This window comes from Notolepis coatsorum, assembly GCF_963971535.1.
Source record: "Notolepis coatsorum genome assembly, chromosome: 4".
In the NCBI taxonomy this organism is placed as follows: domain Eukaryota; kingdom Metazoa; phylum Chordata; class Actinopteri; order Aulopiformes; family Paralepididae; genus Notolepis; species Notolepis coatsorum.
In genome coordinates, this window is record NC_140168.1 from 77,732,204 (window position 1) to 77,804,292 (window position 72,089).

At 44.3% G+C, this 72,089-nt stretch overlaps 1 protein-coding gene across 2 annotated transcripts; it reads right to left on the minus strand.

Moving 5' to 3' along the window:
- Nucleotides 1-30,093: 30,093 nt before the first annotated feature.
- Nucleotides 30,094-53,211, minus strand: anp32e (acidic (leucine-rich) nuclear phosphoprotein 32 family, member E). Of its 2 annotated transcripts, none has more exons than XM_084313432.1 (7): nucleotides 53,035-53,211; nucleotides 45,689-45,838; nucleotides 43,736-43,858; nucleotides 40,628-40,790; nucleotides 38,887-38,978; nucleotides 36,191-36,233; nucleotides 30,094-30,366 (listed from the first exon to the last, which is right to left on the minus strand). In XM_084313432.1, the coding sequence occupies exons 1-7, from the start codon at nucleotides 53,086-53,088 to the stop codon at nucleotides 30,275-30,277; spliced, it is 717 nt and encodes a 238-aa protein (XP_084169558.1). In that variant the 5' UTR covers nucleotides 53,089-53,211; the 3' UTR covers nucleotides 30,094-30,274. The 2 variants fall into 2 exon arrangements, with proteins under 2 accessions (XP_084169558.1, XP_084169557.1); XM_084313431.1 differs by having other exon boundaries at nucleotides 38,851-38,978.
- Nucleotides 53,212-72,089: the final 18,878 nt, after the last annotated feature.

Here is a 72,089-nt window from a genome sequence, read left to right on the forward strand (position 1 = left end):
GTGAATGTGATATATTACAAGAAAGTACTCAACCTCTACTTTCTTTAACTATGAATGAACACAACACTCTTAACACTCTAACCATCTTTAGATAATAAAGTATTCAGCCTCTACTGTCTTTAACTATGAACACAACACACTGACTTACCATCTTTAGATAATAAAGTACTCAACCTCTACTGTCTTTAACACTTTGAGTGCCAGCAGGGGGCGCCAGAAATAGCGCTTGAGTGCCAGCGCTGTAGTCAATGGGAGGGCGAGCACATTTGCGAACGCATTAACTATATCTTAAATTATGGCTATGAGTCTAATACGCCCGTCGCTTATCAATGATTTGTTTGCAGTCAACATTGTCGAAACGGATTGTTTTTTAATCTGTACATTTCCGTTTTATACCATTTTGAAAAACGCTCGTTTTTCAGAATACTAATGTAGCAGGGTGGATTATCCCTGCTTTATGGGAGTGGTTGTACACGGCCACCTGGTAGCGAGAATGCAGCAGAGCTGAGTCCAGCTGGATCCCCGACTGTAGGCCAGGAATGTTGAAGTGGAGGTCGAGCAGCAGGAGTGGATGGGGCCTAGGATTCACTGACCTAGGGATGGTACTCTGTTCCTTCTGGCCCTCCAGGGCGATCAGCAGTAGCTCCCCACACACTCACACTTCCCCCAATACTTCCTGAGCCCTCCCACACCTGATGGCAGCAAGATGGATGAATATTCGCTCCCCAAAGCAGTACTCTTCCTTAATGATGAGTGAAGACCTTTCACAATAAACTATAGGCAGGGGGTGGGGAAAGGGTTAAACAATAATGAGCATTACCTGGAGAGGAAAAGGGTTAGACAAAATGCACATTAAAGACTCACACACAGTGTTCCCATTTACGTCTCCTTTACTGAAAGTCTGGTTCAATGTACAATTGTATTACTCAATTAGAAAAGCTATTCCCACACTGGGCACCTAGTGCTCTCGCTCTACAATACACATGGAGGAAAGTTATTCCCACACTGGGCACCTAGTGCTCTCACTCTATATTACAGACAGACACAGTAAGAACCTCTTCCGTTTAAGGGTTATCTACTGCTCCGCTTCGCGGTAGGTGAGCACAAGGTAAATAGTAAAGGAGTTCAATGGGAATTTGATAAAGAACCACACGTTATTATTACACTCAAAAGAAATTAACAGTGGGCCCACATTAGCAAATAAAAGTCCTATCTAAAGCCGGCTTTTTCCCCAAAACAATAAATGGTTGGGGCGCCCCTAGACACTGCTGCCAGCGTTCGTTCAAAGCACCGTTTATCTTCGCCCTTAGAGAGCCTGCGCCACACAGTGAATTGTCTACCGATAACGTTTCAGCACTCGGAGCGCCGCTGTACTTATCCACGATGGCGGGCCTACTCTCACCACCACTCGTCCGGGTGTTAAGATGGGCGTCGGGAGATCCCGCGATAACAGGCAGCGGGGCGGGGTAGACGCTGGGGCAGGTGAGCTGCTGGGGCAACGGCTTGGAGGGGCTGGAGGAGCGTGCAGTGTAGTGGCGTCCTCTGCTGGGCTGAAGAGGTGGGCCGACACGCGGGCTAAACTGTGGTGCTAGCCTAAACAAAGCTAAGCTGTGGGTCGTGGTGAACCCCCTTGCTATGACGCCTATACACAGCTAACGCAAGGTGGACAATATCTACCACCTGGTCTTCGGCGATGCTCGCCTGTTGGTTCATTCACAGTGTCTCTGGCACATTAACCAAATGCTAAGCTACCGCATACTTCTAGGATAACCCGTTTTGTAACTGAGTTTATCTCTCGCGTGCTGAATCTCCGGAGCTCTCGTTCCGTGCGTCCTTCTTCCTCCGTGGAAAACGCTGAAGAGGAAGCCCCTCCCTCGCTACCGTGCTCTGAACCCATTCTTCTTCACCTGTGGCTCCCTGCCCAACGTGACCACCAGCGCCCCTGGCGGCACCTGTATCCTGTCCCACTATGAAGCGTCAATGTTAGGATAGGGAGAATCAAAGAGAGCAGCAAGTTAAGAGTCAATGTCAGGGTAGGGAGAATCAAAGAGAGCAGCACGTTAAGTGTCCATGTCAGGGTAGGGATGATCAAGAGCGGTCAACCGGTTACAACGTCCTCGTGAACACAGGCAATGCAAAAGATTAGCGTTAGACACCTTGAATAATAGTCAGACATATTCAGGTGGCTACACTTACTTGAAACGTACTGGAATACACAAAACACGTTGTAATTTTTCGGCCTATTTATGAATCGTTTTCTAATAAACTCTAGATTATCGATAGTATATGTGTACTTATGCACGCTAGAGAAGCAGGCTGAAAATTGTATTATCTTATTTCCTGATCAGCACACACACACTCACAGCCACACACACACACACATATGGGACACGCTGAGATATAGGTGAAAAAAACTCTGATTATCCCAAGACTGGTAAAATAGATTCCTTACCTCAGATCAGATGTTCTCCAAAAAGATTATTCCAATTCCTGATCGCCATTCCAAATATCGATCGTGTTTATTGATCCAACGCTGGGTACTGGAAACACATATTCCACGCTGTTCTGCGGCTCGGCAATGAATGGGATCGTCTCCGGTTACATGCCTGACAAGTAAAATGTTGATTCAGGACTTCAGGTATTTTCCCTGTTCGAGCTCAGATAGATCCCCACTGGTAACGTGAGGCTAGATTGATGAAAAATGAATGGAAATCGATAATAAAAGAAGTAACGATTAAATAACGAGATTTCTCGTTCTTGGCAGTCAACGCATGGCATGAACTAACGAGGTTTCTCATGGCTGGCACTCAAAGTGTTAACTATGAATGAACACAACACTCTAACTTACCATCTTTAGATAATAAAGTACTCACATACCACTGTGTGGTAGGTTACTCTACTGTCTGTGTGATATGTTTCTGTACTGTGTGGTAGTCTATGTGTGATATGGTTCTCAACTGTGTGGTATGTTTCTCTGCAGTGTGGTATGTTTCTGTACTATGTGGTAGTCTATGTGTGATATGGTTTCTCTACTGTGTGGTATGTTTCTCTGCAGTGTGGTATGTTTCTGTACTATGTTGTAGTCTATGTGTGATATGGTTTCTCTACTGTGTGGTATGTTTCTCTGCAGTGTGGTATGTTTCTGTACTATGTGGTAGTCTATGTGTGATATGGTTTCTCTACTGTGTGGTATGTTTCTCTACAGTACTGTGTGGTATGTTTCTGTACTATGTGGTAGTCTAGTGTGATGTGGTTTATTTACTACTCTATGTGGTAGGTTTCTCTACTGTGCGATAGTCTATGTGTGATGTGGACTCTCTAACATTTGGAGGGGATTTACAGGGAAATGTCAGACATGGTAATGAAAGATTCAGACATCTTGTAGTGCCTGCATTATACATGATACCATCATATACCCTGCCTCCACACACACACACACACACACGCACGCACGCACGCACGCACGCACGCACGCACGCACGCACGCACGCACGCACGCACGCACGCACGCACGCATCTCTTCTCCAGGGACACTCTGGATGAAACCATGTGACGCATCTCTTCTCTGGGGACACTCTGAATTAAACCATGTGACGCATCTCTTCTCCAGGGACACTCTGGATGAAACCATGTGACGCATCTCTTCTCAAGTTTCAAGTTCAAGTTTCTTTAATAGTTGTCATACAGAAGTACAGAATACTTTTATACAAAATGCTTCTTACTGTTACGCTCCAGAGACTGTGCTAGACAAGATAAGTATGAAATAAAATAGTATAGCATGTAAAATAGAAGTAAAAATAGAGGTCACAGTGTTCAGTATAGACATATGTACAATGTTCGATGCAGAATAGAAGTAACTGAGTTACCATACAATATACAATATACTATGCAATGTACTAATATACAATACTATATAGTGCAAAGCAGAAATGGGATGAGGTACAATTTGGGTACAATTTACAATAAGGTGCACGAGTTGTAGTGCAAATCCTTTACCAATAAATATAAAGTGTAAAGTGTGTTTAGGTGATCTAAAGTGTGGAGAGTGGGTGCTGCAGTGTGTTTTTGTTTAAGTGAGTGTGTGCGTGTGGGTGTGTGTGCTGTGTGCATTTGATGGTTGTTGCATAGTGTTTATTGTTCGTTGAGCAGCCTGATGGCCTGGGGATAGAAGCTTCTTCTGAGTCTTTCTGTGCTCGCCTTAAGACTCCGGTATCGCTTGCCTGACCACAGCAGTTCAAAGAGGCAGTTGTGCGGGTGGCTGGAGTCCTTGATGATTCTCTTCGCCTTACCCCTGCACCGCTTGTTGTAAATGTTCTGGAGGGTGGGAAGCCCCCCTCCAATTGTGCGTTCGGCTGAACGTGTCACTCTTTGTAGTCTGCTACGGTCTTGTGCAGTGCTATTCCCAAACCAGGAGGTGATGTTGCCAGTCAGGATGCTCTCTATTATACATGAGTAGAAGTTCTTAAGGATCTTCTGACTGACTTGGAACTTCCTTAGGCGCCTGAGGAAGTAGAGGCGTTGTCGTGCCTTCTTCACAACACTGTCAATATGTGTGGTCCATGTCAAGTCCTCGGATATGTGGGCTCCGAGGTACTTGAAACTGTTCACTCTCTCGACCGGTGCCCCGTCGATGCTGAGGGGGCTGTAGTCCTTGACCCCCGACCTCCTGAAGTCCACAATCATCTCTTTTGTTTTGCTGACATTCAGGGAGAGGCAGTTCTCCTGACACCACTGTCTCTACCTCTTCCAGGTAGGCCCTCTTGTCGTTGGCAGAGATCAGGCCCACCACTACTGTGTCATCAGCCAATTTGATGATTGTGTTGTTGTTCCGCTGTGCCACGCAGTCATGTGTGTACAGGGAGTAGAGGAGGGGGCTCAGAACACAGCCCTGGGGGGCCCCTATGTTGAGCGTGATGGATGAGGAGGTGCAGTTGCCTGCTCTTACCACCTGGGGTCTGCCCGTCAGGAAGTCCAAGACCCACTGGCAGAGGTCATAGTTCAAGCCCAGGTCCCTGAGCTTGGCTATGAGTTTGGAGGGGACTATGGTATTGAATGCTGAGCTGTAGTCGATGAACAGCATTCTCACATAGTTCCCCTGCCTCTTGTCCAGGTGTGATGTTGCTGTGTGCAGCACATGGGCTATGGCGTCCTCCGTGGACCGGTTAGGGCGGTATGCAAATTGCAGGGGGTCCAGGTTGATGGGGAGGGAGAAACAGATGTAGCCCTTCACTAGCTTCTCAAAGCACTTCATGGCTATGGAGGTGAGAGCTACAGGGCGGTAGTCGTTGAGGCAAGCGGGCGTAGATTTTTTGGGTACAGGGATGATGGTGGACTTCTTCAGACAGGTGGGGATTACAGCCTGTTCTAAGGACAGGTTAAAGATGTCAGTGAATACCGGGGCCAGTTGGTCGGCACAGACTTTTAGGACACGGCCGGGGATGCCGTCCGGTCATGCTGCCTTCCTGATATTCACTTTTTTAAAGGTCCGCCTCACCTCATGCTCTGTTACCCTGAACACTGATTCTCCATCAGCAGACCCCCCCCCCCCCCCCCCCCCCCCATTGCCGTGGTTTGTAGGCTGGTGTTGTTATTCACAGCCTCAAACCTTGCATAGAAGGTATTGAGATCATTTGCTAAGGAGATGTCACTGTTCAGTTTGAGGGAGGTGCCTTTGTAATCTGTCATTGTTCTGAGGCCCTGCCACATGCCTCTAGAGTCTAGAGTCAGCCTGTTCAAACTGAAGTTCAACTTTATCCCTATAACGCCGTTTTGCCTCTATTACTGCTCTCCTGACGTTGTATCTTGCCGTCTTGTGTTCATCCATGTTGCCTGTCACAAGCCCGGTGTTGTAGGCTGAGGTGCGCACTTTCAGAGCCTCACGGATGGATTTATCTACCCAGGGCTTTTGATTTGGGTAGATTCTAATTGTGGTAGAGGGGATTGTTTCTTCTACCAGAGTACAGACAAAGTCAAGCACTGTTTCAGTGTATTCGTTAATATTGGCTGTGTTATCACGGAATACATTCCAGTCTGTGCATTCAAGTGCAGCCTGGAGTGTCTCCTCTGATGTCACAGTCCAACGCTTAACCTCTCGCGATACTACCGGCGTTCGCTTGAGACTCTGTTTATACTTTGGCAAAAGAAAGATGGCGGCGTGGTCCGACTTGCCGAAAGGACTCCAGGGACACTCTGGATGAAACCATGTGACATTGGATGACCTGTGCAAGTACTTTCATCCAGAGTGTTCTGGATTCTGAAGACATCCATTGTCCACTAATAGTCATGGAATGTGTGTTGAGTAATTGATTTGTTGATCTGTGTTTACGACAATTTGTACTACAATGGAGGCTGTCTTCCCTGTTACACTCCTGTCTCCTTTCCTCTCTCCTCTTCTCTCCTCTCCTCCTCTCTCATTCTCTCCCGCCTACATCATAATAATCCTCTCCTCTTCTCGTCTCCCCTCCCCTCCAAGAGCCATTAAATTATTCATGACATGACGTAACAGAGCCACGCCCTCCCATTTCTAACTCTGACTCAATTCTAACCTTTCCCTTTATTCTCCCCCTCTCTCCCTACTCCCTTTCTTTCTTTATCTCTCTCTTCCTACCCTCTCTCTTTCTCTCTTTCCTTACCCCCCCTCTCTCTCTCTACCCTCTCTCTTTCTCTCTCTCTTTACCGCCCCTCTCTCTCCTTACCCTCTCTCTTTCTCTCTCTTTCTCTTACTCTCTCTCCCTACCCTCTCTCTCTTTCTCTCCCTCTCTCTCCCTACCCCATCTCTCTCTCCCTACCCTACCCTACCCCCTCTCTCTCTCTCTCTTTCTCTATCTCCCCACTCTCTCTCTCCTTCCCTACCCTCTCTCTAGTCTCTCCCTACCCTTTCTCTCTCCCTACCCTCTCTCTCTCCCTACCCTCTCTCTTTCTTTCTCCCTACCCTCTCTCCCTTTCTCTATCCCTACCCTCTCTTCCTTTCTCTCTTCCCTTCATCTCTCTTCACCCGCTCTTTTTCTCCCTTCCTTCCTCCCTCTTTCTTTGTTTCTCCTTTCACCTCCTAACCTCTTATTGTCCCCTTCCCTCCGCTTTCTCCACCTCCCCTTCCTTCATACTCCTCCTCTTCCCCCTCTCTCATTTGTGTCTCCTCCTCTATATGCTGTGTCTGTTAGCCTATATTTTCCTATAGTAGTAGCCTATAGTTTCACCTGCTGCTGCTACTCATTCATCTCCCTCCTTCGCTTCCCTTCTCTCTCTCCCCTCCCCTCCTCCTATCACCTCTGTCTACCCCTCCGTCCTCTTTCTCTCCCCTTCTCCTCCTCTCCCCCCTCTCTACTTTGACCCCCTCTTCTCTCTCCCCCTCCCCTTTCTTCTCTCTCCCCACCCCCTCCCCTCACCTCTCTCTCCTCCCCCCTCTCTCCTCGTTCTCTCTGTCTCTCGTCCACTAGAAGCCGTCTTCATGTATTATAGATGCCCATCCAGCAGATGGCAGCCGTGTAGCATACATGTGTGTGTGTGTGTGTGTGTGTGTGTGTGTGTGTGTGTGTGTGTGTGTGTGTGTGTGTGTGTGTGTGTGTGTGTGTGTGTGTGTGTGTGTGTGTGTGTGTGTGTGTGTGTGTGTGTGTGTGTGTGTGTGTGTGTGTGTGTGTGTTTTGTAACGTGACCCACAAGGCCTCAGGGCCAACATATGAGTTACAGTATCTCCCACCCACAGTCTGTTGGCTCTGCTCTGGGTCTGATATCACACACAAGCACATGCACGCACACGCACACTCAAATCAACAAAACATCTACCGGTTATCGTGGACAACACAGAGCAGCGAGTCACAATATTTACACGTTGCCTCGTCATAATAAATACAAAAACACCCTTTCATGTGTACAATCTCTATGGAACTTTAATAATATACTGAGTGTTGAACCTCCCCGTGATTAAGACGGGAAGGATGCGACCCTCTTTGCGCCGCCCCTGCCTCAAATAGATCCGCTATCAGCTCTATCTTTAATCTTTCAAAATGTTCAGTTGCTATCGCTATCAGCTCTATCTTTAATTTTTCAAAATGTTCAGTTGCTATTGCATGCACTCATCTGTGTTTCACTACACACATGAGTGCATGCTTACCAACTGTCAGTCTGCAACACTACTATCACCGACATCTAAGAAGGGAGATCCCCCCCTGAATGGCCCTTCTAAGGTTTCTCTCCTCCACACTGCCTGTGGTGCATTTTTTCATAGGTTTTAGTGAGTTTTTCCTTACCTTCGTGGTATGTCTGGGAGTTATTTTGCATTTATTTTAAATTTGTTGGACCTTATGGTGTTCTTGTTTTGTTCTTGATTTATTCTTATGTTTCTTCTCGACTTGTTTAAAGAAGACGTGTCCGGCCCATTGGGACATTAACGTGTGTTGTCGGGCCTTACAAATAAATTTGATTTGATTTGATATACTTTCTATATGGAATTCTAGATTCCAGGGGAACGTTCCAAAAAAGCGTATACACCAGAAAGGGTTGATAATGGTCAAGTTTGGGCGTGTATGTTTGTTTTTCTGTTCGTTTTTTTGTGTGTAAAATTTAAAAAAATATCCAATAAACACATTTATATATAATATAAAAAAATAAAAAGCCATGATCACCAATCAGGCTGTAGCTGTTTTAGCTGATTTTCTTTGTTTTGATATGAATTTGTATCTTATATTTTAGGTGATTTCTCCAGCTTTTAGCTGAACCGACTTATGCACACTGCAGCAGCTGTTGTATATCTCACATCCCAATCTACATTTATATTTAGTAATTTAGCTGACGCTTTTATCCAAAGCCACTTACAAGTTGTGTACAACAAGTCAGCAGTAAGGGTACAACTCTGACAGCTAAGGGTAAGTGGTATTGTTCGTCAAACAGTGTCAAACTTGAGTGCTATACTCTGTGTGCATAGTAGTATAGACATAGTAGCATAGTTACTATGCTACTATGTCTATACTACTCTACTATGTATGTACTATGCCATAGTACATACATAGTAGAGTAGTATAGACATAGTAGCATAATACATAGTAGATAGTACTATATACATATTATCATAGAACATATATGTAGTAATATAGACATAATTATATGTACTGTATATATAGTGGGTAGTTTGCTGTGGGCATGGGAGGGGCTGAGTCTGGATGTTCTCTCTCTCTCTCTCTCTCTCTCTCTCTCTCTCTCTCTCTCTCATCCTCCTCCCTCTCTCTCTAAACCAAACATTACACTATAACAACTAACTGGATAGTTGATGATGATCATAAATACCCAGGCAACACTAGACCTGATTTCAATGTTGCAGTAATGTCATAGCTCTCATATAGCCCAGCATTTTAATTCATCATTACATAATTTATATATCTGTAACTGTAAATGTGTAAGATACACAACTGACATCCATATATTGTGCTATGTCAAGGCTAGATATAGCCCACTTTTAGCCCAAAATTATTACATAGCATCACCTAAACATATGAATGTCCAGAGATGCACAATATATAAAATAAGAGATAATTAATTGATTGATCTAAAAGTGGGCTATAGTTACTAGTGTAGGTACCGGATACGTTCCGTTCTTCAGCTGAGTTGCATAGCAAACGTTTACCACATTGTACCAAAGATCATTGGCTGTATGTGCCTTCACAGGAATTATATGAGAAATAAACACTGTTTGTCTTTATCACTTGAGTTTATGTTAAACTAACACAAGAGTTCACAGCCGCAAAGACAATGGTCCCACCATTATATTTTTCTGCTAGCTTGCTAACATTAGCTTAGCTAGTGTGCTAACATGATGAATGAATTGACTGGCGTGCCAGCTAACATGTTTAGCGTTGGTGTACTAATATTTAAATAGTTTTTTATTGACCTTTTAAGGTTCAACAACAACAACATTACATACATACACACTACATGACTACATATAACCACACAATACATAAACAATACCTATTTTCTTTTTTTTCTAATTGCCTATCTAATAAACAGTGATGCAGTGCTCATGGGACGGGGTTGCACGCCGTTCCACCAGGTCTTTGAGCAGGAGCACGCAGGAGCACGCACATGCACGGATGTGCACACGCGTGCACACAAGAATGCGTTCCACTCGACTTTGCGCCAAGTACCCACCTGGCTACTTTGCATAATAGCTCAGGTCGTCAGGTGTGTTCAAATACTACAGTTGGACCATTCACACAAAACCTGTGAATGAAATGTGTTACATTCCATTCCTAGAAGCAATTAGGCATCATCTTTATTCGTGAGGGAACATTTATGCGCATGCATGGGAGCACTCCCGCGCGCGTGCATGTGACATCATTAAAACATAGTGCAACCAGAAATAAAATCACCACTGCACCACTGCTAATAAATCATCCTCAGCCAGGAATTTTAGATTCAAATAATCTAAAAATGGCTGCCAAACCTTAAAAGATTTCTGGGTAGAGCACCTGGTGGAATATTTAAGTCTCTCAAGTTTTAGGTGTGCCATCACATCTTGGACCCAGTGTCGATGTGATGGAGGAATGGCGGACTGTGTCTGTTAGCCTATCGTTTCCTATAGTAGCCTATAGTTTCACCTGCTGTTACTCATTCATCTCCCTCCTTCACTTCCCTTCTCTCTCTCTCCCCTCCCCTCCTCCTATCACCTCTGTCTACCCCTCCTGTCCTCTTTCTCTCCCCTTCTCCTCCTTTCTCCCCCCTCTCTCCTTTCACCTCTCTTCTCTCTCCCCCTCTCTGTCCCATTCTCCCCCTCCCCTTTCTTCTCTCTCCCCACCATTTGGTAGTGTGGTAGTGAAAGGGTTAAGCAAGATAAGGCGTCTAGCCAACAAAGAGGAGAAGGCCACTGCATCTAATTGAGCGACAGATACCCTAATTTCGCCAGGGAGCATCCAAAGACTGCAACCAAGGGGTTAGGGCTGATCTCCTTGTCACAGATGAAGGAAAAGGTCTCGAAAACAGAAGGCCAAAATCGGGATAATGATGGGCATGACCAGAACATATTATGGCAGAGAGTGGCTGGAGCCTGATGGCACCTGGGGCAGGTCGGATCAACATCCGGGTAGATCTCGGCAAGTCTGTTCTTAGAGAGGTGTAGTCTATGAAATACCTTGAATTGGAGTAATCCATGTTGCATACAGATGATGAGTGTATTCTTTGAATTGCCAATTGCCAAGAATCATCAGGGATTTCAAGTCCCATATCATTACCCCATGACTCCCTAATACGGTCCAGTGATGGGGATGCCATTTCTTGGATATAACTGTATAGTGAACTCACTATCCCATTCTGTTTTCGGTCTCCCTCCAGCCACTTAGCAAGCCACCTATCCGGTTGAAGTACAGGAAAAGAAGCTAAATATTTCTTAACAAAACCCTGCACCTGTAAATATCTGAAAAAATGTGAGCAGGGAATGTCATACCCACCTACCAACTGTTCAAAGGACATAAACAGCCCTTCTTTAAACAGGTCCTTCACCCTCTTTAACCCCTTTCCGGCCCATGTTTTGAATGAGGGTGTAAAAAGTGCATTAGATACAATTGGGAGACAGGGTGAAGCTTGTTTATATTTAAGGTGAGTCCTAAACTGTGCCCATATACGGAGTGAGCCAATCACCATGGGGTTATTTGTGAGGCGTTTTTTACTGTGGCAGTGGAGGATAGTGATACCGGGTGAGCGGAGTGTTGTTCCATGTCAACCCACACCATTCCCCCTCCCCATGTGATGCAGCCATCAGTTGATGGATGTTTGCCGCCCAATAGTATTGCAAAAAATGTGGGAGTGCTAATCCTCCACCCACTTTCGGTCTTTCCAAGAATGCCCTTCTAATATGCGGGGTGGTCTTATTCCAGATAAAAGTTGAGATGAATTTGTCTAATTCTTTGAAAAAAGGGAGGGTGCAAGGTGCAAGCATAGGGAGGGGGGGTTTGGACATTTACGGGGGCCAGTTTTGAATTGCAGTCTTCACATTTTTTTACAGCTGTGGGTAGGGCGTTCCACATTGATGTGGCATAATTGCGAAATGTGTTTAGTCCCTTGTTTGAGCCGAATCTGGGTTGAACATGATTTGTGGAACTCCCTCTGGTGTTGTGGTTGTGGTATTCACTGACCTTTGGGAAGTATTTCGACATGTACATGGGTACCTTAGTGGTGTAGTGTATCTTGTAGACCAGGCCCATTGCAAGTTGCTGTACTCTGTTGTCTACTAATCCTAGGTTGTCAAAATGGGCAGGGGTGAGGTGGGTTCTAGGAGTAAGGTCAAGCAGTAGTCTGACCAGTTTGTTTTGTGATGTTTGTAATCTTGTTTTTTGTGCCTTTGAGGTGCTTTGGTACCATGAGGTACACGCATAGTCGTAGTACCCTTGAATGAGTGCTTCTGTTAGAGTCTTCAGGTTTACCAGAGAGGAGATCCGGTACAAGAATCTTGTTTGTTGGTTGACTTTTTTGATTACATTGGATGCCATCTTGTCACAGGAAAGATTTGCCTCTAGGATGGAACCCAGGGCCCTCATTTATCAACAATTCTTAGAAAGTGTTCTATCTTTGTTCTTAAGCACATAATTTAGAATGTGTGTACGAACAAAAAAAACTGGATTTATCACACGTGCGTACGCACACCTGTCTTGATAAATATCACTTTGATCCTACCCTGCAGCTCGTGCACGGTTTTACGTATTTGCATATAGCACCGCTCGTAATTAACCATATACGGTAATGGAACACCCCCATGAAATGTGGAAAAGTGGACTAAGCCGAGGGAAGCGTGTTATGCAGAAATACGTGACAGGCTGACAGACATGTACACATACAGTGATGTCGGATATGATATCTATTAACTTAAAGACCATATTAACTAATAAAGACCGTGCTGGAATATGACTGCCTTTTTCCGTTTTGTTCGATTAATACCCAGGGATTAAAGTTCTCCTCAATTTTATTCCAAATCGCGACGGCTTTTCCGCCATTTCTACCTGCTGCATATGATTTCTAGAGGCATACAATCTATTTTGATGTCGGTATTGGGTAGCCTATATAAACAATAATACGAGAGCATATACAAGAAAGAACAATGAATCTCACTGCCATGTATGATGTAGCCTATACGCCATGTGTAGCCTGCCTATGTGATCAATACAAACATGAACTTGAATTCCATCATGTCACAAGGCTGTTGTCACAATGTAAATAAGAACGTGCATTGAAAAGTTACAGTATGTAGTTGGTTGATTATTTGTATGACAGTCATAAACCCTTGCAAAAAGTATCCGTTTTATTTAATGAATTGAAAACATGCAGCATGCCTTTCCTCCCGGCAGCAACGACAGTGGAATCCCTTTCTATTCACATAACTGCATTTGTGATGGAGCTTTGACAGCTACATGGGTGGTACAGTAATAACAGTCTATTACTCGATCCATCTACAATATCACGATGGACCGTGCCATGTAGCCTATGTATAGCCTGCCATATGTGATCAATAAAAATGCGAACTTGAATCCCATCATCATATTTATATGTTGTGTCTGTCCACTATGTTTATTACTTTGTTATTCCCCCCCCCCCCCTATCTATGTAAAGCGACCTTGGGTCTCTTGAAAGGCGCTATATAAAATGAAACTATTATTATTATTATTATTATTATTATTATTATTATTATTATTATTATTATTATTATTATTATTATTATTATTATTATTATTATTATTATTATTATTATTATTATTATTATTATTATTATTATTATTATTATTATTATTATTATTATTATTATTATTATTATCACGTCTGTGCGCGGAGCTCACAAAAAAAAATACTGTCTTTTACTTTTAGTCTCAGTGAAGTTTCAACGGAGCAAGGTAATCTATTCTAACCAACAAATTGAAGTAGAAAGCATTTCGTTGTGGCCAATCTTATTTGGAAACATGACACAAAATAATAGTATGTCGCTTTTTATTTGAAACAATATTTAATCACGTTTGGAGGTGGGTGTTCTGCGTCTGCCCCCCCGTGCCAAACAAGCAGGCAGGCCAACCTCTTGTTTGCGCATGAGCCCATTATAATTACACTGTCGCTATCTTACAATGAACTATAATGAATTACGGTTCATACAGAAGTTGAACACGTCATTGTTGAAACTAATGCACGGAAGCTTATTTCCGCGGTGCAATATTCAATATTCTACCACCGGGCGCCAGCTACGCATGCTCCAAGCACAAGTTCAAATTGATAAGTCCCACACTTTGCTTAGAAATGATCGTAAGCAGGGGTTACGCACATATCTGTGCGTACGCAACGTTGATAAATGAGGGCCCAGGTATGTAATTTCATCTTTCCTTGTGACAATATTGTCACCCACTGTAACAGAGAAGCCGTTGGTCTTGCTGAGTTTGTTTGATCTGAAGAGAATGGACTCTGTTTTACCCAGGTGTAATCAGTTTGTTATCAGCAAGCCAGGTGCAGATTCTGCCGAGTTCTGAGCTGAGCGTTTGTTCAACCTGTAACTTGTTCTTGTCAGAGACCAGCAGGGCTGAGTCGTCCGTGAACAGGAACAAGTTGCAGTCACAAGCTGATGACATGTAATTTGCATAAATTAGGAACAGTCAACGGTCCTAGTATGCTTCCTTGTGGAACACCACAGCTCACTGGGAGGGGGGGGGGGGGGGGGGTAGGGTACAGTTTACCTCTACCATCTGTTCTCTCCCCTCCAGGTATAGGATTGCATCCAGCTCACTGATAAACTATCAAAACCAGACGGGATATTCAAAGGCATTAAAATGGTGCAGTGCTGTGTTTCGTGTTGCAGCAATAGAAATTATGTCAACAAAACAGTATCTTACTACCGCTTTCCTCCCGACGATAAAGAGAAGAGAAGGTGGCTGAAGTTGATACGGTAAGTTGGATCTCAATGATGAACAATAACAGTTAACAGGCAGGCTAAACAGGCTAGCACCAGTACTAGCACTAGCTAGGCTAACGTTACGTGCCCTTCACACACATGTTAACAGAACTCGCTTTAGGGCGTCAATAATGTGGTCAAGAGACATGGATTCTATCTTGTGCCTGAACTGGCTTGGCTTCTTTTATTCACACATGAGCAATAGTTATACAACACTCTACTCTCTTTGAGAGCCGTTGGAGGAGAGAAATAAAGGGGTGGGGACCTTCCCTTTTATAGTCGCCCCTAAGGTAGAATACCTGGGTAGAGCTCTACGCCCAGAGCGCCCTCCCGTGGAGACAGATATATATGCACCAATGGCAATCTCTGGTGGAGACAATGATCTACACAGGTAAACAGCTACAAGTGTAAACAGTCATATGTACAGTTGGACAGTCACTAACAGCCCCATACAGAGTCTCTTATCTCAACACTCCCACTTGTTAGTGCACTGGCTGACTTCTGGGAAAAACATCTTTAATTAAAACCCTTAGGAGTCAACAGGGCTTATTGCTCCCGTGGGCAGAGAACAAAATAATTAGAATGTCTTCTAAATGCTCTAAACGTACATATTTTCAGAAATCGATAAAAATAGAAAAATGACAATTTCGAGTGCTTTGAGATGTACTATATATGTCCCCTTACTTGCTAAACATAATACGACTTGTAAATACGTTTAATTCTTGCTAGATGGTATGCTTGTAATTATTTCCGTTTGCCAGAGAACTACAGCGCGTCACGAAACGCACATACACGCACGCGCGCACACACACAAGAGAAGCGTGTGCGCTGTGAATAGGTGTTAGACCCCCGCGCAGAGGTGAGAGGTATCAGAGACTCGCTACCCCCCATCCAAATTCTAAACAACAGATCGGCATCGGCTTTTCATAATATGTATGAATTATCTCTTGCAATAATATCCACGGGACACTGAGCTGCTTCGCAGAATAATGTGGTGTGTGTGTATGTGTGTGTGTGCGCTGAGACGCAGCGTCGAGACGAAACTTGTGTCGAGTCTGCTTCTATGTGCAACAGAAACTCCGCAGCATCCTGACAGTCCTGTATACCCACGTCGCGCTAAAACATTAACTACTGTATGGCAGAGTGCGTGTGTGTATATGAGTTATGAATTATCTCTCGCAGTTCATTCAAGCGGACAGTGGAGTGGACTACGTGAACTACAGTATCAGCCACTGGCTGCTGTGTGACGAGTTTGGTGTTTTGGTCACCCGCGCTAAACACGGTGCTTTAGTTGACAGCGCATCGATGCGCTTTGTGAAGGAAAGATGATGTCGTCTCTCTCCCTCTCTCTCTCTCTCTCTCTCTCTCTCTCTCTCTCTCTCTCTCTCTCTCTCTCTCTCTCTCTCTCTCTCTCTCTCTCTCTCTCTCTCTCTCTCTCTCTCTCTCTCTCCTTCAAATGGGCTTTATTGACATGGGAAACATACGTTTACATTGTCAAAGCCAAACAAAACAACTATTTGCACAGCCATTTGAAATCTACAGTTACACATTGCTGTATTTAGTGAGGTAAATGAGTACAAGACATGTTTCACAGACACACACACACACACACATACACACACACATACACAGACAGACAGACACAGACACACACACACACAGAAACACACAAACAAACGATCAAATTAAAAGCTGGATATAAATCTGCCACACGTGCTGTCAGTGAGTTTACTAAGTCAAGGATGTCTTACTTTCACACACGCGCGCACGCACACACACACACACACACATACACACACACATTTACATTTACACATTTACATTTACATCTAGTCATTTAGCTAAAGCTTTTATCCAAAGCGACTTACAAGTTCTGTACGACAAGTCATCAGGAAGGGCACAACTCTATCAGCTGAGTAACTAACAATGTTCATCAAAGTGTTGAGTGCTACAGTGTAGGTTAGTATATTAGGACAAGTGCATGACAGTAAGGTTAGTTACGGTTGGATTTGAATGTGTGTTGTTTGTCTCTCTCTCTCTCTCTCTCTCTCTCTCTCTCTCTCTCTCTCTCTCTCTCTCTCTCTCTCTCTCTCTCTCTCTCTCTCTCTCTCTCTCTCTCTCTCTCTGGCTTTATTGAGGAAGGGCACACCTCTATCAGCTGAGTAACAATGTTTATCAAAGTGTTGAGTGCTACAGTGTAGGTTAGTATATTAGGACAAGTGCATACCTACATGTATGACCTATATCTAGCTACTACTTTTGGATATGAGCATTTTTTCAATACCCAACTATGTAGTGGCCGCTTGTCGCTAGGCTAGGCCTCCTGCTGGGTCCATTCACTGGAATAACAAAGGAATGACTGGGCCTTTGCTCCAGGTGTGAAATGGTTCTAGTGACAATGATCACATTGAATTCTGGGAGTGTAGTTCTCTCATCAGATAGCTGAATGAACTTGGATCAAGTTCAAGTCCTATCCTGAAAAGTACTTAGGATTTTACCAGAATGTTTGATAGGACATTGATTGAAAACTATCGTCTCAAATTTGACAATTGATGGCTTATTTTGAAGGTATGAATCTGTAATTTTACATTATGTAACAAAAAAAAAGAGAATATTCTGAGAAGGTGGAGCTAGAAACTTTAGACCTCAGGGAAGGAAATAATATATATATATAAACTCAAAAACATTCATAGGGTATGGCATTCAATATCTTCACATTAAACATGACCCTTGCAAATCACATCAGTTTTAATTGGAAACAGGTCCCTTCACAGTATCTATTACCCTGTTGTCCGTTGGACAGTAAACCGGTGTCATTCTTTCTTATCCGATGGCATACCCGATGAGAGGATATTATTTCTAATGAATGTTTACATCTATATTGACACCTCGGGTTCCTAATAACCACAATGGTTCCCTGGTTGCCCTTATGAACAACAGTTTCCATATATACACAATGTTTATCATTTTAAATGGTTTAGACAGAATGCCCATTCTACAAAAACACCATATTTGGTAGAGAGGATATATTTCAATTACCTACTACATCTTGAACAATGTATTCATAACCTTATCTCCATCACTTCTAACAGTTGCTCTAGATATTTTACACATTTTATTGTCATAGCTAGAGATATATACTCAGCTTCACATGCTGACAGTATCTTTGTAGGCTCTAAGCCTTTAAGCTCTTGCTGTCCATCTGCAGCACCTCTGGGGTAACGGAAAAACATATTTGATGTAGTTCAATCATTCTCTGTGGGATCAACAAAAAGGATACTATGACATCCTTACTCACTATAGAACATAGGTCACGGCGAGTACAGGCTGTCCAATAGAATGAAGTTACCCACAGTTTATCTATACATTTTCACTTCAGTCAAACAAAACAAAAAAAAACATCTCAGGACCTTTTCCACCATATCTCTTCTGGGATATCTTTTACACAATTGGCGGACTGGTCTAAGTCCATACCTATAAAATGGTTTAACCTGTCTAGGTCTTTCTTTTTGTGGTCTGGAGTGATGATAAGATCATCCACTTCTGCATTTTTAAACATAAATCACCTCTGTACTTTAACATTGTAAAACACCCACCTTTGTACTTGAACATGGGGTTAAGCATATAATCCATTTCAGCATTTTAAACCAATTTTCTATGAACCATACTTTGTATTTACCGTGGTCTTCAATACCTTCCTGGGTTGAATACCCCCCCATCTCCCTCCCACTGACTGCCTGTCCTCTAGTGACTTGGTTGAATACATCCATTTTTCCCTCCCACTGTATGTATGCCCTCTACGGGGAACATTGTGGCCTCTTTAAAGGTCGGGTCTACCCCACTGACTACACTGTAGTAGTGTTCAACGAGGATAGGTGTATTGTCCTCTTCGTCACTCCCTTCCCGGGCATAGCCTGTCAGACGTTCTGGGGGTCTGTGTCCCCTTTTGGAATACCTCCCACTGCTTGAGGCGCTTGACGTCACCCTCAGGTGCTTCTCGTCATCGCCCCCTGGGGGTTGCTGACTGTCTGTCTGCATAACTGTACTGGGTACACTGGGGTGTTGTGTTTCTATTTCTACACACCTTGATCTGGAGTCCAGCTCTGGCTCCTCTGTCTGTGCCTCATCGTCACAGGTTGCCTTTGTGGCAAACTTGACTAGCATGTGTTTCTGCACTGTCCCTTTACCGGGATTATAAACTAGGAGAGCAGGACTTCCTCTGTCGTGTCCTACGAAAAATCCTTTAACATCCTTGGACTTGGGTTTTCCCTTGTCCTGCAGGTACACATAACACACTGATCCAAATCGGTGCATTCTGGCTAGATTACACTTCTTTCCTGTCAGCGCTGTATATGGAGTGGTGCCCGAGTGCTTATTAAAGCACCTGTTTCTGGTGTAAGCGGCTTCTTGTACCACATAATGCCACAGGCTCCTTGGTAAGTTACTATCGGCTAGCTTGCATCTAGCTATTTCGGAAAGGGAGTGCCATTCCCTCTCTGCCACCCTGCTCTGGTGTGTGTGGTATGGACGTGACGTCTCGTGTCTTATCTTATACCTTCCCAACAGTGATTGGAACTCTCTGTTCGTGAACTCGGTTTCGTGGTCGGACCTCAAACATTTTACTGTACCATAAGGAGCTACGTCTGCCAGGAACTTTTCCGTGGCCTGGAGTATGTCACTCTTTTCTTTGATAAAGTAAACAAACGTTGCCCCTGTACACACATCTGTAAAAGACTGTACATATACAAAACCTCCCATGGACTCGTTGCTTACTGGGCCGACTAGGTCCATGTCAACTAGTGCGAGTGGTACCCTCACTCTGTCTGTGAGATTTCTGTATCCCGGTTGGGTAAACATTCCCGTTTTGCACATTGCACAATTTTTGTCAGGTCTACGCTCCCCCTCAATGTGCATACCCTCTGATACTACTTGCAGTTTCAGTAAATCCTCGTAATTACAATGACCCATAATCTCGTGCCATGTCTGAATATCGTGACTGGCCATCCCGTTATACGCATCATCATTATCGTTACACTGGTCGTAGTCATTACACTCCGTTTTCAGATAAAATACTTTCTGGTACATCTTTATGTTAAACCGGGTACCGTCAGGTTCTACAAGAACATTTTTACCTTTATCGAAGGATACCTTGGCGCCGCTTGCAGTAGCAGCTATTACAGAGAATAGTCCTTGTGGGAACGATGGTACATATAGGGCGTTCTTTAGCGTCACCGTACGCCGGCGCCCCCTGCTGTCCGTGAGGCATACCTGTGCGTCCCCCCTCTCGTGTGCCAGCCCGTAGATGCGTCTACCGTCTGCCAGTTCCATGCAGTGCCTCTCCGAGTGGAAAGTGTCGTCAAAGTTCTTGAATCGACTCCTGTCGTTGATGACATGGGACGACGCGCCTGTGTCCACGACCAGTCTCCTTCTCGGGGCCCGCTGCATCTGGGCCGGCCCGGCGATGTCCGCCGTCCGTGCTCCAAAAGCGCAGTCTTCTTGTCCCGTTATCCTCCGGGCGTCATCTCGACTCGCCTCGCGTCGATCGTCGCCACCAACGATTCTCCGGGCATCATCTCGATTCATCTCACGTCGATAGTCATCCTGTCCACAGCCGTTATCTTGTCCGTAGTCGCCATTTTGTCCGTGGCCTCCGACTCGTCTGTAGTCGCCATTTTGTCCGTGGCTTTCGTCTCGCTGGTGACCGTCATCTTGTCCATGCGCATATCGTGCATTCTGGTTGTGTTTCTTCATGCACACTCTGTCTGTGTGCCCCGTGGATTTGCAGAAGCTACACCAGACAGCCTTTGTGCATTTGTTTCTCCGATGGCCTTTATCACCGCATCGCCAACACGCCAGGTCCGTCGTAGTCCTGGTTCTCTCTCTTGGCGTCTCTCGAGCCTTTAGCACCCTCTCCCCCTCCTCCGTGGCGGCTGGGTGGGTGGGTGTCTTCTGAGGCCTCGAAGTTCCTTAGCTTAGCCTTGAACTGTCCCAACGTAATGTCCGTTGAACCGTGTGCTATCAGGAGTGTGAACGGTTTGTACAGCTCCGGTAGTCCTCTCATTATCATCGCCATCATTAGCCCATCACTCAGTGCTTCTCCGGCATTCCTCAATGGCGTCGTGATTTGCTCCGCTCTGTTGACGTATTCGGTCACTGTTTCGGCGGTCCCCTTCCTCAGGCCCGTTAGTGCGGTATAGAGGGCCACGACTCTGGGTCTTCCTCGCCCGATGAAATGTTCTCTCAGTACCGCCAGGCTTTCTCGGCCTCTGTCTTTAGTGTCGCGGAATATCAGCCCCAGGCTGGTGTCGTCAAGCATCTGCGCTAACTCACAGTACGCATTGGCATTCCGCTGGTCATCCAGGGCTCGCTGTTCCGCTGTTAGTTCTCCGGTGAGGGCTCCCGGTGCTATCCTAGCCTTTAACTTCAGCTAAGCTTACTACAGTACCTCCACTATTTCGCCCCAGCGTTATCTGGGCCCATAACCTGTTAACAGAACTCGCTTTAGGGCGTCAATAATGTGGTCAAGAGACATGGATTCTATCTTGTGCCTGAACTGGCTTGGCTTCTTTTATTCACACATGAGCAATAGTTATACAACACTCTACTCTCTTTGAGAGCCGTTGGAGAGAGAAAGAAAGGGGTGGGGACCTTCCCTTTTATAGTCGCCCCTAAGGTAGAATACCTGGGTAGCTACGCCCAGAGGGCCCTCCAGTGGAGACAGATATATATGCACCAATGGCAATCTCTGGTGGAGACAATGATCTACACAGGTAAACAGCTACAAGTGTAAACAGTCATATGTACAGTTGGACAGTCACTAACAGCCCCATACAGAGTCTCTTATCTCAACAACACACTTTAAAATGTTGTGGCAGACTGTCAGAAACAAAGGTCTATAATAACACAAATACCTGGACCGGGCTGTTGTGAAGCCAACCCGTCCAGTGAGTGCTTTAAGCACAGGTCCCGGCAGGAATAAACACAACGTTTTCCAAAAGTAAATTATATTTATTATATGAAACCTGTAAACACACACACAACAGGGATAGGGTAAGGGAGAACAGCTGTGATTGCCTTGTCCGAGGTACTTCCACCGTATAGGTCACTGGCGAAGGTTATAACTCCATTGGGAGCCACAAGTGTAGTGCGTCCTTTGTAATGACTGTACAGATGACTGTGTGTCCAAAGCCGTGTTGGCCCAGCTGCCACCCACAGACCCTTGAGTTACAGTTTGGGGTGAAGTCATCATGCCTGCAAAAAGAAAATTAATTGATCAATAATTAAACTAAATGGCAATGCACATCTTAACATCTCAGGCTCCCTCCAACTTAAAAAAAAAAAAAAAAACTTCTATCATGCAGCACAGACACTTGTCATCCTTCTTCTTGTGTTAGCATAGGGAATATTACTGTACAAATACAAAAAGACTTTAATTTAGAGGTAATTCAAACCACGACCATGTTACTAAGATAGTGACTTAACAATAACGTTATCAGCTCTGGAAACAAGAGTGATAAATTCTGTTAACGGCAACGTTTTATAGGGCGTGCTCATCTAATGTAGCCGATCCCTCGGCCTTGCGATCACCTGTTTTCTTTGTGTCCAGGGTACCTCAGGCGGGGGAAATATGGCCGCTGGTCGGGGGCCTCGCCACAGTCGCTGGCGAGGCCGCGCCCTCACCTCTGGCTGCGTGGTGCGAGGCGGTGTGGGGCCTCTTCTCCTCCTCAAAGGAAGACTGCTCCAACCAAAGATGCCTGTGAACAAGCGTTGATAGCATCCTGGTCCTCCCTGCGGTTATAGCTTGCGACTGAGTTAAAAGCTGTATAACCCCAAAAACACGTGCAATGTTTTCGACGTCGGCTGGCCCTAAGGCCCCACTATCTGACACCAATGTGGACAGAAAAGCAGTCAACTGAGCAATGACACTGGTCGCCGCTAAATTCCGTCCTGCGGCGGTATAAACTTCATCAGCCCATACAGCCACCTGCCGGGCCGACTCGCCCTCTGGCGTCGGCTTCCGGGTGGGACACCGTTCAACCATGCCAGGGCAAAGGGCCGATGCTACCTGGCCCTTAAGCCACGGCACACCTGCCTTGCGCCCTGTTGTCAGCCCATCCAACCGTAAAAGGGGTAAATAAGCCTCAGCAAAACCCCCCACATTAGACACCGATTGACCTTCAGCAATGAACCGGTTAAGAGGAGGGAAAAGTGGCGACAGCCCATGGCGGAGGACAAAGGAACGCGCGCTCCAGGATAGCTGGGAAAACATCCAATTCAGAGTCATGATGACCATGTTTACCCAAATATCCTGCCCCTCGCGCCAATACATAACTCGGCTGTCTCACGGGACAACGAGCAGTATCACTCATGCTAGTATCAATGCCTGTTAGCGCAGGCCCTACCTGTGCGCGACGTAGCTCGACTGCTAACCGTCGCGCGATGTCCCTCGATCCGCTGTCACGAGATGAGGAAACCCCAGGACAGGCCCGATGCGCTGTTAGGATGTGCCGAGAAGATTCCAGGGGCTGGTAAACCTCAGGTGAAAACGCAACATTGTGTAATTTCTCCCTGCGTTTCATAACAACTAGTTCACGGAGTGCACTGCAACATCCGTGTTGGAAACAAAAAAAGAGGAAGGTAGAGTGTGACCATGTCCGGCGTCATATAGTAGGACGCGGGGGCGTGGCCTGGTCACGTGCATGTGAGTGCAATTGTTTGTTCGTGAGCACAGTAGGTGCTAGGAGATAAGAGATATCTCATAATGGCGAAGAGCGAGACGCGATGGCCAGTATGATAATATAACGTGTTGTTCAGGTGTTAACTACTTTGAGTTGCGTAGTTAAGCTACAACCTACCTGTTGCCCTGAAAACGAGAATCTTCCTGACTACCTCAAAAACTGTCCTCTCCTTCAAACACACCCTAAGACAGACTAATGCCTTGTCTCCATTAGCTATATTCAGCCTGGCTTGGTATGGTATGGTTGGGTTTGTGTCTCCATTGCGTTTTTTTAAAACTCTTGGTTACTAGGCAACCTTTCAAAATTCACACCAGAAACTGTGGACAAGATAAACCATGACCCGGCTTTGGCCAGGTTGTGAAAGGTGTCTGTCTCAGCCAGGGTCCAGGGCACAGCAGTTAAACCCTGGCTAGTGGAGACAAGGCATACGTGAAGTTTGATCTGCCCTCGTGATTGAATCAAACACATCCCCACTTGACTGTGTGTGAGTTGATGTAGTTGAATTACCCACTCAAGTATTGTTAGTTTGACAAATAACATTTTGATTTAGATTAACTTATTTCATTGTGAAGTAGCTAGTAGTTTCCCATTGGTCTTAAATGTGCTGTAAGTGGTATTTCTTGTCATTCTTAAAATAAGTGTAACATGAGCGGTCAGGTGGCGTAGCGGAGATTGCGTTCGTCACCAACGCCGGAGACGCTGGATTCGCCTGTTCGAATCCAGCTCACAGCTCCGGCGTTGTCACCAGCTTGGTTGGCCGTTCACACTAATACAATTGGCAGTATTAGAGGGTGGGAAAGCTGGCGGGGTGGGTCCGGATCATTGTAAACAGCGACTCCTACAGTTCGGTCTGGGCGCCTGCTCAGCGCGGATAGGATCTAAAGGGGGTAGTGTGATCCTTCCACACGTTACACCCTCTCAGTGAGAGTCCGCGCTGCCAGGTGAAAAGAAGCGGTTGATTGGCTAGACGTGTGTCGGAGAAAGCACGTGATAGCCTCCACTCTCCCAGACCAACTGTGGGGGGTAAGTGCGCAGCAACCAGGAAGGGGATTGGGAATTGGCATAACGACTAACATTGGATGGGAGAAAATCGGAGGAAAAAGGAGGGGAAAAATATCATTAAAAAAATAAAAATAAAAATAAGTGTAACATTACCCAGTCCCTACACTCTTTTTTCCCCTTATTTTTCTTATTTCACGAAATCTGGCCATCTATGGACCTCGCTGAACCGTCTACGCACTGGAGTCGGGCGCTTCAAGTCTTCCATGAAGAAGTGGGGCCTCACGGACAGTGCGGCATGCAAGTGTGGCGAGCCTGAACAGACTGCTGAGCATATAATCACCGGCTGCCCCCTCTACAGCCCGCCCTCAGAAGCTGGTCTTTTCGACGTAGGACCAGAGACGAGGGTGTGGCTGCAGGACACAGAGTTGGCCATCTGATAATACACGAAAGAAGAAGAAGAAATCTGGCCAAGCCAAATGTGCTTATTGCACTGTTTGCTTAAAACAATTTTTGATTTCTTATTTTTGTAATTTTTTCAGTGTGGAGTTTTGTCATTTCTCACTCCTGATTGGATGAAATGTATTATGTGTTTACTGCAGAGCAGAGGGACTGGGAGGCCTATTCTTTAATCCCAGCCGAAGAGTGCTGCAGAGTGCTTCCGCGTTTTCCCTGATTGGCCGCGACACGCCCCGCGGCAGCGGCAGAGCGGAGCGGAATTATGCAGCCGTAATCCCAGCTGTTTTAAGGTTAGGGTTAAATTAAGGTTAGGGTTAAGGTTAGGCATTATTTCGGAGTTGGTTAAGGTTAGGGTTTGTCGCAGAGCATGGCAATAGAATGCCTGTCTGTCTTTCTTGACGTGGAGGCAGCAGCCTATTTCCGCTCTACCGCTCTGCCGCACGCCGCGGTCATATGGGCGTCATGGCCAATCAGAGAAACGCGACGCACTCTTCGGAAGTCTCCAAGTCTCATGAGTCTCCCAGTCACACGAGTCTCCCAGTCACACAAGTTGCACAAGTCACATGAGTCTCCCAGTCACACAAGTCTCCAAGTCACACGAGTCTCCATCACACAAGTCTCCAAGTCACACAAGTCTCCCAGTCACACAAGTCTCCAAGTCACACAAGTCTCCCAGTCACACAAGTCTCCCAGTCACACAAGTCTCCCAGTCACACAAGTCTCCAAGTCACACAAGTCACACGAGTCTCCCAGTCACACAAGTATCCAAGTCACACAAGTCTCCCAGTCACACAAGTCTCCAAGTCACACAAGTCTCCAAGTCACACAAGTCTCCCAGTCACACAAGTCTCCAAGTCACACAAGTCTCCCAGTCACACAAGTCTCCCAGTCACACAAGTCTCCAAGTCACACAAGTCTCCCAGTCACACAAGTCTCCAAGTTACACAAGTCTCCCAGTCACACAAGTCTCCCAATCACACGAGTCTCCAAGTCACATGAGTCTCCCAGTCACACAAGTGTCCCAGTCACACAAGTCTCCAAGTCACACAAGTCTCCCAGTCACACAAGTCTCCCAGTCACACAGGTATCCAAGTCACATGAGTCTCCCAGTCACACAAGTCTCCCAGTCACACAAGTCACATGAGTCTCCCAGTCACACAAGTCTCCCAGTCACACAAGTCTCCCAGACACACAAGTCTCCAAGTCACATGAGTCTCCCAGTCACACAAGTCTCCCAGTCACACAAGTTACTTGGAGACTCATGTGACTGGGAGACTTGTGTGTCTGGGAGACTTGTGTGACTGGGAGAATGAATGAATGAAAACTTTATTTAACAGATTGCAGAATGGGTACAATACAGTATGGCTCAATAGACTTGTGTGACTGGGAGACGTGGTAAATACACAGGTCACATGTTTACAGGAACGTTTGGGAGTTGTATTTTGATTGTATTTCCTGACTGTAGTGAACTAGGCTAGATGTCTGGCCCACTTCCAGTGATGAAGCTAAGCTAGGCTAACGGTCCAGGCGTTCCCTAAGCCCAATGCATGCAGAGAGACGAAAAAGGTATGTATCTTCTTGTCTAACTCCAGGGAAGATGTTAAATAAGCTAATTTCCCAAAATGTTGGAGTTTTCCTTTAAGCAGTTCTCTCTTCCAAAATGGCTGCCTGTAACCATTGGTAACCACTTCCAAAAGAAAATGCCTGGTATCTGTGCAGTGGTAGAGTAGTTAATACATTGGAAAAGTGTTTGTATTACTGTTCCAACCGTGACTTACAAGATCCAGTAGTTAGACACCAATTTCTTTGTTGACGTGTCTTTGCACCGTTGTCGCTTCCAACATGGAGGACAAATTTGCATTCTAAACATTCCGTGAAAGGCCTCAAGTAATTTTCCAAACATTCCTCTCTTATTGATTTTATATTATTTTATTCAAAACCCCTCTTAAGATGTTTTTTTTCTTACACCACACAGAAAACGTCAAAACACAAAAACTTGTCACAAACAGCCAAAAAGGATCATGGGAAACGGAACAACTGATATGGGAGTGAGTCGGGGTTCAAGGGTCAAAAGACGTGTTGACAACTATGACCTCTCTGCTGAGCTACTTAATATAGGCGGCTTTACTGTAACCCGTGCCAGTTTGCATCCCCGGGTCAATTCTTTCAACTTTCAAGGGGATCCAAAATGGCTGCCACAAATGACATCAGATGGGAGTTGTGAGCTAAGGAAAGCAAAGGATTCAAAAACAGAAAACGACCCAAAAAAAAAAAACGACATGAAACACCAAAACTGATTGAGTTGACTCTATTTACAATATTGCCTTTAAAAACCACAGATTCAAAGTGTTCTGCTCTGTAAAATACCCAATGCTATATTTTATTATAAACTAGCCAGCTCGTTACAGCCAGACAAAAGCTAAAAAAGGTTCTGCAAATTCTTCCGTTTGATGAGTTTCGATCTATACCACCTGAGCAGTTTGAGACCTTAACAGGGTAATACCTGTTTTTATTTCCCGTGCGATTCACTTCAAAGTATTCGATAAAATCATCCACGTTTAGCATAAAACAGAATGTTGATTTAAGCGGATTTAAAGCTGCACTGGGTCACTTTGAGAAGAACAACGTACGTACCTCTACAATAACTCGTTGGAAATGCTTGAATATTGTTTATAATCTTGACACAAATCCCCCAAAAAACACCCTTTGAAACCAACATTGTGCTTAGAGGATGTTTTGTGTAGAGAGGGTAGGAGCGGCACAGCCAATCAGATCAATTCTAGTTTCAAACAGTGCTCCAGCAATCCAGTTTTTCCTCTTTCCAAAATATATATCATACTTTACTCAAACTTTTCAGAGTTTACACCCCCCCCCCCCCAAATAAAATAACAACCCGGTGCAGCTTCAAGTTGATTCCGATGGCTTGTGTGGAGATGACCAGAGAACCAAACTCTACATTCTTTAGATGACTCTCGGGGGACGAAACGACCACCTTGATATCGCATGAAAATAAAACAAGAATTACCCCTTTTTTCTTTTACACGATGAAAATAATAAAACATTAAAGCGTTTTTTTGCCAACAGTCAAAAACTGTTTCAACAGTGTTCCTACGGCGGTAGTTCCCCCTCCACAGCCCTGCATGTACCCAGCGGTGTCTCGCAGGATTTAAAAAAATAATTCCTCTCGGGAAACGGGGGCAACAAGTGCAGCCTGGTCTGTAAATAGTGCTTCTACTATGATGGACGATGTCTGTTAACTGTGACACAGCTTGTTCAACCTGAATGAAATACGTCTGTTTTATCTACCTATAACAGAAGTCTGAGACAGTAAAAAAAAAACTAAAAAAACATCAACAGCTTTTGTCTAGGGGCAGAAATGGCAAATCCCCCCCCCCTCAAAAAAGAGCTATTCTCCCTCCAAAACGTCATCCCCTACACCCCCCCCCCCGGTTCCCAGTAAATGCCTAAAAGCAATTCAAACACACACAGTGGGGGGCATAACGTTGCCTAACTCAGCCTGAGCTCTACGACAGGCCTCTCTACTCATTATAGTATCTATGTACAGGGTACAGAGCTTTGTCACAGGGGCCAGAAGATATACTGTAATCATAATGTAATCACCATTCATTAAATTAATTTGTATCGAGGAGAGGACGAGATGCAATCGGGAGATTGTTTGCATTTCGGGGGGGGGGGGGGGGGGGGGGGGGGTAGTGTCCAAATGCTCCGGGTGGATACAGGAGAAAAGATCACACATTTGGGGGGCTGGATGAGAGAATAGAATTGGATCATATCTGTGTGAATATAATAGTTTCTGGCAAATGGTAGCTAGTGGACACAAGACATCACACTGTATACCCAGATACTGTTATCTGTGTATGTGTGTGTATGTGTGTGATATCCATAGGGTAGTGTTGGAATGTCCAGCAGGGGGAGCTCTCTTCTCATGGCTGAGATCAGATATCACAGACGGAGGATACAGCAAAGATGACGGGAGAGGAAGAGGCTTCATCCAGGAAGTTGGGATGTTGCTGTAGCTGAGCTACTGTCTCCACTAGCAAGGAAAACAGAGACTGAGAGCTGGTCTAAACCACATGTAGACTGGGAGCTGGTCTAGACCACATGTAGACTGGGAGCTGGTCTAGACCACATGTAGACTGGGTACCAGTCTAGACCACATGTAGACTGGGTACCAGTCTAGACCACATCGGCAACACACAGGGAAGACATGGGTTAAATTGAATTTACAAATGATTGTTAGCGCTTGTTTTAATCTTTAGTGTGCCAGACGGGTGGGGTTTGCAGTGCAGGGTCAAGTCAGACAATGTCAACTAAGCTATCAATCACAGAAGAGGTCAAATCGACTTTCAATCATATTCGTACAGTTGTTCGAAATTTCTCACACCTGTGTATTTTCCGACACGGCAAACCCCAACCACCTGAAAAAACAAAGAAACGCTACAAATCTTTTTTGTCGTTTTGCAAATTTGACCCATGTCCGAATGCAGCAGGGGCATCGTAATAGCGTTTGGGACCGTTGTAGTTGTTGTGGCAACCAGAAGCCCACACACCCTCGGTTGTAAAGAGTCCAAAGTGGAGATATTAATAGCCTACAAGTTGTCGTCGTTAGGAATTCACAAGCTGCACCGGAGCCTCTCCCCTGCAGTAGTCTGCCAGGTCTCGCTGACAAAAATCTCCCCATTTTTCTTTTGCAGAGCTGTATAAATTCCCAGAGAGACGTAGACGACAAACTGGTGACTGGTCCCACACTCTGCCACTGTTAGTCCTTTAACCTACACACAGCTACTGGTTTACACTTAGGTCTCATGGGGGGGGGGGGTTCTGAACTCTTGGAATGATTACAAATGAATCGTTGATAAAATCTCCCTTTTCTGTGAAACCATTGCATATATATATATATATATATATATATCATTATTATTATCATTATTATTATCATTATATAAAAAGAAACACATATAGACTCTACAGTGATATTCTATCGTTTACAGAGAAATAAAATCTGCAGGATCACACTTGTCATTTTGTTGTTGCCGTTGTTGTTGTTGCCGTTGTTGTTGTTATTGTTCTCTAGTCTAGCTCTGGGTCCAGAGGTTGAAGCTGAAAACAGACAGAATGAAACGGGTGGAAAACGGGGACGGAGAGCGAGACGCTAGTCGTCGTCGTCGTCATCATCGTCGTCGTCCTCCCCTTCATCCTCCGCGTCCCTCTTCCTCTTCTCCCCTCGGACTCCGGCCTTCTCCTCTGTTGGAAAGAGAGAGGCGACAACCAATCACAACGTTAGGAGTGTGCCTGACTGACGAGACAAGTGACCAATTGGAATGTTTAGAACTGACGTGACCGGCAGGATAGCCATCGTCCAGACGTCACATGTTGCTACTACTGACGAGACACGATGCGAGAGGAGAAAGAACAGAATCACTAGGGCTGTCGATATTAACGCGTAAAAGGAATTCCACAATTAATCACATTGCGCTTTTTGACCCTGACTGCCTCCCCAAACCCCTAAAGCAACTTCTAAAGTTTCCGAACAGGCTTTTGTATTGAACCCAGTTGTAATGCAGGTTGCAGTTCGATAGACTTCACAGCGAAGCGACGAGTAGTATCATCTCTACAGGCTGTAGTATGAACACACACACACACACACACACACACACACACACACACACACACACACAGATGTAGTGTGACAGCTCAATCCAACTTAAAATATGTAAATAAAGTACTTATCGACCACAGGAAAAGGTACATATTGTACGTTATGTTATAGCCATATGTAATAAACATATTTAGGAAAATGTACAATGTGTAGGTATTACAAATAAGTTATATATTTATACATTTACAGGATGATTATGTCAGTGAATCAGTGTAAACTTAAAGGTGCTATAGATAACATTCAGCCACTAGATGTCGCACTGGAGCACCACCAGCATGTCATTTATCCAATCAGGTGCATTCCACGTAGGGAAATGGGAAGTAGGGAGGGGACACATGCATGCATGCAACATGTAAACAATAACATACATTTTGGATACATTTTAACTCAATCAGCGCCAGACCCGAGTATAGTTATTTCTTTTATTTGATATTTCTATTCATTACAGGCACACGGACTCTGGGTTAACATGGGGAATCATCCTGAGATCGCCAAAGTGCAATACCGGCCGCATCCTCCCAGGTGGCAGTATCGAGCACCCTTTGAAACCTTGTATCTTGGCCTGTGTAACGTTCAAATGTCTCCGGGCGCAGTTTTCTTTGTCAGGCGAGTGGAGCGGTTATCCCAATCGCATTGAGAAGCATCAAATGCCACCGATGCATCTGTTGTGGTGGATTATGTTGGCAACGCGATGGACACCAATACTGGGACTCTCGATCAGACAATTGGAATATTCTTTATGGGGTACCTCCTAGTGAAGGTAAGGACTCAATTATATCAATCCTGCTTTGATCCAACCATGATTTCACATCGATCGCAATGTGTGTACTCCACAGCGTATGCCATTGGTGACGATCAAAGCATCAAAAAACGACCCCCCCCCCCCCCCCTTTCATGCATTTATGATGAAACAAAATACCTATTATATACATTTGATTTGGAAATAGTAGCGTGTCCAGGCGAGAAACGCCAACGCTTTTAGTGAAATTCACGTATTGCTGCATATGGTCATTTTCTGGGATTAGACAGGATCACTCTAAAACTATACTTATATTTACCACGGTATAACACACGAACGTATGGATGAACAAATTTATTCTTTTTCACATATTGAACGATAGATAGTTGATGTCAAATGGGCCATAGTATTGTATCCATAGCTATAATATAGAATATAGATATAGCCCTACAAACACCGCCACTTAGATCTCTTAGAGCGTTGGCGTGGTAGGAACAAAAGATGCTCAAGTCCGTGGCGTCCAAAGAGTTAATCAATATTTTTGGGGAGGAAAAGCAATACTTTTATTCCACACCTTTCTAAATGCTCTATGGATGTATGATTTATAAATTAATATCTATCTATCTGTCTGTCTATCACAGTTTCTCTATATCCAGTGCACTCCGTAGATCGGCTGTCAGACAGGCACGCACTCCTTGCACGTAAACGGAGGATATAGAGGTGCTCATCCTTGGTTTTATAATAAAATCGAAAAAAGACAAAGAGGCATAATAGTCAACAAACATTGGAAGTTGTTGTGGATGTTGATGATGATCCAGAAAATATAAATGAAAAGGACTCTGAGCCAGAATGCTGGACAGTGATGATGACAATCACAGTGAAGGAATTATGCCTTTGAAGCTATGATTTGAAGTGGTCTGACAACATATAATGCATTGTGCAGCTTGAATGAAAATCACCTGTTGATGATTTATGTGTATTTAACTATGCTATTTGGATAACATGCAGAGATGGACATCGATAGGAGCCCACAACAGAAAAGGAGGAGAGCTATATGATGGAGGGGCCTTTTGTGTGTGTGTGTGTGTGTGTGTGTGTGTGTGTGTGTGTGTGTGTGTGTGTGTGTGTGTGTGTGTGTGTGTGTCTGTGTGTGTGTCTGTGTGTGTGTGTGTGTGTGTGTGTGTGTGTGTGTGTGTGTGTGTGTGTGTGTGTGTGTGTGTGTGTGTGTGTGTGGAGGGGATTGCAGGGAGATATTGGTCCAAATATGAATGCAAAAAAATAACCAGAACAATATCCAAATAAATAGCTGTCACTCACTGAGGACATACAACACCTATATAGAATTGTCCATGTTGAAAAAAAAAATCCCTGGTAAACCATGTAGTTATTCAAAAAAGAAAGAGAAAACTAAAGGTTTTTCACTGGGCATGAAATATGTATGCTCACACAAAGGTAATGTATGATGGTGACTTTACACTGCACCACAAATGAAGGGTAGGTTCCCCGTCATAAAAGTTGCACTTGATACAGACTCAAAGAATACGCTCAGAATTGGCAAAAATACAACACTATGTCCAGGCGAACCTTGTCTATGTAGGCTTTAGACTAGGGTTGCAAATTGTATCTATAGCACCTTTAAAATATATTACAGGAAATATCATCCAGGTTCTCTATGCCTGTTAGACATAAAGGTGGGTTGGTGCCCCTTGTATTTGTTACGAAATTCAATTGATTGGATTTACGGAGCTGTAAGTGGTATTTTTTGTTGGTTAAAATAAGTGGTCTACGTGTTAAAATAATAGCTACTACATTCCGACAGCCATCACTGATATAGAGTGCTTTCTCCTGATTGGATAAAGTGGGAACAGGATACAAGGACATTTAGTTTGTGTTTACTGCAGAGTGGAGGGACCTGGAGAGCCATGGTGCTGACCAGACACTCTATATCAGTGATGGCTGTTTACTGCAGAGTGGAGGGACCTGGAGAGCCATGGTGCTGACCAGACACTCTATATCAGTGATGGCTGTTTACTGCAGAGTGGAGGGACCTGGAGAGCCATGGTACTGACCAGACACTCTATATCAGTGATGGCTGTTTACTGCAGAGTGGAGGGACCTGGAGAGCCATGGTGCTGACCAGACACTCTATATCAGTGATGGCTGTTTACTGCAGAGTGGAGGGACCTGGAGAGCCATGGTGCTGACCAGACACTCTATTAGCAGTGATGGCTGTTTACTGCAGAGTGGAGGGACCTGGAGAGCCATGGTGCTGACCAGACACTCTATTATCAGTGATGGCTGTTTACTGCAGAGTGGAGGGACCTGGAGAGCCATGTTACTGACCAGACACTCTATTATCAGTGATGGCTGTTTACTGCAGAGTGGAGGGACCTGGAGAGCCATGGTGCTGACCAGACACTCTATTATCAGTGATGGCTGTCGGAATCTATAGCTATTTAACACTTATTTTAACAAAGATATACCACTTACCTTTCATTTTGAGTCATAGTCATACAGATGTGGAGTATTCGAGATAATATACTGGTAGTCATATTATGAATTATGTTGTTAAGTATGGTACAAGGCTGAGTTATGATATCCTGTGATGCAGTTATCAGAGACAGCTGCCCCATCGGTCAACAGATATTGTTACATCAGAGAACAATGTTTTCACAAAATGATTTGCCACTTAGCATTATTGAAGACTTTGAGTACATAACCGCTCTGTCATGTACGTTCATGACTGCAGACCCTACAGATGCATTTTGATATGTATTTTTTTGTAATTAATCACTTATCATATGATTAATGCGTTGAAATAATGTTTGACATTCCTATTAATTGATGATTTGAGAAGTACATTTTTTTGTAGAATTACCTATCTCTGCTTTCTTTTCCTTTGGCTGGATAATATGAAATGCTTGAACTGTACCTGTAGGTATCTATAGTGTATAGTGTATATGTAAAGTGTGTATGTAAAGTGTGTATGTATAGTGTATAGTGCATATATATGTATAGTGTATAGTATTTAGTACTATAGTATATAGTAATACATTTACACAGTACTCCATTTTGACATTTACATAGTACTATATTGTAACATGTACATATATTTTAACATTTACATAGTACTCTATATTTTAACATGTACATAGTACTCTATATTTTAACATTTACATAGTACTATATTTTGTGCACTGCATATTTTAATAAAACTCTATTCATTTCTGGGGCAGCTATTTTTCCATGTCATGGGAGTCTATGACTTCAAAGACTTACCATGACTTCCTCACATATTTACTGTGTGTGTGCGTGTGTGTATGTACACATGTATGTGCATATATGCATGTATGTGTGCAAGCATTTCCATGTGTGTGCTTATATTAGGGGTGTGTGGAGACGCCATTATCTGTTTAATCAACAACATTATCTGTATCTGATTAATCAACAACATTATCTGTATCTGTTCAAGCAACAACATTATCTGTATCTGTTTAATCAACATTATCTGTATCTGTTCAATCAACAACATTACACACATTAGACTGACAGACACACTTCTGCCTACACATGGCATTGTCTCTTTAGATAAGGCATACATACATATGTGTGTGTGTTTGTGTGTGACAGAGAGTGTGTTCATGTATATGAGTCTACTTTTAACACATTCACAATGAAACCACAGACACCATTATAGTTCAACACCAGCATAATGTGTGCGTGTGTGTACGTACGTACGTGTGTACTGCTGGTCCTCATCAGTATACCAGGGAGCCAGTGACACCAGTGTTCTTAGGTTGTGATTCCAGCTAAGGTGCAGTGTGTTGCTAGGCAACCACAGGACTGACAGCTAAGTAATACACAGCCCTCTGCGTTTTGTGATGCACATAGTAATATGTCCCTGTCATTGTAAACAACAATGAACGGCAAGTATGAAACAAACACATAATCACACAATGGTGGACGAAGTACACAGTTATTTTTAGTAGTAAAAAGTACAAAAACCCAGATAAAATAGTACTCTGGTGAAAGTAAAATTCATCTATTAAAGATTCTACTTAAAGGAACATGCCAACATTATGGGAAATGTGCTTTGTATTTTCTTCTCCAGAGTCAGCCAAGAAGATAGATACCAAAGTATTTATATACATATACAGTATATATATTATACTGTATATATATTTATTCTTGCCGTATATATATATGTATCCACATTTGTCTGTACATACCTGCACATAATCCTTTTACATATCTATAGATACTATATCTATATCTGTACATATCCCTTACCTACTCTAACTAGTAATGCTGCTGGCTATTACCATAGTGTATTTATACCTGTATCACTGCACATATTAATATTACAACTCTGTACATACATCTGATTATAGCATTATTACTCAGTAGTACTCATTTATATATTTTATACCCAGTTGAATCACCTGTACATTCTATATTACTATTGCACTTTACTGTTACATTTGCACTCTGGTTGGATGCCAAACTTATTTTCATTGTACTGTACTTGTGCTGTATAATGACAATACAGCATTTCCCATAACATTGGTGTGTTTCTCTAAAAAACCACTATATAGATATCAGGATATCATATTGGCTTTTACTATTATGATGATACATTTCTACCCATCATGATTCAATATTCTGCTTACCTTCCTCTTCCTCCTCTGCAAACTCATCCTCATCCTCCTCATCCTGGGAGAGAGAGAGAGAGAGAGAGAAAGAGAGAGATGAGAGTTGAGGGCAAGGAGAAATAAGCAAGACAAGTCTGTCAGTTCCTCCACATACAGAAAGGGACAAAAACATCAAATTCCAGAGGGAATCCCAAAATGCCTATGACAGTTGTCTAAAAATTATATATTTTCCAGCTCCTTTTAAAAGATGTTTCCATGTTTCTAGCATTATTCTAACAGATAGTCAAAGATAAAATCTGTAATCTAGTATTATTATAACAGCTAGTCAGAGATGCCATCTGTAATCTAATATTATTCTAACAGAGATGAGTCATCTCAACTCATCTCATCTCTTCTCAACTCATCTCATTCATTGGGGAAGACCCGGCATTCCTCCCCTATAACATGAATTTCAGAAGAAAAAACAATACTTTTGACATTTATTGTTGACATGGGAGAATATGAAATATTCTCAATATGAATATTGAAGGCGAATGTCCCACATATCAATAATCCACATGTGTTCTTCCTGAGGCCCGGGACAGTTCAGTCAGTACCAGCCAGCACCCCATTCATTCTCTAGGAGCAGTCCCAGAAGTACATCCTGGTGACATCACAAATCTGATGGTTGTCTCTGTTTTCTAGCTTTAGGAGAGTGGTGCATGTGCACAAATACTGACTGAACTGTCCTGGGGCACAGGAAGAACATTATGTGAATTCTTAAAATGGGTGGCATTATCTTTTAAAGGTAGAATCTGTAATGTCATCAGCAACCTCCCCGTTTGGTATTGCACGTTTTTTTTTTTTTTTTTTTGTGTGGGCTAGAGTTGAGTGGGGATAGTGGAGGGTTGCTATATCTATTATTGTTACATAGTAACTTATTATAGTGTGAATTTCTCAGACCAAAACAAAAAATGTAAACAAAGTGCAATACCAAGCAGGGCTTTAGAGGTCACTGTGTGACGACATTACAGATTCAACCTTTAAAAACAAAGACCAACAGCTAGTGTAGGCTGAGCTCAGACACTCACTCACTCACCGGACAGATCACAATGCATTCTGGGTGTTTTCTCAAGTCTAACACGACAACTAGGGCAGACTCACACTACAGCACATTGACCACATGTAGGCCAAACCAGGCCGTCTCACACAACCTCCAAAGACTGGGATGGTAGATAGAGAGAGAGAGAGAGAGAGAGAGAGAGAGAGAGAGAGAGAGAGAGAGAGAGAGAGAGAGAGAGAGAGAGAGAGAGAGAGAGAGAGAGAGAGAGAGAGAGAGAGAGAGAGAGAGAGAGAGAGAGAGAGAGAGAGAGAGAGAGAGAGAGAGAGAGAGAGAGAGAGAGAGATATTTCTGTAAACACCCCAATCAATGGCATGTTGTCTGGAACGGCCATTTTGGTGCAACACAAGGTCAAAGCTGGTCAGGCCTGGGGTCAATTGGTCAATTCAGAGGATTCAGGAGGTATAATTGTTCTTCAGAGGCCTCCTTCCTGAAAAGGGCCTGGTTTACGCTTTAACACATTTTAGAGCATTGGTTCTCAATAGCTTTAATATCAGGATGTGACATTATGTGTGTGATGTGGTATTTATGTTTACAAGCAGGTGGAATATTGGAGTATCATCAGTATTATAGTTGGTGTAAAAACAGGAGGAAAAGCTGACTGTGAGGAACACTGCTGTTTCTAAATTACACTACTCGTACCTGTGTTATATTAACATCTATGCTGCCTCCTTTCTTATCTCCTCTCTCTGGGTCCTCCTCTCCTCTCTTCCTCTGTCAATATCCTCCTCTCCTCTGTGTCCCTCTCTCCTTTCTTCCCCTCTCATCCTTTCTCCTATCCTCTCCCCCCTCTCTCCTCTTCTCAGTGTCCTTCTCTCCCCTTTCCTCCTCTCCCTCTCTGCTCTCTTCTCCACATCTGTGTTCTCCTCTCCTCTCTTCTCTGTGCCATCCTCTCCACTCCTCTCTCCCCCTTCTCTCCTATCTTATGTGTCCTCCTCTCCCATGCTCTCTCCTCCTCTCTGTATCCTCCTCTCCTCTGTGTCCTCCTCTCCTTTCTGTGTTTTCCACTCCTCTCTTCTGCTCTCCTCCTCTCCTGTGTCCTCCTCTCCTCTCTGTCCTCCACTCCTCTCTTCTGCTCTCTCCTCCTCTCCTCTCTTAAATGTGTCCTCCTCTCCTCTCTTCTCTGTGTCATCCTCTTTTCTCTGTGTCCTCTTCTCCCCTCTTCTCTCATCTTCTCCTCTCTGTGTCCTCCTCTCCTCTCTCAGCCAGTGACCTTTAAACTTCAGCAAACAGGAACCAAGCAAGGGGTAATGCTGGGGGGGGGGGTTATTTCAATACAATATCTATTTGGATCCATAAGACTACAGAGGGAATGATAACATGTGTAATATAATTTACAGCTTATTCATTAGACCAGTCACTGTAATGTTATTACTTGAATTGGAACAGTAAGACTTTATATTACAGGGGAAAGTAATGTGATTACAATAATGTGATTACAGTGAAGTGTGACCCCCAATGCTGGTCTTGCCAGCGAGGCCAGTTCAGGGGGTTGAGAACCAGCGCTTTAAGGAAACCAGGCCTCTGGATGAATTGAGCAGTGATTGACCCCGTCAGGCCACCGTACTCTCTTGCCCACCTGAACGCCCTGTTTCATCAGATAGGACAGCCCCACCTCTCCTGCATCAGAAGCCTCCTCATCCTCGTCTTCATCCTCATCGTAGTCTCCCGTGGGACCCGCCCCATCCTCGCCCTCCTCATCGTCATCTACAAGCAGAGGAAGGTTTCAGTGAATGATACAGCCACACTGATCCAGCACAAGATGAACACAATGAAAATCCTGTTTTTCAGTCTTGTTGCATTTTTTTGTATGTCAATGTATGTTGATGTAAAATGACCCTAAATGTTAGAACTGTTGTTGTTGTTTGTGAAAATGATGACTAAAGCCCTTTGATCTATATCCTCCTGGATACCAACGGAATCAAACCATTTCAGATATCCAATCCGCTTCCTCGAAGTGACTGCAGAATCTACTCTGATCACCCATCACTCTGTCAGTGATACCGTTAGTTGTCAGTAGTTGTAAATGATATCAGCTTGCTAGTCCGCAAACAAGTCATGAAATTAGTTTGCAACAATGTAGTTAATTTGAGTGATAAAGCAATTTATAATTTTTGGCCAGTAAAGTATCTCTCTGGCTGGTAGTTTTTAAATCTAAAGCCAAAAAGTTTATTTTGTTCCCTGTTTTTCAGCATTTAGCTACAGGCAAACAATGATACAGATAAACAATGCCTTATAAACGGGTGGGTGTTATATTATTTCAAGATAATAAAGAGTAGCTATAATGAGTCAATAGATAACAAAGCAGTAATGGCATATAGGTTACTCGCCATAAACTTCATGGCTCATCACCTACTCTGTGTATTCAGGAGGTGGTGTCAGAGAGGCAACGACCCATGTGACCTAAGGATAGTAGTACTGAACTTGAAAAACATGGCAATAATTTTTTAAATGTTCAATTGCAAATGTAATCAATTGTTTTGTTGTTTTTTCTGGTAAATTAATCGTTTCGATTAATCGACTAATCGATAAAGATAGTCAACAGATTAATTGATAACAAAATAATCGTTAGTTGCTAATAACAACCAACCCCAACAGGGGATGGTCATCTTTGAGGCGGTCAGATGCGCAGTTTGGCGCGGAGCACATTTGGCTGAATAGTGAGATGTAGCACATTTGACCTGGTCAGCAACATTGTTGCAAACCTTGCCTCAGAGACACTGTACGAGAGGTAGTCTACTATACTATTGACAGACTGACTAATACACTAGGCTACTATGTTACATTTATTTGTGCAAGGATTCTTCTCTCCATGTACATCCCGTCCTTGCAATTCGACTCGCAACAACGAACATACTCGAGGCTATGAGTCGACTGACAGCGATACAGCTACCGCGCCTATTTGACCGTGAGATGTCTGGCTAGCAAGCCAGCTATGGGTTATACAGGTTGGGTAGCGGATTCATTTAGAACGATGATTCCTCTCGAGCCGAACTACATGTGCATTAAACGGTTTTAACACACTCCTGCTGACCAATCCGATAAGAGTCTTCACCCAGGCCATGGTGAAGAAACACTCCTGACATTAACATTCCACATTGATAAGCTAAGAGAAAAACCTGTTCACTTCACGACTTCAGTAATGATGAGTCTTCAGACAGTAATAACATGATCCGAGTACACACTCACATACAACTTCACTCTTGCACTATCATCTGCCTCTGAGTCTAGGGCCTCTTTTTTCTCCTCACACTCACACTCTCGCTCGCTCTCTCTCACACACACTCTGTTTCTCTCTCTCTCTCACACACACACACCATCCAACCCGTCCCCCCTAACCTCTCCCCCAGACTAACCGTCGTCATCGGCCTCTGAGTCTGGAGCCTCGTTGTCCTCCTGGTCGAAGCCGTCCAGGTATGTGACCTGAGGGAGCAGCTCAAACACACTCTCTCTGTACTCCTCCAGGGTGGTGATCTCACAGTTAAACAGATCCAGGCTGCGCAGACTCTTCAGGTTTTGCTGTTGACACAATATGGACACGGAACAAAGTCAGTCTATTAACACACACACACACACTTTATATATATATTAGAGGTGGGCATAGATAATTTTTTTTAATCTAGATTAATCTATCTGCAATCCTGGATTTAATCTAGATTAATCTAGATTAAAATGGCTAAAAAAAAAAAAAAAAAAACCTGCCGAAGGCATTCAAAATATGTGTGTTCTACCCAAATAATGACCAGAAGTAAGTCCTTACTTTTTCTTTCCTCCTTATGTTTCTCAGGCCAGGTGGCCCATTACACCATGAGCCCATCTCCCGTTTCCAAAATGCATTACAGACTGTTTGAAAAAGTTGTTTTGCTATGATAATTGGTAATGAAATATCAAAATAATGTTCAATAAGATGTACTTGTGTTTAATAAGTTGTTTTATTCAGAAGTTAACACAAATAAATAATATTACCAGTACAGTACAGTATCTAGCACACTCTCAGGAGCAAAACAGAAAGAATAATTTCAAACTTGAACTATGTGACATGGCTTGAATCAACTGCTCCAGTGGAGTTGCTCAGTGGCCAATGGTGTCAACTGTGGTTGTACTGGGCAGCTCCCAGGTGTGAATGGAACTGTGTGAATGTGAAGCAGGGCGTTCCTGAAAAAGAGCATATGTGCTCAGCGAACCTACCCTGGGTAAATAAAGGTAAAAAAAAAATGTAAAATAATAATAAAAAAAAAAAAAAAATTAGATTAATGCGTTAATTATATTATCGCGCGATACTAGTATAGCGTTAATGCAGCACGTTAACGCCGTTAACGGCCCAGCTCTAATATATATTCACATGTTAAAGGAACACGCCAACATTATGGAAAAAGAAAGAAAGCAGATAAGGACCGGCTAGCCTATAGCTGTTTGCCAAAAACACCTTTCCCGGAGTTTTAAGCTAGGCCGTATTCACTTCCATTAATTTGTGCTAAACTAGGCTAGTTTTCTACTGAACGCGCAGAGAGGAAATCTTCTTGTCTGACTCTGGAAAAAAAACGGTAAACACATTTCCCATAATGTTGGGAATCCTTTAACAACCCTTTAAGCCCCACCACCAAAAGTAACAACATAGATATGTAGATGTGCTGTCATTCTCTAGTTGACTGACTAAGCTCTGGATACAAGGACTAACACTAGACAACATGCTGTCATTCTCTAGTTCAGTGATTCCCAACCTGGGGTCCGCGGACCCCTGGGGGTCCGCCAGGGGGGCGCAGGGGGTCCGCCAGACCACAGATGATTTGAGTTTTTTTTTTTTTATCATCAGAAGCATGAATAGTCTCTCCACTACAATAAAAAAATAAAGATAAATAAATAAACATCTAGACATGATTTTTGAATGTTAACAGTAGGCTACCGGGTAGCCGCTAAAACGCGAATCAGTTGACTGTATCACTTTCTGTAGCTAGCCTAGCACGCTAGTTAACTTTCTCGGCTCGTCTGCAGTCAGCCGCCAGAGGCGAAAATGTGTGACAAACGAAAAGGAGATGATGGCAGCTCATCTGCAAAAAAAGTTAGGACCTACAGCAATCGCGAAAATTACATCACCATGGGCTTCACTGAGGGACCAGACAAACGACCTGAGTGTGTGATTTGTGGAGAAAAGTTGGCAAACTCGAGCCTGAAGCCCAGCAAGCTGAAGAGACATCAGGCGTCTAAGCACCCAGAAACCGTTGGGAAGGATCCAGACTTTTTTCGGAGGAAAGAACAGTCTCTCAAGGCAAACAAGCCTGTTGATGTTAGAGTAGCGTGGAGCAGGGGTGGCAGTGATTTACAGAAGGCTACCGAAGCCTCCTTTGAGTGTTTTGCAAAAGCAAAGAAACCGCACAATATTGGCGAGCAGCTCATCAAACCAGCCTGCATCAAAATGGTTTAGAAACTGTGCGGCCCACAGGTGGCGGATAAACAAAAATCAGTACCACTCTCGAACAATGTAGTGAAATACCGAATTGATAAGATGTCAAGTGATTGCGAGCAGCAGCTGTCAGAAAAGCTTAGAAAGGGTCCATTTGCCATACAACTTGATGAAACTACAACTGTCGCAGACGAGGCTGTGCTCATCGTTTATGTGCAATATATTGAAAATGAGGATCTGAAGCAGGACATTCTCATGTCAGTCAACCTTACTACCACCACTCGAGGTGAGGATATTTTTACTGCAGTGGATTCTTACTTCATTCAACATAAATGCAAACCGTTCACCATTAGGGCCTGATTTGAGAGGATGAATACAGGATTTGAATATTGGCCAAAATTTTGAAATACATAAGGTGCAAGATTAGATTTGTTGATTGAAGGCACAAGTCAAAGAAGCATAGTGGGTCTAATTATGATGCATATGCCTGTGTATAAGCAGTTTGTTATTAAAATGACAAAAAAAAAATATTAAACCCAGCTAGGACAGATTCTCTCTGCTACTGATTGGAATTTCCTGTCTCATATTTAGTTTAATTTGTTGCATTGATTTGTTCCATAAATGCAAACCGTTCACCATTAGGGACTGATTTGAGAGGATGAATACAGGATTTGAATATTGGCCAAACATTTTGAAATGCATATGGTGCAAGATGAGATTTGTTGATTGAAGGCACAAGTCAAAGAAGCATAGTGGGTCTAATTGTGATGCATATGCCTGTGTATAAGCAGTTTGTTATTAAAATGAAAAAAAAAAAGTATTTTATGGTATCTTATTAGGAGGGGGTCCGCGAATTTCATCAGAGATGTTTGGGGGTCCCTGGGGGGAAAAAGGTTGGGAACCACTGCTCTAGTTGACTGACTGAGCTCTTGATACAAGGACTACACTATACAACGTCATGTGTGTGTGTGTGTGTGTGTGTGTGTGTGTGTGTGTGTGTGTGTGTGTGTGTGTGTGTGTGTGTGTGTGTGTGTGTGTGTGTGTGTGTGTGTGTGTGACTGACCAGGGCCTCCACGTGGCTGAGCTCTTTGATCTTGTTGCCGCTGAGGTTGAGGTAGGTCAGGTTGGGACTCTTCTCCCACAGCGTCTCCAGGTTCCCTGAGATGTTGTTGTCGCTCAACTCCAGCTGCACCAGGAGATGGAGAGTCAGGTCACATCCTCATGTACTACACTCCTCAAATACTCTGTATACTCTATTTACTACACTCATATTACTATATATTATGCACAGGAAATATATAGATAGAGAGAGATAGATAGATACTTTATTAATCCCCTTGGGGAAATTCAGGGTATCTCGCAGCTCACAACAGTATACAGACATTGACCGTTCCCATACAGTTATTACACGTTATGTCTGCATCATGAATTAAAAATAAGTACATGATAAAATTCAATTAAGTCATACCCATCAATATTAATAAGAGCGTGATTATTAATTAATTAATATACTTTACACCCCTGCAAATACTCTGTATATTCTATTTACTACACTCTTATTACTATATATTATGTACAGAAAATATATTCTTTCCACCCCTACAAATACTCTGTATACTCTATTTACTACACTCTTATTACTATATATTATGTACAGAAAATATATTCTTTCCACCCCTACAAATACTCTGTATACTCTATATATTTACTACACTCCTATTCCTGTATATCCTGTACAGCAGTGACACTTCTCACACTCTGTTTTTGACCTTTGACCTTTCAGCGTTCACCCCACTGGATCTGCATAATACCTTCTTATTACCTGTGTATATATTTCCACACAATATCTTTTAAATATTTTCCGTCACTTCCCATTGCCCTGCAGTTTAAAATGAACATCGCTTAAACACAGACAGTAGTCATTTTAAGTAGCCTTTTGCACTTGGTTGTCTGTTTTTACTTTTACTTTTATTGCTGGATTGTATCACATGGAGTGTTTCTCTTTTTATTTTCCGTGCTGTCGTTGAGATGTTTTGTTGTTTGTTTGTCTTTGTTGCTTGTTGGTGAAGCTGCAATAAAGTTGTCTGAATCTGAATCTGAATCTTTACAATGACGGGTCATTTAACCTCCAACCCACTGACCACCAGGTTTTCATGCTATTTTCTGTGAACTCGTTTTCAAAGGAATTCTTCCCACACAATCTAAAGTTGGTTTTGCAGGTTAATCGGAAGGCTAGGCAAGTGAAATGTACCCAATTTAATATTTAGATTTGTATTGACAAACACCCCTAAGCTGCGCCTCTTGTACAGGCACTCAGTGTTGGAACCCCGAAGCGGGTTGTGAAATGATATATTACAAATACAACATCACGTGTATAATATTTGGTATTGATGCTTTTTCTTGTGAAATAAAGAATATTTGAAGTCTAAAACTCCTCCTCCAATCGTTAATTAAATATAAATCCTAAAAATAATTATATCCTGAAAATGGGAAATAAAAACCATTACTACGTGTCAAATAATATGTGTTTTTATAATACATCCACAGAGCTTTTAGAAGGGTGCAGAATAAAAGTATTGCCCCCCCCCCCCCCCCCCCATGCTGGTGCTCTAGTGGGACATCTAGTGGCACCTTTAACTACATAGGGGGGTCAGGAACAGGAATCCCTCTGCTTTTATGAACCAGAGAAGTCGAGAACCACCGCTCTACCTCAGGAAGCCAGACTGTCTCTAACCTTGGGCAGCTTGGCCAGAGTTAGGGGTTGGTGGTACAGTAAGACTGTCTCTTACCTTGCGTAGCTTGGACAGGTTAGGGTTTGGTGGTACAGTAAGACTGTCTCTTACCTTGCGTAGCTTGGGCAGAGTTAGGGTTTAGTGGTACAGTAAGACTGTCTCTTACCTTGCGTAGCTTGGGCAGAGTTAGGGTTTAGTGGTACAGTAAGACTGTCTCTTACCTTGCGTAGCTTGTGCAGAGTTAGGGTTTAGTGGTACAGTAAGACTGTAAGACTGTCTCTTACCTTGCGTAGCTTGGGCAGTGATGGCAGCTTGGCCAGGGAGGTCAGGCCTACATTAACCATGCTGAGAAACTCCAACTCCTTGAAGTGATCTGTCAAACCCTCCACCTCTCCATCGCTGGAGCGACAGTTGTCTACAACCAGCTCTGCCACCTGGGGGAAAGAGACAGAGGGGGGGGGGGGGGTTGAGAGAGAGAGAAAGGGAGAGAGATGGGGGGTGAGGGAGGGAGAGAGAGGGGGTTGAGAGAGAGGCGGGAGAGGGGGGGGATAAAGAGATAAAAAGTGAAAGATAGCGAGGAAGAGAGATGTGAGAGAGAGATAGGAGAGAGAAAGGAAGAGATTGGGAAGAGAGAGGGGGCAGAGAGGGAGAGGGGAAAAGAGGGAGAGAGGGGGATAAAAAAGAGAGGGAGAGAGAAACAGAGTCATGTTTTTTTCCATTAACCTGAATATTGAGAGGTTACAATCTCAATATTACAAACTCTCCTTCTCCCGCTCTCTAGTTCTTATTGTGTTGTAGTCCCTCGCCCTTCTTGGAATCATGATTGAATCGTGATTGCAGACGCTGGTTGCTATGGTCACTTTAGATAACTGTCAACCACTACAAGAATGAAATGTAAAATCAAGGGTAGCCTGAACATATATACACATTTATATACATAAAATCAAGGGTAGCCTGAATCCAGCCCCTGAATCACCCACTTAATAATAATAATAATAATAATAATAATAATAATAATAATAATAATAATAATATAATAATAATAATAATAATAATAATAATAATAATAATAATTTCGCTGCATTTGACCTATCCTAACCACTTAGGAGCAGTGGGCAGAACTGTTAGAGGTTAAGTGTCTTGCTCAAGGGCACTTCTGGGATCGAACCGGCAGGAACCTTCAGATTACCAGACGACCGCTCCTGAGCTTTCTGCCTTTTTACAAATGAAATGCACTGAATCATATAATTGTAATAGTAATTTTGAAATAATGCAGGAATTCATGATCCAGGGACCAGGGGGTGGATCAGACTACATCCAGGGGGTGGATCATCATCAGACTACATCCAGGGGGTGGATCAGACTACATCCAGGGGGTGGATCAGACTACATCCAGGGGTGGATCAAACTACATCCAGGGGGTGGATCAGACTACATCCAGGGGTGGATCAGACTACATCCAGGGGGTGGATCAGACTACATCCAGGGGGTGGATCAGAGTAATAGTTTTAAACAGGAGTGGCTGCTGAGCTGCTGCGCATGATGCCTGTCATCTGACTCCAGGAAATTAATGACTAGAGAGATATCAGTCATCTACCTACAGTTAGAGAATCAGTCATCTAACTACATAGCTTCAGTCATCTAACTACATAGAGCATCAGTCATCTAACTACATAGAGCTTCAGTCATCTAACTACATAGAGCTTCAGTCATCTACCTACAGTTAGAGCATCAGTCATCTACCTACACATAGAGCATCAGTCATCTACCTACACATAGAGCATCAGTCATCTACCTACAGTTAGAGCATCAGTCATCTACCTACACATAGAGCATCAGTCATCTACCTACACATAGAGCATCAGTCATCTACCTACAGTTAGAGCATCAGTCATCTACCTACACATAGAGCATCAGTCATCTACCTACAGTTAGAGCATCAGTCATCTACCTACACATAGAGCATCAGTAATCTACCTACAGTTAGAGCATCAGTCATCTACCTACACATAGAGCATCAGTCATCTACCTACAGTTAGAGCATCAGTCATCTACCTACACATAGAGCTTTCAGTCATCTACCTACAGTTAGAGCATCAGTCAGGCATAAAATAAAATATTGTTTGTTTCCTGTTGGTTGTCAGTTAATGCCATGGGTAGGTAGGGCATTTTTTGTATTATTATTATTATTATTATTATTATTATTATTATTATTATTATTATTATTATTATTATTATTATTATTATTATTATTATTACACACAGTGTTCAACAAAACAGCCATGCAACAACTATACCCGTAAACAGAATCTACACTGACTGGATCCTAGGTCTGAACATAATGAGGAAATACCACGACTACGATGATTTTCTGCATTCATATTTGTGAATGACATGTTTTGCTAAATAAATAATGGACTTTTTCCAGAGACCAATCTCATCTTAATCATCATCATCATCACTATCATTATTACATAGGCCTGCCACGATAACACATTTTGCTGGGCGATTAATTGCCCCCGAAAATATCGCGATAAGCGATATTATTGCGACCGGTTAGAGAATTTTTTTTGGAGAAATTTATTTCCCAAAAGTTCTCAATTTTCTTTTAAAAATTCACTAATATAATGATAATAGCATAATAATGCAAGGACACCATTTCAAAGTGCAATAAACTTGTATTTAACATTGGAAGACATTTTAAATATCCTAAATTAAAAAATGCTCAGTTTGATTGTTTATTATAAAATAAACTGAAACTGGAAACAAGCCCTCTGTCTGGCTTTTTGTGTCATCCTTTTAACATGTACATGTATTATTAATGTACCTTGCGCCGCGGTACCATGTACAAAATGTTAATAAAGTGTGAGGAAAAAACTGGAAACGTAATAAATAAAAAGGCAGCGAAACAATAATCAAATAAAGACCAAAATATATACTATCTCTATTGGAATGGAGACTTCAGCACAGGATAAACTAGGGATGTGCAAAAATAATCCAGATCGATTGATCACATGATGTACTCGAGTACTCGTGGAGGAAAACGCTGTACAAAATAAACGTATTTTCCGGTGTTTTAGACTTTTATTTTGAAGCCCACCGCTCCGTCTTTTCCGGTGTTTTAGACTTTTATTTTGAAGCCCACCGACCGGACCGGAAGTATTGTTGTGATTATCCTAGCAGAAGTTCTTGTCTCGTCCGGTTCTGTGTTTTTGAGCTAATGATAAAACAAATGTTGAGATTGTTGGTGAACAACTAACTTTAGGTTAGTTTTAACGTTAGCTACTAACGTTAGATGCAGCTACTACAGGCAATCAACGATGAGGAGGAAGCGTCAAATCCGTATATAATAGAATAGTAGCCCTGTGGTGCGTAGGCACGACTCGAAACTACCTGTTATAATAAATGAATTCATGTTTAACTTGTCCCCGTGTCCAGTCCTTTGACTAGCCCCACCCGTTCATTGTAAACAATGATGCATGTAATTGTATTAACGTTATTCTGTGTTGTAGCTATGCTATACGTTGTATTTCATTTGTTAGCTATTTAGCTAATGTTGTTAGCATTGAATGAGCATCAACGCTCGATCTTTCATCTTTATTTAGCAGTCCAGTTTCTCCGGGCAGTAGCGAGTAACTACTTGGGTCTAAAAATAGCTAACATTACACTACAAATAACGCTACGTGGTTAAAAGGAGCAACACTATTGAGAAATGTAGTTAAGCTATGTGGCGTTTCCCCACGGAGCTCCCGTGCTGTGCTCTGTAGTAAAGCCAGCGGCCCGCCTCCCCACACGGAGAGTGACTGACGAGGGGTACTGGTTCCGCCTCATTAAAACAAACGCGCAAATAGCAATTAATTGCGCCCGTCAAAATCATTGCATTCATTTTAATTATCGCGGCTATTAATCGATTTATTGCTTATCGCGGCAGGCCTATTATTACAGTTCTTACAGAATAAACACATGTATTCAGGAATTGAGTGTTATAAACATTAATAAAGCCTTTATTTTAAGTAACACCTTCTATGCAGTCCATGTCTGGAATGCATTATAAACATACTTATAATGCGTTATAATCTGCTCATAACACTAGAATTATAGTTATAAGCACTCGTAAATATGAATAATGCTTTACAACAACAAAGCAATTTATAATGACTTATACGGTCAAGTGTCATAATAATTCATAATTGCTGGTCATTAATTTTCTTTCCTGCAATGATCATCGTGGATTACAAATCAATGGAAGTGGATACGGACCACTAGCCTACCTCTCCCGGAGTTTTAAGCTATGCTAGTAGTGGTCCGTATCCGCTTCCATTCATTTGTGTTAAACTAGGCTAGCTTGCAGCCAGATAGCTTTCTACTGAACGCACAGGGAGACAATTGGTATCCATCTTCTTGTCTGACTTTGGAGAAGACAGTACAGCGCATTTCCCATAATGTTGGCGTGTTGTTTTAAGGAGTCACTTTTGTTGATCAAACGCTTACCAAAAAGTTAAATATACAGCTACAGGTAAAGTAGAAATTGTATTATCTATAATTTGAGTAAATTGAGTGTTTAGAGTGAGTCTTTCTGGGGAAACATTACATTTGTGGAATGTAAATGTCCAACATTCAGTTGTTACTGGTACTCAATTAATGTTAATGTTAAAATAATAGCTCTACATTCCAACAGCCATCACTGATATTATAGTGTTTGGTCAGTAACATGGGTCTCCCAGTCCCTCCACTCTGTAGTAAACACAAAATAAATGTTCTGGTATCCCGTTCCCACTTTATCCAATCAGGAGAGAGAACTCCATAGAAAAATAAGAAATACAAACTAGTTTTAAGCAAATATGAGCAGAGTGGTCAGAGTGGAGACCCATGGCTGAGAGAGTGTAGAGATGAATGTAGAGCTATTTAGCACTTATTTTAACAAAAAAATACCACTTACAGCACCTTTAAACAATTCAATTAATTTTACGTTTTGTGTGTTGCATAAATGATATTATTTGTTCACTTTACTTAAACAGTGCTATAGAATAGATAACATTCAACCACTAGATGTCGCACTAGAGCACCAGCATGCCATTTATCCAATCAGGTGCATTTCTCTCTGGAAATGGGAAATGGGAAAAGTAAACATTCATTTTGGACCCACCAAAGTTTTTTAAATGATCAATTCATTAATCAATATTTGATTGATTGCGGAAAGCAATACTTTTATTCCACAACTTTCTAAAAGCATATACCTCACCATCAGCCAAGTTTGTGTTTGTACAAACTACCGGTATGTCTTATTACAAACAAGATACGTTTACTTTCTAGAATTTACCAAAAAAACAAGATTTGGCGGTATGAACGTCTTGAATTGACCTTTCACCAAGTGTAATAATCCCTTCTTTCTCGTCGTCATCTTCATCATCACTCTCGTGGTTCTACAAGAGGTGGGTTCTGTAGCCCTCTATGTGTGTGTGTGTGTGCTCTCTACGCTGTATTCGTCACGCCTATGAAACACTACACTCTGGAACCATCTACCATTCAGATGGTGACGGGAAGCCTTCTCGCTTGTATTTGTGTCAAATTTGAAAATGAGGCTAATTCGGCTGACATTGAGAGCAAGGCTGTGATTAAAGGAGGTGACAACACAAGCTTGGCGAATAATAAGGGGGGGGGGGGACAAAACTAAACACCCCAATATTAAAAACTCAAATATCACATCTGCCAATGACATGGGTCATTATGACGTAGCTTCCTGTCAAATATGAATTATTTAGCATCTTGATAATATTAGCGAGAGATATGAAGTGGCTCTCTGGCTGCCACCTGCGTCGTTAATAAACTCCATTACACACACGATACTATACGCTACGACTTGTTGTATAACCGCAATGGAAAAGGTGATTTGGTAGAGTATAGAAGACAAGGGTGAACCGGCATGAATGAATAAACCTGGCCTGGAGAGGAGGCTTGACAGCTTCCCTGCGTTCCCTCGCTGTGTGTGTGTGTGCGCGTGCGTGTTGTGTGTCTCCGGGAGCTGGGTGTTTAGCCTACTGTAATCCACGAGAATAGTATGTGTGCGTGCACGGGAGGGGAGATATGGGGGGGGGGGGGTCTGGTCTGAGCCAGGCTTGAGCCCCCCCCCCCCCTCCACACACACACACCATCTGCCGGCTTCCCTCAATTCATAAAACAGAGAGGCAGACAGACATCCGGGACGATCTCCAAAAGTTCATAACCGTCGAACACGGACCGTTGTGTTAAAACTTTTATTCAAGGTTGTGTGCGGACCATTCGCGTGGGAAAAAGCCCCGATACGCAGAGACTAGAAGTTGGGTTACATAATAATAATCAAGCCACATCATGGAGTCCAAAGACATAACCGCTCTCCTGTGGGGTTTAGCATTTTTAAATATCTGTCGTTGTATAAAAAAAATTAAAAAAAAAACAGTCGGTTATCGAATCTAAAATTGTGGAGCGGTTTTTCAATTCCGTATTTAAATGAGTGTAAAAAAAAGGCATTTTTTTCAAACCGGCACCGCCGTTACAGAGCGTTCATAAAGACGTTACAAAATGACTTCCAGTAGTCCACCCTTCCCCTCCCTCCAGGAGGAACAGCTCCACCGCACAGTCTGACGCCGCCGCCAGCAGCAGCCACAGTAGCCCGCGCGTCCTGCTGAGAGCGGCTCGTCGAGCTGTTTAGTAGCGCGTCTCTTTCGACAAACGCGCTTTTATGATCATTTAATTTGACTTTAAAACAACGTGTTACTTAAACCGAAACATCATTGCAATGGCATTGGGGGGGAGGGGGGGGGGGTAAATAGGTCGAAGTTAAACCCATCCGAGAACTAAAATGTCCGCTCGTTATAGAGAGAGGGAGAGAGAGAGAGGGAGAGAGAGAGAGAGAGGGGACGACGAAGGAGACCCGTTGTTGTTGTTGTTGATGTGGTGACGGTGCCGTGCGCTTCCAGGGGCTACACTCGCGGTGAGCTCCGAAATGCGTAATTACGCACGAAACGGCTCGTTGTGTGTGCGCGGTTCGCCGATCAAATATATTAAAAAAAATGCTTTTGGGATTAATATGATTTATCATTAAGCCGAGTTTCAAAACTAGCGTTTTGAAAAAAAAAGTTACACTATTTTTTTTACCCGCGTCGCCTGTCAATACTCCGGTCTGGATGAATCGAGTGTCGAGTCAAAACGGATTTAAGCTCTCTCTCTCAATTGTGAAGTTCTTGTAAAGCGACTCTCCATAAGTATTATGTCGCCTGGATGTTTGATCGAAATGCTTTTGATCTTCTCGTGTCGGTCCGCGGAGCCACCTTGAGCCAAGAGGAGGAGGAGGAGGGGACGCTGCTTGCGAAGATGCTTCCACATCAGTGCGATCCGTGTTCTTGTGTTTCAGTTTTTTTTTTAACATAGTTTGTCAAATCAACATTATAATACCGTGGCGGCGGGCGAACCTGACATTTATAGTGGAAGTACCCAAAAACAAACTTGCTATCAGTCTCGCATCATTAACCGGAGCCCATGTGAGCGAGCGGGAGGGGGGGGCGCAGGCTCCTTCCATGCATCACCCCGTAGTCTATTTCAGGCTACAATTAAAACGTTATTAAAAAATAAAAGCTCAACCTTGCATGCTTACCTCCGCCGGTGTCCTGTTCCTCAGTTCTAAACTGATCCTCTTCTTCATCTCCATCTCGAAATAATACAATTAAAAACACTAAACGCGTTGGATGAAAATGGCAATCAAAAAAATGTTGAGTAAAAACTCTGCGCGGCTTTAGACCAGTAGCTCGGCTATCGCGGATGGCCACAGCTTGCCTACTGATCCTCCATGATACCTCGCACCCAACCCCCTTTCCCACCGCCCGCCCTCCGCGGCCCGCGATTGGCCGCTTCCCTCTCAGCTGACACCGATTGGATAATCGATACATCGTTCAAAGTTGATCGCGCTGATCAGCCCTAATCCGCGAGATGGTAGAGGGAGGGTGAAACCGAGCGAGAGAGACCCGACCGAGAAGCGCACAAGGAATTTTATTTAATACGGTGACCGGCCCCGTGGCGCAGTAGCTCATCTCTAGGCGATATTAAGGTGCTTTTGGTTGGTCACGCGTCAGCGGGGGGGAAAAAAGGCCATCGTTCGTTTTCTGTTTGTTTTTATTAAAATCACATATCCTCTTCCAAGCCTTTGGTCTTTGTTCTCACTGACACGCGTGCGCGCACAAACACGCACATACATCTCTTATAATTTCAGTGGGTCAAGAGAGGTTTGAGGTCTTGTAGACCATTATATTGATTAGTCAATTATCACGTTGAAGCCTGTCTGCCAGTGACCTCACCTTCATAACCCCAACACCCCCCCCCCTTTTAAAAATGTCAAGATGGGGGGGCCTAATTTTTTTTGCATTCTGACTCCTCGCATGTTGTGTTATATTTGTCTGTGCATTGTGTCATCGGTTTTCTTTGTGTATTGTTGAAATAAAACAAACGACACAGGAATGTTTCAACATGGAGGGCATCGGTTGAGCAGTGCACAGAGAAACCGTATACTCTACTGGGCTCCTCTTCCCCCATTTGATATGCAAGGCAGTCTGGATCTCCACCCTAGTCGCTGAATGTAAAATGGCTGACAGTCCCTGAGCCAAGCAAGCCGTGCATGGGCCTCCAGCGTAGAACTAGAAGCAGTAGAAAGGAACACTTCCTGGGTGTAACTCTGGGATGGCTACCGTATAGAATTTTGATTGTGTAGAATGTTCACACGTCAAACGGATGTTCTTTCACATGTATCGTCTGCGTGATTCAGGAAAAAAGTTGCACTGTTTCAACACCACAGCTGATTAATGATGCGTCGGGTCATGGTAACATGTCGACTTCCCGAGTCTCGAGCGCTGAACCAAACTATGGCTGTTGTAATGAATGCATAACCGGTCAAAGGAGTGTCCAGTGGTGTTGATTTCAGTAGGGATACCGGATCTATCTATTCTAGCTCTGTGGGCTTTACGGAAATGAGGAGAGGAGGAGAGGCAGCAAAGGCAAGCCTCACCATCTGTGCCGTGTAATATGTGCTGCCTGCTATGTAGTGTGTGTGCATGTGCGTGTGTGTGTGCGTGCACGCACGGGCATGTGTCAGCTGCTAGACTTTCATACAGGCCAAAGTCCCCACTCAAACCCCCCCCTCCCCTTCCCTCTATCTCTCTCTCTCCCTCCCTCTCTCACGTACAAATATATTTGGAGGGATCTGAACCACATTGAAATATGGATACTAAAATGCACGTATTGCTTTATGATTGTGTGCAGTGAAATATATTTTGTAATGGGGGAAGAAAAGGGTCACTGCTGTACATAATATACAATAATTGGATATAGAATCTTTGGATAGTAAATAGAGTATTTGAATAGTAGATAGTGTATTTAGATAGTAAATATAGTTATCGGATAGTAAATAGAGTATTTGGACCGTACATTGAGTATTTGGGGTGGAAAGTATATTTTATGTAGAGGTATATACAGGTGTACTTAGGCTTTACCATTATATATTTAGTTATATAAACTGAACATGATTTCAATATGAACACAGACGTGTTTCGGCATCTTGCCATTTTCAGGGAGTTACAACCAATTAAATGGTGAACATTTTTTTTTCATGTTTTTTTTTTATCAAAAGGTGCTATAGATAACATTCAGCCACTAGATGTCAGACTATAGCATCAGCATGTAATTTATCCAATCGGGTGCATTCCACATGGGGAAATGGGAAGAGTCAACAAAAACATACATTTTTTTTAAATGATAACTTCATGAATCAATCATTTTCTTTGGGGAAACGCAATACTTTTATTCCGCACCTTTCTACAAAATGATTACTGTATACATACAAATGTTATCTATAGCAACTTTAAACGAAACTAAAAGCAGTGAACCTAAAAGAAGGACAAAGAAGAAAAAAAACAATAAAAACTAAAATAAACCAAAAAAATTAATACTCTACAAACGGACCCTATACCTTCCCAAATATATCTGAGGATCCCGTACCGTGAGTAGAATAGAATAGAAATCCTTTAATAATCCAGAAGGAAATTCGGCACTACAGATCGCTCACATTGAACAACAATAAACATTCAATAAAACTAAAATAAGAATAAGAATATAATAATATTAAAAATAAGAATAAAATAGAATAAAGAATAAAATACGGTCCGGGATATACATTCTGGTATGTATATATACATTCTAAAATCTTAAATATAAACTATCCAGCCAAAAATATACAGTAAATGTACAGTAATAGGTGTAAAAAAAAAAAGAGTCTCAAGCTTAAGATCATCTGCATCACCTCTCTTTTAGCCACTGAGTCCAGCTCTGTGACGCAGGAGGCGTGAATACTTTCCCTAAGGTGGTTGTCCTTCCGCGTTCGTTTTGCGCGATCCGATTGGCCACTGACCTACGCTATTACGCCCCCCTCGTAAGTAGAGAGTCGGCGCTGCACTCAACCGATTCATTCAACAGGAAGCGATTTGCGAGTACAATACACCATCACGCCAGAGTGGATAAAGAAATTCTCCAGAAATGAATATGCGTAGGTGTTCTGAAGGTCCAGATTAACACTGAAAGTCTGCGTTTATTATTTTGTATAACTTGTATATTGTTTATATATATAAGATATATATCTTTACGCCATCTGTTTGCATAATAGTATTATTCGCTTGCCTCATTGGGTCCCACCCTTGACGTTGGAGGCGCCAGAGACGAGCCCCCCAGACATGGTTCTAGACATGTTCAGACAAGCTCGGACAAGCCCAGAGCAGGCGCATTGATTCGGTACAGGTAAATCGGCTGAGCCCCATAGGGATCAGTCTGAGTATATATAGTGTAGATGGTGCAAGCAGCCGCGCGGCAGTAACAGAACAGGAGAAGTAGCAGAGCGAGAGCGTGATACGTCCGGTACAGTTGTACACAGACCTACAAGCAGTGTATCGTTACAGAGAGCTAATGGCTACTTAGATACGACTATAATATTGTAGAGCCATTATTGGCGCAGTATAGTGACTTGTGTAAGCGAAGTAACGTGGAGAAACGTATAGTTAAACCCAGCGGCGTTTGGATATAACTACTCATTGGAGACCGTCTGCAGGTTAGCTTCCAGTACAAACGAAGCTAGCTAGCTACCATCTATGCCAACAGGCTTTTGGATTAATAGCTATTAACCCTGCCATCGGGCGCTAGGATTACAAGGACCGGTTCCGTACAAGACCCCTTTTCTTCCAGCGACGACTGGATTATCCGACCGGTCTACAGTTCCTCCGGAGCTTGGAGCTCCAGAGGGAAACCATCGTCTCCAGCTACCATTTCCTTTTCCCAGTATCGCCTCGTTTCATCTCACTCCCTGCAGAGCTCCGGTCGAGTATCCGTAACCTAGGAACTATTCATTACCGCTGACTTTGATACCCTGACATTCTATTATTAAAGGAGAACCGTGATAATTAATATGTATGTTGCTATGACTATTAAAATACTGTAAACTTGGTATCCTTGTCCCCGCGCCGTCAATTGAGTGTCCGCCATTTTGTCTAACTATACTGTCTGGCTATTAATATTCTTTAGTAGTGGTTTAATCTAAACAATCTTTAATACAGTCCAGGTTGTGTAGCCCCTTAGCTACAATTGGTCCTTCGAACCGGATGGTATCAGTAATAATAATCATATTAGTAATAATATGGCCAGCGGCGGACACTCTCCAATCGGCTCTCCCCCATTAGAGCGTCCTAGGCGCCAGCGTCAGCCCCCTCCCCACTTGGAGAACTACGCTGTTGATCTACCTCCTAGCTCATCTACGAGGACGTTAAGCAAGGATAACATTAGTAGCTTAAGTATGCCCAACCTTATCGACCTGTCAACCCCACCGGTAGAGACCCAAGCTAGTTTAAGTGAAACTGACTTAGCTCACGGGGGGGGGACAAGCGGGACATGACTTGACTATGCCCATAGAACACCGCGCCCCCGAGATGGACCTCGGAGCGCAAGAAGGTAAAGAACGCGCCCCCGAGATGGACCTCGGAGCGCAAGAAGGTAAAGAATGCGCCCCCGAGATGGACCTTGGAGCGCACCAGAGTAAAGAGCACCGCGCCCCCGAGATGGACCTCGGAGCGCGGGAGAAGACAAAGTACAGCGCCCCCGAGATGGACCTCGGAGCGCGTAAGGAGACCAGGTCACCGCCAAGCCCTGCCAACTCCAAATCACCATCATCAGCGTCATCCCCAAGCGAGGCCGACCAGAGGCTAGCGCAAGTCCTGATCGCCACGCTAACCGCTTCAGCGGAAAGAGACCGCCTCCAGGGTGAGCGTGACCGCCTCCAGGCGCAACAAGAGAGTGAGCGTGAACATTCCAGAGCGGAAAGAGACCGCCTCCAGGGTGACGTGAACGCCTCCAGGCGCAACGAGAGAGTGAACGCGAACATCTCAGACTGGAAGAGAGTCGCCTCCAGGCTGACGCCACGATAACCATCAGACTGGAAGAGAGGCGCCTCCAGGCTGAAGAAAACATGGAGCGAGACCGCGCCAATGCACAGCGCGACGCAGCCAATGCACAGCGCGAGGCGGAGCGAGACCGTCTACAAGCACAAATGATGGAGCAAGCGCTCCAGAGGGTGACTCCCCACTCTTCCACCCGGAGCTCCCGGAGATCATCACGACACGGGTCGAGGGCACCTTCCCCTCCCCGACAAAGCTACACGGGACCCCGCCTAAGGGAAGAACCTGCTTACGTTGCCGAGCAGCTAGCCGAGCGACTACAAAGCCTAACGGAGGACGAGGGAGGACAGAAAGCCCACCCGCACGACCCCATCTCAGACCAGGAGGAACAGTGCAGCCCCGGTCTCAGCCCCGACACGCTGCGTTATGAACCCCCAACCCGTCCCAGTGGGGAGTTCGAGCAACAGACAGCACCGAGGAATAGTGCCTGGGGGCCCAGCCTCTGGTTCCCGCCCAGCACGAACCAACGACCCCACGTACGGGGAGACTCGCCAAGGAGGCCTCTCCCCCCACGTGCGTCAGTGTCACAGCCATCCATGGTATCCTACATTGGGACACCCACATTCCCAGACTTCACAAGAGAAGACCGAGCGCAGTATACCGAGCTGCGTATGTGCCTAGAGACAATTATGTCCGGAGTACAGGACGAGTCATACAAGTATGCCATCCTCCTTAAGCACCTCAAGGTAACTAGAGCGCACAACATAGCGCTGGCATACTCCAATTCACAAACTCCCTATTCTGATGCCCTGGTTGCCCTCGACGCACGTTACGGACGCAAGATGGTTCGGTCCAAAGAGGACAAGTATGCCATAGCTCTACTCGAGCAGAAGACGACGAGGGTCGAGGTCGACGGAGTGCTAAGATACGCGACCCCACTCTTGAGGCGGGAAGGGATGCCCACTCTGCACGTGCCGAAGGGAGCGACACACCACTACCTACAGAGCACTGAGCGGCGCCTCGCCAAAGACCCCCCCCCCCAAGCAACGATATATCGCACCGAGATCGAGAAGCTGATCACGGCCGGCCATATAAAGAAAATCGATGACCACGAGGCAGAAAGGACGACAGAGTCATGGTACGTGCCCCACCACAAGGTCACCCACAACGGAAAGAACCGCATCGTGTTCAATTGCAGTTATCAGATTGGACAGCAGAATCTGAATAACCTACTCCTGCCCGGCCCGACACTCGGACCCTCCCTCCTCGGCGTACTGATACGCTTTCGTCAGGAAAAAGTGGCCATCAGCGGCGACATCAAGGGAATGTTCCTACAAGTCCGACTGATGGAGGAAGACAAGCCTCTACTGAGGTTTCTGTGGGGAGAGGCTCGACGACGAACAACCCTCGATATACCAATGGGAGGTACTCCCATTCGGCACCACCTGCAGCCCGTGCTGCGCCACGTTCGCGTTACAGAAGCATGTGGCCGAAGACCCCGGAGCCGATGATGATGTCCGACACAGCGTGGAAAGAAGTTTCTACGTGGACAACTGCCTACAGAGCGTATCCATGCCAGAAGAAGCAGAGAGCATCCTACTGAAGCTACGAGCTTCATTAGCCAAAGGTGGATTCGACCTCCGACAATGGGCCAGCAGCGACCCTCAAGTTCTCCGACGCCTCCCCCCAGAGACCAAGGCCGCGAGCAGCGAGACCTGGATGGCGCACACCCCAGGCGAAGCGCAAGAGATGACCCTGGGCCTCGTCTGGCGTTTCAAGACGGACTCGCTTCACTACAGACACACACCCCTGAGGACGGATCAGGAGACGTCCACGACTAGACTGACCACTCGGCGGAGTGTGTACCGAACACTTGCCAGCCAGTACGACCCAATGGGATGTATCCTCCCCTATACCACTCGGGCGAAGATGCTGGTGAGAGAACTGTGGGACAAGGAGCAGGGCTGGGACGACCCCATACCCGAGCACCTGGCTACCACATGGAGAGAATGGGAGGATGAACTTGTCTTACTCCGCAAGGTGACCATCCAGCGGAGTTACTTCCCCCCTACAGTGCGGTTGGAGACGTGTCAGATAGACCTGCACGTCTTCAGCGACGCCTTTGAAGTGGCGTACGGATCAGTGGCCTACCTGAGAGCCCGAGAAGAGGGAGGAGAAGTCCACGTAGCCTTCGTCCTGGCCCGCTCGAGGATAGCTCCCCGCAAGCAGCAGTCGATCCCGCGACTAGAGCTCTGCGCAGCTCTGGTAGGCGCGCAACTCGCAAAAATGGTACAAAGTGAACTCACCATACCGGTGCGTGAGATCATCCTATGGTCAGACTCCATGACCGTGCTCACCTGGATCTAGTCCGCCTCCTGTCGGTACAAAGTTTTCGTCGGAGTCCGAGTAACCGAAATCCAAGACCTGGTAGGAGCGGCATGTTGGAGATATGTTGACACCAAGCAGAACCTGGCGGATGTCATCACACGGGGGATGTCCCTAGACGACCTCACATGTCCTAACCCATACAGTGATGGTCCAGAGTTCCTCAAGCTCCCGGAGGAGAAGTGGCCTATCCCCACACCACGGGAGGCGAACCAAGATGAGTCAGAAATAAAGAAGTCTATGTTCTGTGGGCTGAGTCAAGCCCCGGCTCCAACAGACCCGGACCTAGACGACTGTCTAACCCTTGAGAGTGCTCAGAAAAGGACATTCCTATGGCACCACCCGGAATTCCCCCCCACCACAGACCTCGACGCATCGGCCTACGAGGAAGCAGAACTTCTTCTACTAAAGAGAGCACAAAGAGACTCCTTCCCAGAAGAAATAGATTGTCTGAGAGGGAAAAAGCCAGTCCCCTCAGACAGTCGACTCCTCACCTTAGCCCCAGAGCTCGACGCCCAGCACCTCATCAGGGTGGGTGGTCGATTGAGACGGGCCCCGGACTTGGCCGAAGATGTTAAGCATCCTATCGTCCTAAACAGCCGACACAAGATAACAGATCTGATCATCCAGAAGTACGACAAGGTGGTGCACCACGCGGGGGCCGAGCGAGTCTTTGCGGAGATCCGATGGCGCTTCTGGATACTCCAAGAGAGAGAAGCTGTACGTCGATTCCAACGGACTTGCCCGACCTGTCGCAAGTGGAGGGCACAGCCTAGTATTCCGAAGATGGCCGACCTGCCTCCCTGCCGCCTCCGACTCGGCGAGCGGGCCTTCCACTCCACGGGCGTGGACTGCTTCGGCCCATTCAACGTCAAGAAAGGAAGAGGAACAGAGAAGAGGTGGGGCATCGTGTACAAGTGCATGACCACCCGAGCTGTTCACATTGAGCTCCTCCAGACCATGAGTACAGACTCGTTCCTCATGTCATTCCGGAGGTTCCAAGCAAGGAGAGGGACCCCATCAGTGCTATTGTCCGACCAAGGGACACATTTCCGAGGAGGAGACACGGAACTGAGAGAGAGCTTCCTGACAATGGGTGAAGAACTCAAGATCCGCCTCGCTCCTGCTCAGGTCACCTTCCAGTTCAACCCCCCGAACGCCCCCCATTTCGGGGGAACGTGGGAGAGAGAGGTCCGATCCATAAAGACTGCTATGTACACCGTACTTGGGGCCCAGACCGTGGGCGATGAAGTCCTGGCTACGGTCCTCACAGAGATTGAGGGAGTTCTGAACTCCAAGCCCCTCGGCTACGTTTCAAGCGACGTAGCTGACATCGACCCCATCACCCCAAACTACTTCTTGATGGTGCGGCTGGACCCTGCCCTTCCTCAGACGGTGTACAGACAGTACGAGATGAACGGCCGGAGGATGTGGAGACACAGCCAAGTACTGGCCGACCAGTTTTGGGCCCGCTTCCTCCTACACTATCTACCATCCCTTCAAGCCCGTCAGAAGTGGGTTAAAGACAGGGACAACCTGACAGTGGGTACCGTCGTGATGATAATAGACCAGTCACTACCCCGAGCTACGTGGCCGGCCGGCCGGCCGTGTGAGCAAAGTGATTAACGGTTCCGATGGGAAGGTCAGAGCGGCAGAAGTCATCGTCCAAGGGCGGACCTACACCAGACCAGTAGCCAAGTTGATAGAGCTGCCTGCGTTCCCTGACCCCCTGACGACGACGATAACCCACTGACCTTATAGATTATTTCCAACTCCCCATAGCACATTATGGAGAAGTTGACTTGACCCTTAATATTAATCTGTGCCCCCCATTTATTTTACTAATTAGGTTCGGACTAATTAGGGGGCGGCTGTTCTGAAGGTCCAGATTAACACTGAAAGTCTGCGTTTATTATTTTGTATAACTTGTATATTGTTTATATATATATAAGATATATATCTTTACACCATCTGTTTGCATAATAGTATTATTCGCTCGCCTCATTGGGTCCCACCCTTGACGTTGGAGGCGCCAGAGACGAGCCCCCCAGACATGGTTCTAGACATGTTAAGCTCGGACAAGCCCAGAGCAGGCGCATTGATTCGGTACAGGTAAATCGGCTGAGCCCCATAGGGATCAGTCTGAGTATATATATTGTAGATGATGCAAGCAGCCGCGCGGCAGTAACAGAACAGGAGAAGTAGCAGAGCGAGAGCGTGATACGTCCGGTACAGTTGTACACAGACCTACAAGCAGTGTATCGTTACAGAGAGCTAATGGCTACTTAGATACGACTATAATATTGTAGAGCCATTATTGGCGCAGTATAGTGACTTGTGTAAGCGAAGTAACGTGGAGAAACGTATAGTTAAACCCAGCGGCGTTTGGATATAACTACTCATTGGAGACCGTCTGCGGGTTAGCTTCCAGTACAAACGAAGCTAGCTAGCTACCATCTATGCCAACAGGCTTTTGGATTAATAGCTATTAACCCTGCCATCAGGCGCTAGGATTACAAGGACCGGTTCCGTACGAGACCCGACCGGTCTACAGTTCCTCCGGAGCTTGGAGCTCCAGAGGGAAACCATTGTCTCCAGCTACCATTTGCTTTTCCCAGTATCGCCTTGTTTCATCTCACTCCCTGCAGAGCTCCGGTCGAGTATCCGTAACCTAGGAACTATTCATTACCGCTGACTTTGATACCCTGACATTCTATTATTAAAGGAGAACCGTGATAAATAATATGTATGTTCAGTGGTGCAGTGGCAAATTGACAGTAGGTCAAACGCTCCACGCGCGTGCGCGTGCGCGCGCATGCACAGTTTTTTTTGGCTGCTCTCGTCCTGCAGCTGGATACTATTGCCTCACAGCGCGGCCGTCAGCGCGCGGCCCAGAGAGCGCCGCTGGCTCTGCGGCTCTGCAGCTGCATGCTTCTCCGGGAGTCCGGTTGGATAATGCCATGTAAAAAGCGATTGCGCGTACTTCAGCCTCAGTGAGCGAGGTATAACGCCGTTATACCGAGTTATACCAGCACTGCAACACTGTGTATGTTGCTATGACTATTAAAATACTGTAAACTTGGTATCCTTGTCCCTGCGCCGTCAATTGAGTGTCCGCCATTTTGTCTAACTATACTGTCTGGCTATTAATATTCTTTAGTAGTGGTTTAATCTAAACAATCTTTAATACAGTCCGGGTTGTGTAGCCCCTTAGCTATAGTAGGGAAAGGCGAGAGCGCACACACAAAAGCACACACGCATAATATCTGATTTATTAACAATTTGCCGCCCCACCACGAGTTAATACGGGTTTCGAATCCATGCGTTGTGGACAGAATCACGTATAAAGCCGTGGCAAGTTGTTATTGCTTTTATATCATTTTAATAACCGGGTCAAGGTCGCGGAGCGGCACTGCATATATTCCCTAGTCTGTGAATTCGAGGATGTGCAATACCGGCCAGATCCTCTTAGGGGCGCCATCGCTCCACTGCAGTATGCCCTGTGGGCGAATGGATAACTTTTTTTTCCCCCTTTCAATGGAGATTTTTAGTACCCGGATTCTGAACCAGCATCATGTACCGTGGATTACGTTTCGAATCGCAGATTTCACCATGGAATAAGGGGATTTATCATCAGCCAATGGACATATCGATCTACCAGATGCCGATCGATAACGGGGAAATGCTTGGGGGTATCCCACCGGCTTATGGTAAGATCTTTTTCACATAAATTACAGCCGGATCAGAGCTTGCTATGATACGCAACCAGCCGAGCAGCGTATGTGGCTAGTTACACAACCACTGTTATTGGTAATCAATAATAATAAACAACGTCCCCCGCCCCCCCCCCCCCCCCCTTTCATGCATACATGCTTTGGGACATTCCCGATGATATGCAGTTTGAGTTATTTCTTTAGCATATGTAAAACGGAAATGCCGTTGAATATAACGTTAGCAGCTATTAGCCCTATAACTAGCCTTCCAGAAAATATACGAGACAAAATCCGCTATAATGCTTATATTCACGGTGCTATAAAATGACAACCTATTGATGTTTTTTTTTTCTTTAAGCCATTTTGAAGGGGCGGTTTATGAACTCAATTGACAATGAGAATGGACAGATAGCAATACTATAAAGTATAGATTTAGCTGTACAAAAAGACACCGGTCTGTTTACAAAAGCTGGTCCTCAACCACATTAGACGGGTCCCAGCGGTCGCCAATGTGTTAATGCCAAATAATGGACGACGACCGCAATTGGCACTTGAAAAGTGTAAATGATGGATTAGTCAGTAATAATTCATGACAGCTTGTATAGCTCAACTGGTTAGTGCCCTGCCTGTGGACCATATCGTCCCCGGTTTGAATCTTTTGCTTACTTTTTAAATGTTAAATAATCTATCCACTCTGGTGTCCCAAAAAGGACAATAACACCACCTTATGCATACTGCACCTTATGTGAATACTGTGATACTGTGAATACTGTATATTTCAGTTGGTTAGATAGTCAATTCTATTGACTTATTTGTTTACACTGTATTGTTTTCACTACCTGTGTACCCCCCATGCTGCTATGATGCCTGAATTACCCCAAGGGGATCAATAAAGGAATATCTTATCTTATCAACCAGAGTGGATAAATTAATTAACGTTACAGAAAAAAAAAAGTATCCAAGAGATTTGAATCAGGGACCATATGGTCCACAGGCAGGGGACTAACCAGTTGAGCTATACAAGCTGTGATGAATTGTTACTGACTAATCCATCATTTTCACTTTTCAAGTGCCAATTGCGGTCGTCGTCCATTATTTGGCATTAATAAATCAGATATCATGCGTGTGTGCTTTTGTGTGTGCGCTCTCGCGCTGACTCGTTAAGCCTTTCCGTACGCATATTAATTTCTTTATCCACTCTGGCGTGATGGTGTATTGTACTCGCAAATCGCTTCCTGTTGAATGAATCGGTTGAGTGCAGCGCAGACTCTTACGAGGGGGGCGTAATAGCGTAGGTCAGTGGCCAATCAGATCGCGCAAACCGAACGCGGAAGGACAACCACCTTAGGGAAAGTATTCACACGACCAGCGGACTTCCGGTGAAGAAGGATAAGTCTCTGTGCTTAGTGTAACACATGTTGTTATCTGGAGTTAAGTTCCAGAAAGATTCTCGTTATTATTTACCCCTCCTATTGCATAAATAGCTATAGGATCTGGCAGAATTTCCATTTCCAAGACCTCTGACAGTGTTTTAACCCTTTCACTACCACACTACCAAATGGTTAACCCTTTCACTGCATGCGACAATTTGATTTTATTAAGGATCCCCTTTAGCTGGTGCCATAGCAACCAGCTAGTCTTCCTGGGGTCCACACAAAAAAAACATACAAAAACAATTATTATTGCAAAAACAAAATTATTAAAAGTCAGTACTCAACACACAATGCCTAATGAAACTAACAATTAAGATGGCTAAAATTACATGCAAGCACAGAAACAGAAAACAAACAAAAAACTAAATACTTTACAGTGTTAAAAACAATTTTAAGATTATTTTAAAAATTGAATCTACTGTAAATGCAGCAGAGGTTTTGAGGCAGGTTATTCCAAAGAGTTAATGCTCTAAAAATAAAAGATCTCCTTAAAGCGTTGGCTTTAGGACCTGGCAATTCAAGCTGCCCACTACTGGAACCTCTAGTGCTCATGCACAGTATTACTAAAAACAATCCAATACAGACAATACAGAAGGTTAACCATTTCACTGCTACACGACAAAGTGTGGTAGTGAAAGGGTTAACCTACTGTAGTGTGGTGGTGAAAGGGTTAAAGACTTTGATTGATTGATTGATTGAATACTTTATTTTGACACAATCGTAGGACAAACATTTGAAAAAGACAATAACAGTGTCATCACGCTGGTCAAAAATGGATAAAACACAATAAAGCCATGGCTTGTTTCCATTGTGGTCCATATGTGGACTGAACTGCAGTTAGTGGACAGATTAGGAGAAAGACTGGACACATATGGGACATTTTAGAGAGTTCAGTCTTTGAGAAATGCAGGGGATGCAGAAACTTTAAACTGTGCAAGGCCATGTTAGGCACATTGTAAAAAAAAAAAAAAAAAAATGTAAAACAGGTGTTGTCATTTAGCAATCATGATCAACCAATTAGCCGTTCACCTTTAAAGCAATCATTTATAGTAATTAATTAAGTGCTCATGCAATTGAGACCACTGCCGCTTCAACACCATATGAACCATATGTAGTTGTACATATATTAGTGCTGTCAATAGATTTTTTTTTTTTACTAATTCATCTCACCATTTTTTCTGTAATTAATCTAGATTAATCTAGATAAAAAATCTAATTTTTCTACTTAACACTTTCTCCGCCAGAAACGTCATACAACAGGTTTCAAGTTCATGCGAATTCTGCCAGATCACGGCGTACGACGTTATTCTGATCATATTTCATATTTTCGCCAGGTTTGATGCTGGTAATAACAACACCAGCTCACAAGCCTCGGCAATGGGGGGGGGGGGGGGTCGGCTGCTGATGGAGGCGCAGTGTTCAGGGTAACAGAGCATGAGGTGAGGCGGACCTTTAAAAAAGTGAATATCAGGAAGGCAGCAGGTCCGGACGGCATCCCCGGCCGCGTCCTAAAAGTCTGTGCCGACCAACTGGCCCCAGTATTCACTGACATATTTAACCTGTCCTTAGAACAGGCTGTCATCCCCACCTGCCTGAAGAAGTCCACTATTATCCCTGTACCCAAAAAATCCAAGCCTGCTTGCCTCAACGACTACCGCCCTGTAGCTCTCACCTCCATAGCCATGAAGTGCTTTGAGAAGCTAGTAAAGGGCTACATCTGCTCCTCCCTCCCCATCAACATGGACCCCCTGCAATTTGCATACCGCCCCAACAGGTCCACGGAGGACGCCATATCCCATGTGCTGCACACAGCAGCATCACACCTGGACAAGAGGCAGGGGAACTATGTGAGAATGCTATTCATCGACTACAGCTCGGCATTCAATACCATAGTCCCCTCCATACTCATAGCCAAGCTCAGGGACCTGGGCTTGGGCTATGACCTCTGCCAGTGGGTCTTGGACTTCCTGACTGGCAGACCCCAGGTGGTGAGAGCAGGCAACTGCACCTCCTCATCCATCACCCTCAACATAGGGGCCCCCCAGGGCTGTGTTCTGAGTCCCCTCCTCTACTCCCTGTACACACACGACTGTGTGGCTCAGCGGAGTAGCAATACAATCGTCAAATTTGCTGACGACACAGTGGTGGTGGGCCTGATCTCTGCCAACGACGAGAGGGCCTACCTGGAAGAGGTCAAGGTCCTGGCGGGATGGTGCCAGGAAAACAGCCTCTCCCTGAACGTCAGCAAAACAAAGGAGATGATTGTGGACTTCAGGAGGTCGGGGGTCAAGGACTACAGCCCCCTCAGCATCGACGGGGCACCGGTTGAGAGAGTCAACAGCTTCAAGTACCTCGGAGCCTACATATCCGAGGACTTGACATGGACCACACACATTAACAGTGTGGTGAAGAAGGCACGACAACGCCTCTACTTCCTCAGGCGCCTAAGGAAGTTCCAAGTCAGCCAGAAGATCCTTAAGAACTTCTACTCATGTACAATAGAGAGCATCTTGACCGGCAACATCACCTCCTGGTTTGGGAATAGCACTGCAAAAGACCGAAGCAGACTACAAAGAGTGACACGTTCAGCCGAACGCACAATTGGAGGGGGGCTCCCCACCCTCCAGAACATTTACTACAAGCGTTGCAAGGGCAAGGCTAAGAGAATCATTAAAGACTCCAGTCACCCGAACAACTGCCTCTTTGAACTGCTGCGGTCAGGCAAGCGATACCGGAGTCTCAAGGCGAGCACAGAAAGACTCAGAAGTAGCTTCTATCCCCAGGCCATCAGGCTGCTAAACGAACAATGAATGAACACTACACAACAACAACCACCAAACGCACATAGCACACACATCCACACGCACACACTCACTTTAAACAAACACACTGTAGCACCCACTCCACACACTTTATAGCACACACCCACTTTAAACAAACACACTGTAGCACCCACTCCCCACACTTTATATTTATGGATGAAGGATTGCACTACAACTCGTACACCTTACTGTAAATTGTACCTAAAATTGTACCTCATCCCATTTCTGCTTTGCACTAGATAGTACTGTACATTAGTACACTGCATAGTATTGTGTATTGTATATTATATGGTAACTCAGAACATTGTACATATGTCTATACCGAACACTGTGACCTCATTTCTTCTTCTAAATTCATGCTATATTATGTTATTATGTTATTTGATACTATCTTGTCTAGCACAGTCTCTGGAGCGTAACAGTAAGAAGCATTTTGTATGAAAGTATTCTGTACTTCTGTATGACAACTATTAAAGAACTTGGTATTCATATTTCACTCACGGAGCCTTGTCAGATGCTGTCTGAGCCGGAACAACTCTGCAACGCTTCAATACTGCCACCTGGTGGCTGATCGGCGAGTTGCCAAACCGGATATGCTCGTTGGAGCTCGGTCCATCCCCTAAATCCGTCCGGCCACTCGTTTATCGTCGCGGGACTCAAGACACACACCGTGGATATGGATCGTTGCCATAACTCAATAATCGACATGATTTGGGCATATATTAGTATTAACGACCCCCCCCCCGTTCACCCGCGCATGATCAGTCATAACGTTTAGGACCATGTACAGTAATTTGATAATCTAATATATGCATTTATGCCTATATCTCACGTTCTAGGAATTACTGCAGAAAACGATAAAAACATATTTATACTCTAGTCTAGACGGTATTTTCGTATGAATGTGTGAATGAAAAAGTAAAACGTTCCTACATCCTGAACGATAGATAATCGATGTTGAATGGGCCATAGTAATGTCAATTTAGCAATACAATTAAAAAAGTTATAGCCCTGCAAAGAAGGTGAACATCTTCATAGACTTACAGTGCTATGTGTTAAGACCGAAGCTTGTAACAGATATTTACTCTAAATATAAATATAATTAATTAATTAATTCCATGATTTTACTCAAGTAAATATCAGATTCAGAGTCTGAAAAACTCTGATACTTGAGTAAAATCATGGAATTAATGCAAAATCAACACAAAGAAAGTATATTTAGATTCAAAGACTATTTTAATAGCTTTCTTTGAATACAGTTCCTCTCCTGTGAAATACAAATGTTCAACAAAACCATCAACATTGACTCAGCTAGACCTCTTTCTTATATCCGCGGCGCTAAGATTGAAGATTTTTCACTCCATAGATTAATCTAGATTAATTTATTTTAATGCTTTAAATAATTTAAATTAATCTCCAGAGTTAAAGCATTAACCCTAATATTAGCCCTAATATATATATATATAAATAAAATGGCTAGAGAAACAATACAGGGTAACCTACAGTTTTGGCAAATAATAATAAGGAATTATTCAAAAGTTTTTTGTTAACCAAGTGTAGCGACCTGAAAATAGTCTATTATTCAGATGTGCTAACTTGCCTTTTACCTCCCCTTTGTACACCAAGACATTCGAATTGGTTTCATTGATATTCGCACGAACAATGACACAGGCGTCTCCTTTCTTCTATCACTGGAAGATGGATTATAAATGACATTACTGGATCATATTCTGCAGTCATCCTTCCCTGTGTGACTAGTAGGCGGGACCAGCAGGGGGCGGTGTCTGACAGAGAGTGTTGGACAGAGATGGAACGTGATATATGGGGGCGGAAGACGGAAAGAGAACCTCTTCGGCTTTGGACTTGGCCGTGAACTTTGGAATAGCCCCGTTGAAGAAGTGAAGCTGGAGAGCCCCGTGAGATAGCAACGGGTGATAGGAGGTACTTGCTAGTGGACACGATATCCTAGCAGTACCAGCGATAGTGTGTGAACAATTAGTGCAGAGCCAGGCAATCGGGTTATAATAGTTACAGTGAGCGGTATAGGTAGCGTGCGGCTAATAATATATCTGAGTTCACAGTAGTCGGGTTATAGCAGTTACTGTGCCGGTATAGTGTGCGAGCCAGATACGGGCGTGGATCTACAAACAGTCTGCCCCAGCCGTCAGCAGCTGTCTTCACCGGCGTTCTGCATCAGCTCTGCACCGGCTGTGAGCAGCCAGCACGGGAGTCGTCCCGTCCAGCAGAGGTCGTCATCGCCCAGCACACACTCTCAGCCAGCACTGCCTCTCTGCCCAGCTCCGCCTGCTAGCACCTGCAACGAGAGCGTTCGACGCCATCTTGCCACCCGGACGGTGGTGGAGCGGCGCGGCCGCCATTTTGGTAGAGTAACATTAGGGCTACGGTGCCCAGGATCTATTGCACGTTACACAGTGTGGTGCGGCCTGCGGGCGAAGTTAACGTTGCTAACTACAGACCCCAAACATTACATGCCGGCATTAGCATAGGGCTTTTGTTTTGGTAATTGTGGGCCCACACTTTTGTTTCTTTCCTTTCCTTTGAGCGTGATAACATGTGTGGTTAATAATATTTTCCCATCCAATTTACCTTTTCCCTGTGGGGAAGTTACAGACCTGGTGTATTATAATTAAAGCCTTTTGAGGTATTATTCTGGCCGTATAATTAAAGCCTTTTGAGGTATTATACAGGGTGAAGACCCAGACGTGGGTGATGAGTCAAATACAGTGAAGTATATTATCCCTGATATTAACCCAGAGGTGGGTGTATAATATACGTGGTTATGAGGTATTGAGTTACACACAGGAGCTATAGTAGGACTTCAGCCCAATTGGCCACTAGTATTAAATAATTGTAACTGAACAGTACAATTAATATAAAGACTTAAATGGGGTTTGGTGTGCGTGTCCATTCCTGTGCCCAGCATTGACTCTTTTGGTGTGGGTAACGTTAATATAATTAACCCTTTCCTATTCCACCTTTCCCTCTTCATTGTAAGGTTTCTAGGGTCATTGAGGGAGGGTACTGCTTGCGGGGGGAACTCAGAGTATATTCTACAATTCAGTCACGAGGTGTGGGAGGGTCTAAGGAGCAACTGGGAGGAGTGGGAGCGTGTTGGGGAGTACTGCTGACCGCCCTGCGGCAGGGAAGGAAGACCAGAGTACCAGACCAGGTTGGTAAATCCCGGGCCCCATCCACTCACACTACCAGCCTCCAGTCGACGCCCCAGGCCCAAAGACGAGGGTGCAGTCAGACAGAGTTCTACTGTGTCCAGCTACCTCCTGACTGCCAGCAACCGTTCCCACGAAGCAGGGATAATCCACCCTGCTACACAAGTACATTTTTCATTATAAGTCTGACAATAAAGAGAGCAGTTAGTAAAGTTTGAATTAGTAAAGTTACTAAAGTATGATCTGATGATGAGTAAAAAGGGGTGGGATTAAATAAGTGTATACTTCTTCCCACTCCTTTTCAAATAATGTGAATGGCTTATGGCTATATCTGTACTTGTTGTTTGTTTGTTGTTGTTGCATATTTGAAATAAACTTCAATCAAATCAAACACACCACTCACTTTCACTGCTCTAGCCTCAAAAGGTCTGGTGAGACCAGCTCGATCAGTCTTCTCCCGATCCCAGACGTACGCCTATGACGAACAAGACACGATCGTTGCTTCTTCACAGCAACCTCGACCACCGAGAGAAACCAAGCATTTGCTCTGCAGAAAGGGTATTGAAAACACTATGACAGTACCGCTTATGTCCAGCAGGCGCCACATTACACATTATCACTTTAACACATTCAGCTGCATAATACTGCACTTTCCAAGTCCCAATATGCCTTTTCCAGCCAAAATACAG

Bases quoted from the DNA above. Each gene is read 5' to 3' on its own strand.
- anp32e (XM_084313431.1), bottom strand. From the start codon at position 53,088: ATGGAGATGAAGAAGAGGATCAGTTTAGAACTGAGGAACAGGACACCG. The intron at 36,234-38,850 runs GTGGGCAAGAGA...TCTCTCTCCCAG, and splicing joins TGATGAAACAGGGCGTTCAG to GATGAGGAGGATGAGGATGA. The intron at 30,367-36,190 runs GTAAGCAGAATA...TCTTTCCAACAG, and splicing joins TGCAGAGGAGGAAGAGGAAG to AGGAGAAGGCCGGAGTCCGA.